At 42.3% G+C, this 69,007-nt stretch overlaps 3 protein-coding genes across 4 annotated transcripts; 1 reads left to right on the forward strand and 2 right to left on the reverse strand.

Moving 5' to 3' along the window:
• Positions 1-16,815: 16,815 nt before the first annotated feature.
• LOC118389826 (keratinocyte-associated transmembrane protein 2-like) lies at positions 16,816-33,601 on the reverse strand. Its single transcript, XM_035779696.2, has 4 exons — positions 33,231-33,601; positions 32,081-32,244; positions 19,583-20,517; positions 16,816-18,810 (listed from the first exon to the last, which is right to left on the reverse strand). Exons 2-4 carry the CDS (start codon positions 32,196-32,198, stop codon positions 18,676-18,678), a joined length of 1,188 nt encoding a protein of 395 aa, XP_035635589.2. The 5' UTR covers positions 32,199-32,244; positions 33,231-33,601; the 3' UTR covers positions 16,816-18,675.
• A 2,271-nt stretch (positions 33,602-35,872) lies between these two features.
• Positions 35,873-53,739, reverse strand: LOC118389827 (voltage-dependent anion-selective channel protein 1). The gene is made up of 9 exons (XM_035779698.2): positions 53,583-53,739; positions 50,333-50,402; positions 49,592-49,641; positions 49,074-49,226; positions 41,407-41,459; positions 40,993-41,220; positions 39,468-39,618; positions 39,233-39,290; positions 35,873-36,893 (listed from the first exon to the last, which is right to left on the reverse strand). Exons 2-9 carry the CDS (start codon positions 50,397-50,399, stop codon positions 36,802-36,804), a joined length of 852 nt encoding a protein of 283 aa, XP_035635591.1. The 5' UTR covers positions 50,400-50,402; positions 53,583-53,739; the 3' UTR covers positions 35,873-36,801.
• Positions 53,740-54,896: 1,157 nt separating this feature from the next.
• On the forward strand, positions 54,897-60,515 carry LOC127933095 (uncharacterized). Of its 2 annotated transcripts, XM_052529606.1 has the most exons (3): positions 54,897-55,725; positions 59,381-59,667; positions 59,736-60,515. In XM_052529606.1, exons 1-3 carry the CDS (start codon positions 55,632-55,634, stop codon positions 59,766-59,768), a joined length of 414 nt encoding a protein of 137 aa, XP_052385566.1. In that variant the 5' UTR covers positions 54,897-55,631; the 3' UTR covers positions 59,769-60,515. The 2 variants fall into 2 exon arrangements, with proteins under 2 accessions (XP_052385566.1, XP_052385565.1); XM_052529605.1 differs by having other exon boundaries at positions 54,902-55,725; positions 59,381-60,515.
• The last annotated feature ends 8,492 nt before the right edge of the window (positions 60,516-69,007 follow it).

Below are 69,007 nucleotides of genomic sequence, written 5' to 3' on the forward strand. Positions count from 1 at the left end.
CACAGCCATACTCTGGGCCTAGTTTTGTCTCATGGAATAAATGTTGTGGATATTAATGTTTTTCCTCATAATCCTGGACCATCGGACCACCATTTTCTTACGTTTGCAATTGCAACAAGTAATCTGCTCAGACCCCAACCAAGGAGCATCAAAAGCCGTGCTTTAAATTCTCAGACAACACAAAGATTACTTGATGCCCTTCTAGACTCCCTCTGCCTACCCAAGGATGCCAGAGGACAAAAAGCAGTTAACCACCTAACTGAGGAACTCAATTTTAGTTTAGTTTAGTTTAGTTTATTTTATTTTTACAGGGACAGTGCACATTAATCAACGTTTCAGTAAAAGTGCCGGTTTTAGCCAGCCGGCTAATTTTCAACCGCAGTCCCTGGGCAGGTTATTAAAAACAATTACAATATAGACAATAGCACCATAGACATAGCAACATAGCAACATAGCAACATAGGACAAGCAAGACATAGCATACAGACAGAGCAACATAGAACAAAAAGCAGCAAGACAAACCTTGAGCAATACCCTAGATGCAGTTGCACCCCTAAAAACTAAAAACATTTGTCATAAAAAACTAGCTCCCTGGTATACAGAAAATACCCGAGCTCTGAAGCAAGCTTCCAGTTAATTGGAACGGAATTGGCGCCACACCAAATTGGAAGTCTTCCAACTAGCTTGGAAAGACAGTACCGTGCAGTATCGAAGAGCCCTCACTGCTGCTCGATCATTCTATTTTTCCAACTTAATTGAGGGAAATAAGAACAATCCGAAATTTATTTTTGATACTGTCGCAAAGCTAACTAAAAAGCAGCATTCCCCAAGTGAGGATGGCTTTCACTTCAGCAGTAATAAATTCATGAACTTCTTTTTGGAAAAGATCATGATAATTAGAAAGCAAATGACGGACTCCTCTTTAAATCTGCGTATTCCTCCAAAGCTCAGTTGTCCTGAGACTGTACAACTCTGCTAGGACCTAGGATCAAGAGAGACACTCAAGTGTTTTAGTTCTATATCCCTTGACACAATGATGAAAATAATAATGGCCTCTAAACCTTCAAGCTGCATACTGGACCCTATTCCAACTAAACTACTGAAAGAGCTGCTTTCTGTGCTTGGCCCTCCTATGTTGAACATAATAAATGCCTCTCTATCCATCGGATGTGTACCAAACTCACTAAAAGTGGCAGCAATAAAGCCTCTCTTGAAAAAGCCAAACCTTGACACGGAAAATATTTTTAAAACAATCGGCCTATATCGAATCTTCCATTCCTCTCAAACATTTTAGAAAAAGCTGTTGCACAGCAACTCACTGCCTTCCTGAAGACAAACAATGCATACGAAATGCTTCAGTCTGGTTTTAGACCCCATCGTAGCACTGAGACTGCACTTGTGAAGGTGGTAAATTACCTTTTAATGGCATCAGACCGAGGCTCTGCATCTGTCCTCGTGCTCCTAGACCTTAGTGCTGCTTTTGTACCATCGATCACCACATTCTTTTGGAGAGATTGGAAACCCAAATTGGTCTACACGGACAAGTTCTGGCCTGGTTTAGATCTTATCTGTCGGAAAGATATCATGGAATGGTGAATGGTTTGTCCTCTGACAAATCAACTGTAAATGTAGGTGTTCCTCAAGGTTCCATTTCAGGACCACTATTGTTTTCACTATCTTTTTTACCTCTTGGATGTCATTCGAAAACATAATGTTAACTTTCACTGCTATGCGGATGACACACACCTGTACATTTCAATGAAACATGGTGAAGCCCCAAAATTGCCCTCGCTAGAAGCATGTGTTTCAGACATAAGGAAGTGGATGGCTGCAAACTTTTTACTTTTAAACTCGGACAAAACAGAGATGCTTGTTCTAAGTCCCAAGAAACAAAGAGATCTTCTGTTGAATCTGACAATTAATCTTGATGGTTGTACAGTCCTCTGAAATAAAATTGTGAAGGACCTCGGTGTTACTCTGGACCCTGATCTCTCTTTTGACGAACATATCAAGACTGTTTCAAGGACAGCTTTTTTCGATTTACGTAACATTGCAAAAATCAGAAACTTTCTGTCCAAAAATTATGCAGAAAAATGAATCCATGCTTTTGTTACTTCTAGGTTACACTACTGCAATGCTCTTCTTTCCGGCTACACGGATAAAGCACTAAATAAACTTGTTAGTGCTAAATACGGCTGCTAGAATCCTGACTAGAACCAAAAAAATGTATCATATTACTCCAGTGCTAGCCTCCCTACACTGGCTTCCTGTTAAGGCAAGGGCTGATTTCAAGGTTTTACTGCAAACCTACAAAACATTACATGGGCTTGCTCCTACCTTACCTATCAATCTGATTTGGTTCTGCCGTACATACCTACACGTACATTACGGTCACAAGACGCAGGCCTCCTAATTGTCCCTAGAATTTCGAAGCAAACAGCTGGAGGCAGGGATTTCTCCTATAGAGCTCCATTTTTATGGAATGGTCTGTCTACCCATGTGAGAGACGCAGACTCTGTCTCAACCTTTAAGTCATTACTGAAGACTCATCTCTTCAGTGGGTCATATGATTGGTGGAGTCTGGCCCAAGAGTGTGAAGGTGAACGGAAAGGCTCTGGAGCAACGAACCGTCCTTGCTGTCTCTGCCTGGCCGGTTCCCCTCTCTCCACTGAGATTCTCTGCCTCTAACCCTATTACAGGGGCTGAGTCCCTGGCTTACTGGTGCTCTTTCATGCCGTCTCTAGGAGGGGTGCGTCACTTGAGTGGGTTGAGTCACTGACGGGATCTTCCTGTCTGGGTTGGCATCCCCCCTTGGGTTGTGCCGTGGCGGAGATCTTTGTGGGCTATACTCGGCCTTGTCTCAGGATGGTAAATTGGTGGTTGAAGATATCGTTCTAGTGGTGTGGGGGATGTGCTTTGGCAAAGTGGGTGGGGTTATATCCTTCCTGTTCGGCCCTGTCCGGGGGTGTCCTCGGATGGGGCCACAGTGTCTCCTGACCCCTCCTGTCTCAGCCTCCAGTATTTATGCTGCAGTAGTTTGTGTCGGGGGGCTAGGGTCAGTTTGTTATTTCTGGAGTACTTCTCCTGTCTTATCGGGTGTCCTGTGTAAATTTAAGTATGCTCTCTAATTCTCTCTTTCTCTCTTTCTTTCTCTCTCTCGGAGGACCTGAGCCCTAGAACCATGCCTCAGGACTACCTGGCATGATGACTCCTTGCTGTCCCCAGTCCACCTGGCCGTGCTGCTGCTCCAGTTTCAACTGTTCTGCCTGCGGCTATGGAATCCTGACCTGTTCACTTGACGTGCTACCTGTCCCAGACTTGCTGTTTTGAACTCTCTAGAGACAGCAGGAGTGGTAGAGATACTCTTAATGATCGGCTATGAAAAGCCAACTGACATTTACTCCTGAGGTGCTGACTTGCTGCACCCTCGACAACTGCTGTGATTATTATTATTTGACCATGCTGGTAATTTATGAACTTTTGAACATATTGGCCATTTTCTGTTATAATCTCCACCTGGCACAGCCAGAAGAGGACTGGCCACCCCTCATAGCCTGGTTCCTCTCTAGGTTTCTTCCTAGGTTTTGGCCTTTCTAGGGAGTTTTTCCTAGCCACCGTGCTTCTACACCTGCATTGCTTGCTGTTTGGGGTTTTATACTGGGTTTCTGTACAGCACTTTGAGATATCAGCTGATGTACGAAGGGCTATATAAATACATTTGATTTGATTTGAATCATTTGTCCAATAGTTGTAAATGAGTTTCAATTGGACAAATTCAGGTATGTTTATCCCCATTTTGATCCATTTAAGAAACATTTAAGAAACAGAATCAGTGGAATGAATACACCCCTTATCACACGCAAACACAGTTCAATTTCATAGCAGCCACATACAAACAGCATGAACATTTTCCTCGTTGTATAATTCCTTCTCGCATCTACGTGCTCTCCTCCTCTCACCTTTTCCCTTCGCTTTTGGAATTCTGTGCACAACACATCAGCTGTCTGTGACCAGGCAAAAAAAAACTTCAGAGCCAAACCTTCATATCATAACCGCTAACTGCTACGCACAGCCTACATCGTTGTTGCCATATTAGCTAACGTCAACATAGTTATTTGAACTAACGCGTTAGTAAACTTTCTACAATAATGCAGTACAGTTTACAGTCAGCAAGCAGTTTAGCAGCTACCCCGGTGGCAAAAAATTCTACAATCAAAAACTTACCTTGACTTGGAAGAGCTCCAGTGTTGGATAGCCATAGCCAACTAGCTAACATAGCATCCCTCTCTGTTTGAGCCGGATGTTTGAGTAGGCTAAAGTAGCTAGCTGCATTTGCTGGCTAAGTGAAAAAAATACAACTAAATATAGCTCTTGCTCTCTCTCTCTCGCTTCTCCTTCATTTTTAAAGAAATGTATTTGTTCACAACTGTTCAACAATTTTCTTTATCTTTCTTTGAGTCAACTACTCACATTTTATGCACTCTAGTGCTAGCTAGTTGTAGCTTATGCTTTCAGTACTAGACTCATTCTCTGATCCTTTGATTGGGTGGACAACATGTCAGTTCATGCTGCAAGAGCTCTGTCAGGAAAGAGGACTTACTCCAGAAGTTGTCATAGTTACTGTGTATGTCTATGGAAGGGAGTGAGAACCATGAGCCTCCTAGGTTTTGTATTGAAGTCAATGTACCCAGATGAGGATGGAAACGAACTATTCTCCAGCTACACCATTGTGCTACCCTACAGAGTGCTGTTGAGGCTACTGTAGACCTTTATTGTGTTTTAACTAATTATTTTGTGACGTGAATATATATTTAGTATAGTTTTATCTAAAAAGGATAACTTTGTCAATGTTTCACTATTTGTTTTAAATGAAATGCACTGAGGACTATGATTCTCCCCTTACTCCTCTGAGGAGCCTCCACTGCTCCAAAGGTGTTCTACAGGTCTGGAGTCACTGTCATTGAATAGGCCTCTCACTCACAGACATCATGCAGTGTACAGTACAGTACACATTCATACTGGCTTGCTTACAGACACAGAGACACAGTGACACAGTAGCCTACACAGAGCCACAGTAGCCTCTCTCTCTGAAGTCCCAGCAGGGTTTGGCAGTAGCTAACCTGGTGTCTGTACCACAGCGCAGTCACTCTTTGCCTCTTGTCCTCTCCTCTGTCTCCACACAGTATCGTGGACCAGGCTGACTAACAGGCTCCACAGGGCTGTGTAGCGCTGTGCTGTCAGGGTCCCCTGAACAGATGGAGGGCCACCTCTATGACAACACCTGGCAGAGCAGAGCACGTTGTCATGCCTGAGCTGTGTCAGACAGCAGCAGCTTCACATGCTCCACATCGTAATTAAGTCTGAGGGATGGACAGAGCCGAGGAGTGGGTGGTGAGGAGAGTTAGTGGTAGATAGTGAGAGCTGTTGTTTTTTCAAAGGTGTTCAAAAAGAAGCTACTTGGTGATACATAACTTACTGTGTTTTAGGGTAGTTTTGAGGATGGTTTGAAAGTGATCTGGAAGCCGAAGGGACTGGGTGAATGCTGGAGGTGTCTGGATATTGAATAACATTGATAGTTAATGCAGTTAGTATCGGAGTTAATATTCATTGTGTTTTGGTCACCTTTTATAGCATCTTGACCATCTGATTCTTAGTTATTCATGTTGTGGTCATTTAGATTTAAAGCTAAACCTCTGCTTGCGTTAATTTGCGAAATGTACATATTCCTACTCAAGGTATAACAGAGTCAATTAGCTAGGAACTTTACTTGGTTTTGTCCCAAATGGAACCCTATTCCCTTTATAGCGCACTACTTTTGGCCATGGCCGATATGGCTCTGGTCAAACGAGTACACTATATAGAGAATAGGATGCCATTTGGGACGCAGCCCATAACATCATAGAGCTGTGCCTTGCCAGCCCAGTGCAATACATGGAGGCTCTACAGTAATGAGCAATAATGCCCTAACACCTTGATTAATCCTCTGTCTTAAACCATTAACAGAATGCCATTTAAGTGGCTTTAATTTACCTTTCCTGACGAACCTAATGTCTCACTTCATCCTCTATCCCCCCTGGTTACCTCCTCTTCACAGAGCTCTGGCTGCATCCTGTCCTCCACTGTGTTGTGTATTTTCTCGTTAGCATCTGTTGGGCACCTGTCTAACGTAATGCCTGTCCCAACACACCACAAGAGCGGCCGATGTACAGTCACTGAAGAAGGGAAAAGTAAAGCACTCTGAAAACAGGGAAGAGAATTCAATCCACCCTCCTCCACCCCTATCGATTCCATCAGCACTTACTTAATAACATATTTTATTGGCAACTTTGGCGGACAATAGTGCTATTGAGGACAACCACAAAGGGGCTTTGCGAGGCGAGCGTTTATCGTTTGATGGAATGTGGACTGGACACGGCGGCTGTGTGAGTGGATTAATGGAAGCCATGACAACGTGTCACCTTTCAACAAACGGCCAGTAACAACAGACCAATCAGGTGGAATCTGTGAGAAGTGGGTGTCCATTGTCTGGCGTTTAATTTCTACAGTCAGGGGCTTCGTCCTATTCATGTTGCCCTATGGGCCCTGGCCAAAAGTCATGCACTACATAAGGAATAGGCTGCAATTGGATCACTCCCTAAGTGATGAAACCCATCGGGGACTCGTAATGGCCTTTTAGGAGCTGAGCTGCATGTGAAGAGACAAGGGAGGGGAGAGCTTTTCATACAGAAATCATTACACAGTTCTGCCTTAGCAACAACAGGTGAATGCAGGAGATACAGGAGAAGAGACTTCTTTATCAAAGCCTTCTTCACCATACTAAAAGCAGCATCTGTATCAATATCTATAGATCAACCATCTACATATAAAACATATTTTCAATTAAAACCATTGTCAACAATTAAAAACCTTAAAAGCCAGGCTAGATGAATGTCTTTGGATTACCTTTGGTGTAATCACTGCAGCTAGAGGAGAGGAAGCAGAAAATCAATATCAGAGATTGGATGGTGGGATGGAGGGGGGGTTCGCTTTTAACACAGCAGTGGTTCTTATTGAAGAAAAAATAAAAGTTACACTGAAATCAAAATTGTGTTCAGAAACTATTTGTCCTGTAAAGTTCAGTTCACAATCTTCTGTTGTTCGTTCGTTCGTTCTCTCTCTCTCTCTCTCTCTCTCTCTCTCTCTCTCTCTCTCTCTCTCTCTCTCTCTCTCTCTCTCTCTCTCTCTCTCTCTCTCTCTCTCTCTCTCTCTCTCTCTCTCTCTCTCTCAACATTAATCTCTCAACATGAATGAACTCATTATTTAAAGCAATGCAAAAGGCCTGTGGAGGGTTCCATGCAACATGCTCAGAGCAAACGCTGCCTCCTGGTGCTCTCTCCACCTACCACTGACAGCACTGCCACCACTACATAATCATATCAATGGGCCCCACTGTTCCAGGGCTGTCTAGACTGACCCGGGCATCCCCCCTGACTGCATCTGCTCTCACTCTACAATTCAGAGTGGAGTCCTCCTCTCAGGCATACAGTACACTCCTGCATCTGTCCTCCAAACAGTCGCTGCTTGTAGTCGCTCATTTTATTTGTCACATGCGCCGAATACAACAGGTGTAGACCGTAGCGTGAAATGCTTACTTACCAACCCTTAACCAACAATGCAGCTTTAAGAAAAAGAAGAGTTAAGAAAAATATTTACTAAATAAACTAAAGTAAAAAATAAAAGAGCAACAATAAAATAACAATAATGTACAGGTACCATGTCAATGTGCGGGGGTACAGGTTAGTGGAGGTAATTGAGGTAATATATAAATGTAGGTAGGGGTAAAGTGGCTATGCATAGATAATCAACAGTGAGTAGCAGCAGCAGCATTGAAAAAAAGAGGGGGGGGGGTGTCAATGTAAATAGTCCGGTGGCCATTTGATTAGCTGTTCAGCAGTCTTATGGCTTATGGAAGCTGTTAAGGAGCCTTTTGGACCTAGACTTGGCGCTCCGGTATCGCTTGCCGTGCGATAGCAGAGAGAACAGTCCATGACTTGGGTGACTGGAGTCTTTGGCAATTTTTAGGGCTTTGCTCTGACACCGCCTGGTATATTCACAAGCTGTAGAACTTTTTGAGGATCTACCTCTGTCCAACTACAATACACACATGGTTAAAAAAATGTTAACAAGAGCTGAATCTTAGCTTTTCTAACCAGCTGGGTGTCACATTTAATAACTTTTATCTCTTCTAGCGAGAAGTAATGTCAGCAAGCCACTAGAGTTCACTTAACACATGACAAACAAGTCGATTCACTTTTTAAAAAGCTCCCAAAATGCAATTCAGTCCGAAACATTGAGGACAAAAAAATCCCCTGCCCATCAGTCTGCATATATATACAGTGGGGAGAACAAGTATTTGATACACTGCCGATTTTGCAGGTTTTCCCACTTACAAAGCATGTAGAGGTCTGTAATTTTTATCATAGGTACACTTCAACTGTGAGAGACTGAATCTAAAACAAAAATCCAGAAAATCACGTTGTATGATTTTTAAGTAATTCATTTGCATTTTATTGCATGACATAAGTATTTGATCACCTACCAACCAGTAACAATTACAGCTCTCACACACATGTTAGTTTTTCTTTAAGAATCCCTCCTGTTCTCCACTCATTACCTGTATTAACTGCACCTGTTTGAACTCGTTACCTGTATAAAAGACACCTGTTCACACACTCAATCAAACAGACTCCAACCTCTCCACAATGGCCAAGACCAGAGAGTTGTAAGGACATCAGGGATAAAATTGTAGACCTGCACAAGGCTGGGATGGGCTACAGGACAATAGGCAAACAGCTTGGTGAGAAGGCAACAACTGTTGGAGCAATTATTTGAAAATGGATGAAGTTCAAGATGATGGTCAATCACCCTCGGTCTGGGGCTCCATGCAAGATCTCACCTCATGGGGCATCAATGATCATGAGGAAGGTGAGGGATCAGCCCAGAACTACATGGCAGGACCTGGTCAATGACCTGAAGAGAGCTGGGACCACAGTCTCAAAGAAAACCATTAGTAACACACTACGCCGTCATGGATTAAAATCCTGCAGCACACGCAAGGTCCCCCTGCTCAAGCCAACGCATGTCCAGGCCCATATGAAGTTTGCGAATGACCATCTGGATGATCCAGAGGAGGAATGGGAGAAGGTCATGTGGTGTGGTGAGACAAAGGGGACAGGACGACAGCACCATATTGAGGGGAGGATGGATGGTGCCATGTATCGCGAGATCTTGACCAACAACCTCCTTCCCTCAGTAAGAGCATTGAAGATGGGTCGTGGCTGGGTCTTCCAGCATGACAACGACCCGAAACACACAGCCAGGGCAACTAAGGAGTGGCTCCATAAGAAGCATCTCAAGGTCCTGGAGTGGCCTAGCCAGTCTCCAGACCTGAACCCAATAGAAAATCTTTGGAGGGAGCTGAATGTCCGTATTGCCCAGCGACAGCCCCGAAACCTGAAGGATCTGGAGAAGGTCTGTATGGAGGAGTGGGCCAAAATCTCTGCTGCAGTGTGTGCAAACCTGGTCAAGAACTACAGGAAACGTATGATCTCTGTAATTGCAAACAAAGGTTTCTGTACCAAATATTATGTTCAGCTTTTCTGATGTATCAAATACTTATGTCATGCAATAAAATGCAAATTAATTACTTAAAAATCATACAATGTGATTTTCTGGATTTTTGTTTTAGATTCCGTCTCTCACAGTTGAAGTGTACCTATGATAAAAATTACAGACCGCTACATGCTTTGTAAGTAGGAAAACCTGCAAAATCGGCAGTGTATCAAATACTTGTTCTCCCCACAGTATATAATGATTTCATTAGCTGTCAGTGGCCATAAACTGTAAATTAATATGTTAAGTAATAATTTGGGAGCATTGCGTTTGACCCCGTTTGACCCGTTACATGAGAGAATGCCCGGCGGTTAGTGAGGAGGAAGGTGTGGGTGTGGAGGAAAGGAAGGTATAGGGGTGAAGTGTGTGGATGTGAAGGAGAGGAGGGTGAGGTGGGTGTGGAGGAGAGGAGGGTGTGGGTTTGGAGGAGAGGAGGGTGTGGAGGGTGTGGGTGTGGAGGAGAGGTGGGTGTAGAGGAGAGGAGGGTGTGGGTGTGGAGGAGAGGAGGGTGTGGGTTTAGAGGAGAGGGGGGTGTGGGTTTAGAGGAGAGGAGGATGTGGGTGTGGAGGAGAGGAGAGGAGGGTGTGGGTGTGGAGGAGAGGTGGGTGTAGAGGAGAGGAGGGTGTGGGTGTGGAGGAGAGGAGGGTGTGGGTTTAGAGGAGAGGAGGGTGTGGGTTTAGAGGAGAGGAGGATGTGGGTGTGGAGGAGAGGAGGGTGTGGGTTTAGAGGAGAGGAGAGGAGGATGTGGGTGTGGGTGTGGAGGAGAGGAGGGTGTGTATGGGGCCTCCTTTGCTGAATATGCACCAGCTCAATGGAGGGAACATTACAGTCTGACATTTAAATTTACTTCATTCTTATGTCGGCTGCAGCGTGTGACCTTTGCACACCTCCATCCATATATCGTTCCTAGGCAACGTCGACATGACGACGGTCCTCCATCCCACATGCTCAGATGGATTCCCTCTTTTTTTTATAGGAGCTGTATCAACCAGAAGGAAGTCCTTAGAGGGAATGACTGGAATCCTAATGATGTTCCTTCAGAATCCTGAGATTTCCCAGTATTCTAGTCAGTAGTCATGCCTGAGACTGTTCAGGTGTTTTATTACCTGGGGGACAGATGGTGACGCATGTCTATGTTGTTGTGACCATAGAAATAATATTAAATTACTTATTTGTTTTCTAATTCCTAATGTTTGTGACTGACAAGGGAAAAGCAGTGTGTTTGGAAAAAGTCATAGGCCATGGCTCCCCAATAAATTCAAACGGCCTTGTCACAAGGTGATCTGATACATTTAAAATGGAGGGTCAAGATGTTGAGGAACAACTGTAGAGGGTGTCAGTGAACAGTTTTTTACAAGAGCACAATGGGAGAAAAAATTAATCCGTTTTGAGAAATCTCACTCCAAAGCTTAACTCAAATTCATATTCACAAGGTCCAATTAATGCATAGACATACCAAGAAAAAACTGCACCTCATCGGAGACTGAAGGAAATATCAAAAGTAGCAAATAAAACCAGGAGAAGAAGTTAGTCAGAGATTGGGACGGAGCTAGGAAGACAGATCCAAAGTGAAAGACAGAGATATATGGATCCTGCAGGACTCTCTGAAGACAGACACGGGTAGAAAGATTAGCAAGGATTTTGTATAGCCCGAGTCGACAGACAGCATAGACTGACTGATTCCTAGGAGAGAGAAAGGAGCTAATACACTGACCTGAAAGGACTGAAGGAGAGAAGTAAATCAGGGAGTTAAGGCAGCTAACATAGTAGGTCTGACAGAACCAAGCGGACAGACGTTGTATGGCTTAGCATGGTACAGTAGCTGGAGGCAGGCAGAAACACACACGCAATTAATGTTTAAGCAATCCGCTGAGAACAGAACCGGAGGCAACCGGACCAACGCGCTTATTAACAGTATGGAGAGGAGATGCTCATGTGTAAGAGCTTCTGAAGAAGTCAAGACATGCGAGCGACAGGTTTTCAACACATGATGGGTTATAATCTAACCGTTTCATCATCATAAATTTAACTAACAACACAGCCTCTGAGCTAACAGTTTGTTAAAGGAAGAGGAGGGTTTTAGAGGAAGGGAGGTGCTTTGATGGTGGGTGAGTAATGAAGGGGAGGATGACAACAGAATGAGAGAAGCGAGGGAGGCCCCAGGGAAATGGGCCCCTCAGAAAAGAAGGCAGGCAGTCTTCAAGGGGAGGATAACAACAGAATGAGAGAAGTGAGGGAGGCCCCAGGGGAACGGGCCCCTCAGAGAAGAAGACAGGCAGTCTTCAAAGGGGAGGATGACAACAGAATGAGAGAAGTGAGGGAGGCCCCAGGGGAACGGGCCCCTCAGAGAAGACAGGCAGTCTTCAAGGGGAAGATGACAACAGAATGAGAGAAGTGAGGGAGGCCCCAGGGGAACGGGCCCCTCAGAGAAGAAGACAGGCAGTCTTCAAGGGGAGGATGACAACAGAATGAGAGAAGTGAGGGAGGCCCCAGGGGAACGGGCCCCTCAGAGAAGAAGGCAGGCAGTCTTCATAACAGCAAAGAAGACGTGTGGCGTTAATCAACAAGAGGAAATCCATGAGTCAACACTGTACACTATAGGCTTCCCCATTCCCAGACAAAAACTCAGGACAGTAAAGCTATAGTTAATATTAAAATAACACACCCAAATCAAACGAGGCAAATAGGACTAGACATTCTAGACAGAGTGGATTATGCCGCCCGGGTGACTTTTAGTTTAGGACAGGGACAGGAAATTAAAAGTCTAAGTGAAGTAATTAGAGAAGATAGAGGAGGTCAGAGATATTCATCTTACTGCATACCCTTGACCAACAAAAAGGTAATTGTCACATTTTGTGGTAGGAATACTTGCTAAGTTAATTTTCCATAAATTAAGGTAAATACCACTTCCTGAAAAACATCAACCAATAGTAGGTCTTAAAAAGTCTCACACAATATGAAAATCCGTTACGGGCTCCCAAGTGGCGCAGCGGTCTAAGGCACTGCATCTCAGCGCTAGAGGCATCACTACAGACCCTGGTTTGATTCCAGGCTGTATCACAATCGGCCGTGATTGGGAGTCCCATCGGGCAATTGGCCCAGCGTTGTCTGGGTTAGGGTTTGGTCGGGGTAGGCCATCATTATAAATAAGAATTTGTTCTTAACTAACTTGCCTAGTTAAATAAAAATAATTTTAATCAAAAATAAGAATCCATTATATGGCTCTGTGAATTGAAACAACATTTTGACGAAATGAAGAAAATATGCCGGAAATATACTGGTAAAGGAGACAGAAATGAAGTATGACACCTGCGTTCACACGTTGGTCCACAAATATCCTTGTAATGTCAAATAATGTTTAACCATCTACATTTGATAAACCTGACTATTTGATTTAATTTGATACCATGTGCAATCAAGTATTATGCGTTTAGCTGACTAAGATCAAGAAATGGTCATGAGAAGTGATTGCAAAATAGAAGTGTATTTAATTACTTTGTAAAATGAATCCTAACATTATACAAGGCATAAAGCTTAAGTTGCATAGCATTCACAATCTAGGCATACAAATCTTACAGTTACAAGCCAAAGCATGAAACAAGAGACACCTAATATGAAATGAGAATTGATCATACAACCGTTCTCCATGGTGATCATACAACCGTTCTCCATGGTGATCATACAACCGTTCTCCATGGTGATCATACAACCGTTCTCCATAGTGATCATACAACCATTCTCCATGGTGATCATACAACCGTTCTCCATAGTGATCATACAACCATTCTCCATGGTGATCATACAACCGTTCTCCATGGTGATCATACAACCGTTCTCCATAGTGATCATACAACCATTCTCCATGGTGATCATACAACCGTTCTCCATGGTGATCATACAACCATTCTCCATGGTGATCATACAACCATTCTCCATGGTGATCATACAACCGTTCTCCATGGTGATCATACAACCATTCTCCATAGTGATCATACAACCATTCTCCATGGTGATCATACAACCGTTCTCCATGGTGATCATACAACCGTTCTCCATGGTGATCATACAACCATTCTCCATAGTGATCATACAACCATTCTCCATGGTGATCATACAACCGTTCTCCATGGTGATCATACAACCGTTCTCCATGGAGATCATACAACCGTTCTCCATGGTGATCATACAACCGTTCTCCATGGTGATCATACAACCGTTCTCCATGGTGATCATACAACCGTTCTCCATGGTGATCATACAACCGTTCTCCATGGTGATCATACAACCGTTCTCCATGGTGATCATACAATCATTCTCCATAGTGATCATAAAACCGTTCTCCATGGACAGGATAAGAGACTGAACAAAGGCACTTCATTCCATTCATAACACAAGGTGACACTTTCAAACCTAAACCTACCACCATTGACCCTTCAAACGATACCAAGTTACAGTAACCTGATCTGCCAGGCCCAATCTCCACAGGATGTCACAGCAGCTAAAGGTCTAAAGGAGACCTAATGCAAATAAGGCAGAGTTCCTAAAGACAACAAAGCCCCTTTTAATAGAGTAGTTTAGAGTTCACCCTGTACTGACAAGTTACCACAGAGACCATACACCCATATAAATAGCATTAGAGTTATCCTCAGGGGACAAGTTTCTGATAGATACCAAACATTGATGTAATGGCGTTATTCTAACACACATTTCTGTAGTCAATTAACTGTTTACTATTGGAGAGAGATCCATATACAGTGGGGCAAAAGAAGTATTTAGTCAGCCACCAATTGTGCAAGTTCTCCCACTTAAAAAGAGGAGGCCAGTAATTTTCATCATAGGTACACTTCAACTATGACAGACAAAATGAGGAAAAAAAATCCAGAAAATCACATTGTAGGATTTTTAATGAATTAATACATGTACAATGAATTACAGGTAACAAGTGGAGGACAGAGGAACCTCTTAAAGAAGAAGTTACAGGTCTGTGAGAGCCAGAAATGTTGCTTGTTTGTAGGTGATCAAATACTTATTTTCCACCATAATTTGCAAATAAATTCATTAAACATCCTACAATGTGATTTTCTGGATTTTTTTCTCATTTTGTCTGTCATATTTGAAGTGTACCTATGATGAAAATTACAGGCCTCTCTTATCTTTTTAAGTAGGAGAACTTGCACAATTGGGGGCTGACTAAATTATTTTTTGCCCTACTGTATATATATTTGGCACCTTGGGGGGGGGGCGGTTGCGGACTGGCCCTCAAATCATTGTTCTTTGTGTTTTCCACATGTTCCTGGGCAGGGCCTGCATCCAGAAACACAGCACCTATGAAAATATAATATCCTAACTATTGCCTACAACAGCAACCTTCCTCCAACAGGCCCTGACACCGAGCTAGCTTGTCAATGAGGCACACCTTGACCTCCCTGGGAAGATAAAGCAACATCCAAAACATATACATCTGATATGTGTGCTTTGATAAGAATTGGCTGTATTGCAGTTGTTTTATCTATCTGCGGAGGGAGGCTTGCCCCCCGGTTTCCAGTCCATATATTGACCTATCAGCTTGGGGAGCCGCCCCCCCCTGTATGTGAAACACCCACATACCGACTGCAGACCAAAATAACAAAACAAAAATGCCCAATATCAGCCTTAATCAACCATCCTGCATGACCTTGGCATCCCATGTTATCAATATCACTGCAGATTTGGGTTTACGTTCTGTCAACGCTTTGCCAATTTGTTTTTTTTATTTACCCACTATCATGGGCTTTTGTGAAGCAACGGAATCTTTGGTTTCACTTCAATTGACAGCATTGGGGGTTCATGAAATCAACCATGTAAATAATTAAGTACATTCTACTTACTTACATGGTTATTAATTAGCCTACTCTGTGCTTGCCAGGTTTTAGGATGATAGGCATATCCATTCAAGCTAAAACAGTTACCAAGTTATTTTCTTTTACTTTAGTTGGAAGCTTCCCAGAAGTGCCCTTCTGAATGTTCTCAAGCGTAGGTGCTGTTTCGTCTGCTCATCACTGAGTTGTGCCTCTACTGCCATCCAGTGGTGATGTGACCAACTGCAGCCTCATGTCTTTCTATAGAACAGGCCCTTTACCTCCCTCAAGACCTACCCACGGGACCCAACTCATATCAAGCTCTCTCAGTAATGTCATCATTCAGTTAATAAAAAATGTTTGAATGTGTTTTATCATCACATACATTTCACTGCACACATCCAGTGTGTTGTTTTACAGGATCAGCCATAGTAGTAAGGGACCCCTGGAGCAAATTAGGGTTACTGTAGGTGCCTTGCTCATGGGCACAGACAGTTTTCACCTTGTCAGCTCAGGTACTCAACCAGCAACCTTTCGGTTACTAACCCAACGCTCTAACACAGGGGTGTCAAACTCATTCCATGCAGGGCCATGGCTGCAGGTTTTAGTTTTTTCCTTTAATTTAAAACATAGACAACCAGGTGAGGGGAGTTCCTTACTAATCAGTGACCTTAATTAATCAATCAAGCACAAGGGAGAATCAAAAACCTGCAGACAGTAGGCCCTCCATGGAATGAGTTTGACATGCTCTAACCAATAGGCTAACTGCAGCTCCATGCAGAACCATGAAAGGTCATAATGCCATTGACCAGGGGTGGGTAAACCCAGTCCTGGAGGGCCCGATTGGTGTCACACATCCCTACCAAACACAGCTGCTTAATCAAATTGCATTCTAAACTGAAGATGATTAGGTGATTATTGGAGTCAGGTGTGACACCAATCTCACCCCAAGGACTGGAATTTCCCACCCCTGCCATTGACACCGTTTAGGATTCAGGATTACTCACTAGGGAGCTGGCATAAATCAACGAACAAAGATACAACCCGTATAACTCAGAGCGAAGTATATTTCTGTCATCATGCAAGACAACTTTAGCAATGGAATGATTTAGCAGTTACTGTAAAGTCATGTGGTCATGACAGGCTCATTTCCACATACATTAATTCCCGTGTGGCTCAGTTAGTAGAGCATGGAGCTTTCAATCTGGGCGAGATCGTCTGCTAAATGACTCAAATGTAAAAATAAAAAGCATTAATTTCTCTTCACGATGAATACAACAAACTTTTTGATGACTCTTACAACCTGCTGTGGAGAAATTCAATTAGAAACAGATTAACATTTATTTAGTAGCAAATGAAGCATTACCAAGAGACAAAAAGGGACCCATATACATTATATGTATTAGTGCTTTATAGAATCTCTACAGTTGATTGCAAAAGCAGTGTTCATCCACCACATGCTATATGAAAGCTACACAACACCGTATCTGTTCCATGCATGACATCTCCATCTCATGCTTTGGCGATTGTCGTGACACCAGAGTGCGCACAGCTCCTGACAGAGCTGAAATCCACCACCTATTTACAATGTTTTAGCCTCGTCCCAGATTTAGGCTGTTTACACAGGAAGCCCAAATCTGATATTTTGTTGATTAAATTGGCCTTTTAACAAATCAGATCGGCTCTGCAAAAGATCTGATGTAATTGGTGTAAAGACCAATTAGTGGAAAAAATATCAGAATTAGGCTGCTTGTGTAGACGCAGCCTTTGTGCCCTTTCCAATGCCATCGCTCATTGTCAAGGCAAACATGCTCGTCATGACAATGAGTGACAAGTTGGCACGTTAGCATAAACAGACTGGCACTCGGGCTAATGCTTCTTCTCTGTACTGAAAAGACAGTGGAAATTTAACAGCGATTGACAAGTGCATGAGAATTGATCATTCTGGATTCATGTCACAGGATAATGGCATTAGAACTGAAGGCTCGTTAAGGTAATGACGAGTGAGCAACGGTGGTTATCGTTTTCTCCAGACTGAGTCTACGTCCCAAATGGTAACCCATTCCCTACACAGTGCACTACTTTTGACCAAAGCCATAGGGCCCTGGTCAAAAGTAGTGCACTACATAAGGAATAGGGTGCCATTTGGGATGTACATGCCCCCAGAGCGGGGACAGAGAGCTGACTGATCTAAGGTAATCAGTGTCCAAGTGGTGCTTTACATGCACATTAGGCCACATGAAGAGTGCAGATTTCTGATAAAAAGAGAAGAATGAAGGACCGAACAAATAGAAAGGAGGACCAGTCCTGGGATAAGTGTATAGCAATCTGAGCAAAGTGTTAAAACCAGTACAATGCCAGATTATGGAAAAATACAATTACAAGGAATAACTGCCACCATATCAATGTGGTGGTGTGTTCACGCATGTCTACAGAAGTCAAGGGAGGATGGATTTAGCGTAAGAAAGAACCACAACATAAATAATTGTCAGTATTGCTGTAAAAAAAAAAAAATATCTGCATTTTTTATTAAGGTCTACAATTGTAGTATAGTTTTCCAACTCCAGTCCTCCAGTACCCCCCAAGTAGAAACCAGGTGTGCTTGTCCGGGGCCACAACAAAAATATGTTTTGGGGGCGTACTGGAGGACAGGATTTGGGAAACAATGGTGTAGTATACTGTATTCCTACAATATTAACTTCTACAACTACAAATGCTTTGTGGCTAATAACTACAAATAGCCTTTCTTCATTGCTCGGCAAACTAGTTACTAACAAGCAAAGTATCACAACATATTTATCTTGATATTGATTCTGACAATCTATTCATCCAAATGTTCTGTGTGTGTAATCTGCAAAAAGAAAAGGAGAGCAAAACTATATTAAGGACAGTAAGGCTTAAACATGGTGGAATGTTTTTCATATAGACCCGTGTCACCCAAATAAATCATTTCAAAACTCAGAGTATGGTTAACAAAACAAAGTAATATTTCCAACGTACTTGGATGAACATTGAAAACGTGTAGGTTATCGATTACAGAGATGAAGTACCATCAAACTCCCTCCTGTCCAGGATTGTCCTGAAGCAAGAGGAAGTGGGGCAAGCTTGTGGGCAAGCGAGCATGTCAACAATGCAGCTGGAAACAGGTTTGTTCAATTCAGGTCAGTCTTTTGCCTTCCTTCTCTACTCAGAAAATGTAATCTTGAGTCATCTTGAGGGAAGGCATGGCGTCGTTGACATTCTGGTCCAGCCGATGGTACTCCACATTGTTGCGAGAGCACAGGCCGTCCCTCCAGCGCCGACTCTGGGCCAGGAGGAAGATCTGGGGATATTCAAATTGACCTTTAACCTTTTTAAAATGGTAACCTAAACCAGTATTCATAAAGCGTCTGAGTTGCAGATCTGATCTAGGCTCAGGCCCTCTCTATCCATGTAATCATACTCTAAAAAGGGAAAAATGATCCTAAATTACAACTACTCTAGAATGCTTCATACATACAGACCAAAAAGTAACCGCACTAAGCGCTATCAGGATGATTGTTGTGTGTAGATTGATGAGGACAAAACTCAGTACATGTTGCACGGTATGTACACAAGTCCTGGAAACTGAAAATGTCCCAGATCTTCCATGGCCTACATACTCAAGACATGTCACCCAATTAGCATGTTTGAGATGCTCTGGATTGACGTGTGCAAAAGCGTGTACCAGTTCACACTAATATCCATCAACTTGGCACAGCCATCGAATAGGAGTGGGCCAACATTCCACAGGCCACAATCAACAGCCTGATCAACTCTGTGTGAAGGAGATGTTGCACTGCATGAGGCAAATGGTGGTCACACCAAATACTGACTGGTTTTCTGATCCACACCCCTACCCTTTTTATTTAAGGTATGTGACCAACAGATAAATGTGTATTCCCAGTCATGTGAAATCCATAGTTCAGGGTCTAATGAATTCCTTATATGAACTGTAACACAGTAAAATCTTAAATTGTTGCATGTTGCATTTAAATTTTTGTTGAAGATGAGGTTCAGTACAGCAGAATACAACTGTCTTGAATGGACTAATAAAGTATTCTTCCTCTGCTTACCTTCCTCTTGTTGTGGTAGGTGATGTATACGATGGCCACCAGGAAGGCCAGGATGACCAAGTGGAAGAAGAAGTGCGAGTCCTCATCCTGGATGGTGTAGATGTTGGTGTCCTTCATACGCACGTCTATCTTCCCAGCATTCTCTGCTGGTCTGAGCACCACCGGTTCATTGTCTGCGTCCACCATGATGTCATCCTCCTCGTCGAAGTTCAGAGGAGCCTTAACTGCTGGCCCCAGGTCATAGTCGCCGTCATCGACGTCGTCGTCATTTTCTCTGTCGTACACGTCAGTCTCTGCCTGGGACTCTAGATTGTCCTCTTGATCATCTTCTGTAGGGTTCATGTGACCGACAAGCTTGGTGTTGGAGGCAGAGCTTGGTTTCTCCAGGGTGGGCTTGGATGTGATGGTGCTGATGGCTGGATCTGCAGCCATGGTAAAGGTGGCAGCAGCATCTGCATCAGTGGGATTGGGAAGTAGTTCTTGAGTAGTCCGTCCTGCTTCCTTGCCAACAGTTGTTTTATTAATAATGGCAGGGGATTCAGCTATAACCTCCCCTTTGGTGGCCAGTGCGACATATGCTGTAACGCCATCAATGGGTGCATCCTTGATGGGTGTGGTAGCGTCTTCTAAAGGTGTGGTAGCATCCTTGATGGGTGTGGTAGTGTCTTCTAAAGGTGTGGTAGCATCCTTGATGGGTGTGGTAGCGTCTTTGATAGGCGTAGCACTCTCATTGGGTGTAGCAGCAGCATCCTTTAGGTCTGATGTTACAGCCTTAATGACTGCTGTTTTATCAACATTGATAGATGTTCTAGCTTTGTCATTGGTTACGGTGTCTGCCTTGCTGTCTGTTGTACCAGTGCTGACGGTTGCCAAAGGCAAGGAGTGATCCAAACCAACAACTCCTGGATTCAGAGGTGGTTGAACCTCAACTGTATCTGGAAATGAGAGAAATGGGAATTTAAAACAATCACCGCATTCAATTGAACATTTGGAACAATGTAGCCAGGTGAAATAGGCCAAATCAAATTTTACACGACACACATCTTATCATTCTGTGTCTGACCTGCAATGGTTGTCATTGCGCCATCACTTTGCATGAGAACCTACCGTTAGTTTCTTTGCCCTCCAAGTTTCAGTATACATTTCTCACTGTATAAATGTGCAGTGTACAGCATGTACAGTAAATACCAGCTTAATTTCTATGCAGGTCAAGTGTACAAGATGTTCAGTTGGGCTTCTAATGAGGGGGATGTTTGTTCTAGCACCTTCCATCTCAATCAATGACACGATTCAACTAGAGTCAACATGTTTTTTTTTTTTACTCCGGGGACTTTTATAGGCGTCGTCCAAGCTGAGGGTTAAGCTGGCTGGGTGTGGAAAGTCAGAGGAATTGAGCCCCTAAGTTAGCGGTCCCCATGAAGGGGGTATTCATTCCTGAGGCTACTGCCAGCATAAATATTTAATAAAAAGGGAGGCCTTTGTCGCAACGATCGCCTTACACATTCATTTGCGACTAAACACACCCTCTAAATAGTAAATGACTGGAAAGTATCCTCCGTCAGGCTTTGTAAAGGGAGGGACATCCCAATAATACGCAACATGTTGTCTACTGAAATGTTCCCAAGTCTAACGATTTCTTCCCTCTTGCAATGTCTCATCAATCTCTCCTATGTCTACATCAGAAATACTGTTCTCCTACACACCAGTGTAGGATGTTAAACACCAGTGTAGGACGTCAAACACCGGTGTAGGACGTCAAACACCGGTGTAGGACGTGTAGGACGTTAAACGTGTAGGACGTTAAACACCGGTGTAGGACGTTAAACACCGGTGTAGGACGTTAAACACCGGTGTAGGACGTTAAACACCGGTGTAGGACGTTAAACACCGGTGTAGGACGTTAAACACCGGTGTAGGACGTTAAACACCGGTGTAGGACGTTAAACACCGGTGTAGGACGTTAAACACCCGTGTAGGACGTTAAACACCGGTGTAGGACGTTAAACACCGGTGTAGGACGTTAAACACCGGTGTAGGACGTTAAACACCCGTGTAGGACGCTAAACACCGGTGTAGGACGTTAAACACCGGTGTAGGACGTTAAACACCGGTGTAGGACGTTAAACACCGGTGTAGGACGTTAAACACCGGTGTAGGACGTTAAACACCGGTGTAGGACGTTAAACACCGGTGTAGGACGTTAAACACCGGTGTAGGACGTTAAACACCGGTGTAGGACGTTAAACAAGGACGCTAAACACCGGTGTAGGACGTTAAACACCGGTGTAGGACGTTAAACACCGGTGTAGGACGTTAAACACCCGTGTAGGACGCTAAACACCGGTGTAGGACGTTAAACACCGGTGTAGGACGTTAAACACCGGTGTAGGGCGTTAAACACCGGTGTAGGGCGTTAAACACCGGTGTAGGACGTTAAACACCGGTGTAGGACGTTAAACACCGGTGTAACGTTAAACACCGTGTAGGACGTTAAACGTTAAACACCGGTGTAGGACGTTAAACACCCGTGTAGGACGTTAAACACCGTGTAGGACGTTAAACACCCGTGTAGGACGCTAAACACCCGTGTAGGACGCTAAACACCGGTGTAGGACGTTAAACACCGGTGTAGGACGTAAACGTAGGACGCTAAACACCGGTGTAGGACGTTAAACACCGGTGTAGGATGTTAAACACCGGTGTAGGATGTTAAACACCGGTGTAGGACGTTAAACACCCGTGTAGGACGTTAAACACCGGTGTAGGACGTTAAACACCCGTGTAGGACGTTAAACACCGGTGTAACGTTAAACACCGTGTAGGACGCTAAACACCGGTGTAGGACGCTAAACACCGGTGTAAACACCGGTGTAGGACGTTAAACACCGGTGTAGGACGTTAAACACCGGTGTAGGACGTTAAACACCGGTGTAGGACGTTAAACACCGGTGTAGGACGTTAAACACCGGTGTAGGACGTTAAACACCGGTGTAGGACGTTAAACACCGGTGTAGGACGTTAAACACCGGTGTAGGACGTTAAACACCGGTGTAGGACGCTAAACACCGGTGTAGGACGTTAAACACCGGTGTAGGACGTTAAACACCGGTGTAGGACGTTAAACACCGGTGTAGGACAACACCTTTCTTTCTGTAACTCAAGAAACTCTGGGGCAATCCCAGCATCTCCTCACACAGTGTATGGGCTACTGTTGGGAATGGTTAGATTTCTCACAGAGAAGAACACTTATGGATATTGGATTGCATGCAATGTCAATTTGGATGCCTGTAAAAACAGGCCACATGGGTTCGCTTTCCCTGAATGTGGCATCAAGCAATGCTCCTAAGAGGAACTCTGAACAGTTCGGCTATGGCACACAAAGGGAACATAGACTGGCTATATGAGACGATAAGGCCAGAAATGTTAGCAAAATGTGATCTCTTCTCAAAATATGATTTTTGTAAGTCACTTTTAGAAGGCAATAAGGAAGCTATTGGAAAAGTATTCCTGAGTGGCGCAACGGTCTAAGGCACTGCATTGCAGCGCTAGAGGCATCACTACATACCCTGGTTCGTTCCCAGGTTATGTCACAACTGGCCGTGATTGGGAGGTCTATAGGGCGGCGTGTCGTTTGGGGGGGTTGGCTGTCATTGTAAATAAGAATTTGCCTAGTTAAAAATATATATATATTTAAGTATTCCCATGAAGACAAGCTTTATATCAATCTCTAATACAGCATTGTCAGGTCAAACAGACATTAAAATATTGTGCAGACAGAACCCCAGAAACTTAGAAAACTAGCTATAGGCCTGTCTTAGATAAGGCCCTTGTTGAAATGTCCATGTTGGAAATGTCTAGCCTTGTGTAGCCTCTTATTTTAGAGAACAGTGACACTATTTCACTGACACGGATGCGTATTATTATTTCAGATATATGGTGAGGGACACCTGGTCAGACAGTCCCTCTTTTTCTCACACCTGAAATTAGAGTCCAGGACCCTCAAGGTGCACACAGGCTAGCTCGCCAACACCGAAGAGAGTAATCTATAGTGACTATTCTAAACACTAATCCATTGTGCTACTAGCTAGCCAACTACCTCTCTGTAGCTGGGATTCAAGTTAATGGCACGTGCACAAGTACAGTGAAATCCCTTTCTTGCTAGTTCGAAACCCAACAATGCAGTAATCAATATCTATGTAGCACTAAAAATAAAAAAGGTAGAACAAAAACATGAGAAATAAAGGAAATAAGAACACGAGAAGTAAGCTAGCCTATATACAGGGTCAGTGCCAATACCATATTTACAATGTGCAGGGATACTGGAGTGATAAAGGTAGATATGTATAGGGGTAAGGTGACTAGGCATCAGGATATGATAAACCGAGTATCAGCAACATATGTTGATTGTATGGGAGTGTGTGTGCAGTCAGTATAAATGTGTGCATATTGTGTGTGGTGTCAGTGTAGTCCGGTGAGTGTGCAAAAATAAATGGTCAACTCAGTCCATGTAGACATTTTGTTAGCTATTTAGCAGTCTAATGACTTTGGGATAGAAGCTGCTCAGGAACAGGTTGGTCCCAGACTTGATCCACCGGTACCACTTGCTGTGCGGAAGCAAAGAGAACAGTCTGTGGCTGGAGTATAACATTTTTCCGGGACTTGCTTTCACGCCACCTGATTTAGAGGTCCTGGATGGAATTCGGCCCCAATAATGTACTGGGCTGTCCGCACCAACCTCTGTAGCACCACGCAATCGAGGACGGTGCTGTTGCCATAATAAGCAGTGATGAAGCAAGTCAAGATGCTCTCAAATGGTACAGCTGTAGAACATCAGTGATTGAGAACCCACACCAAACCTTTTCCACCTTCACAACTGTGCGCGTTAGTGATTTGACACCGAGGAACTTGAAGCTCGACACACTCCACCGCAGCCCCGTCGGTGTGGATGGGGGCATGCTCAATTGTATTCTATTCCAGCCATTACTATGAGCCTGTCCTCCTCAATTAAGGTGCTATCGGCTACCTGGGATTGTCACATAGGTATTCCTCCTATCTAGGTGGATGAGGGCAGTGTGGAGTGCAAATGAGATTGCATTGTCGATGGATCGGTATGCAAATTGGAGGGGTTCTAGGATGTCTGGGATGATGGAGTTGATGTGTGCCATAACCAACCTTTCAAAAATCACTTAATGATTCTAGATGTGAGTGATAAAGGCCGGTAGTCAGTGTGGCATGAAGCATTAGAGATCTTGGGAACAGGAATGAAGACATGTGGAGATTAAAGACTGGGACACGGAGAGGTTGAAAATAACCATGAACTAGGCTTGGGCGATACCCCGTTATACGGTATAAAGGATCTATTTCGAAATACCGACAGTATGATTTTCAATTCTGTTTTTTGGGTGTGGTTGGGGGCACGTAGCTGCATGCTACGGCACTGCTTATTAGCTAGAAGTTAAACATAACAAATCTAAGATGTCAAAAACTATATCCAGCTCAGGGCTCCAGCTATGCATTTGGTTTGCTAACTTTCTAGATTAATGGCTTGACGTCAAGATCAAACTTCTTTGTTACAGCAGAGACATTGTTTGTGTGCACATTCAGCAATCTGCCGAGTCTTGCACCTCGCTTATCGCAATATCTGCAGTGCTGCTCATGGCAACGTCATTTCGCCGAGTCTACCTTTAAATTACACTTTCAATATACCATAAGAAATCAATTCAAATCATAGAAATAAAGAAACTTTCTTTTAACGGCCATGTGTGTCTTGTGGTAGTCATTTAAAATGTTCAATTTAAAGTGTACCAACTAAATTGCAGTGGTACCAACTAAATTGCAGTGGTCTGCATTATATTTCTATTTTTGAAATGACACCCACCCTGTATTCAAGAGTATGCGGTGTTAACCAATGGTAGGCACAACGCACATAAACTTCAAGATTATGTAAATTAGGGTCCAAGCTACAACATATGTAAAAACGTTAATGTGTTTAGATAATTGATGTTAAGGGGAGGGGGGGTGGAACAAGAACAGACTAGGAAAAATAATTTAACAGTTATCCAAATCAGAACTCCAAATTGGAAACTGGCATCTGTGTACAGCTGATTTCTAACCTGAAGATAACTGGAGTCCAGTATTCATGGATGCCAAGGGGAAGTCAGGCTTCCCCAAATATGTGTTTCCTTCATTTTCTGTCAATTTGGAAGTGGCTGACTATAACCAGAGAAATCATGCAAGCGAGGGAAACAGCACCCCTCTGTCTCAGTATGTGTAGTCTTTGTATCCGATGCGGTCTGAAACAAGCGTATGACATGTTGATGCAGTAGCATTTGATTGATTGATGCAAGCTTAGCGCAACTGTGGGTTGTCCTAGCACAGTACCTTGAACAGCCACATGATATTTAGCAACATTGATTGGACTAAATTGTTTATATCTTTACGTTTTTTCAGTGTATTAAAGTAAGCATATATAGCCTTGTTGATCTGATCATGTTTAAGTTGAAATGGTGATGGAATAGCAGATGCATTTCTCCTGTTGTCTTTGTGCTGACTTGACATAACGCTATGATTCTAAATCAGTAATTTAGTAAATTGTCAAAAATAACTTGCTTGACCATGCTGCAGGCCAAATAACTGTTTGTTACATGCAATACTTACTTTGTGGACGTCACCTGTCAGATGTTGCTCTCGGGTTTTGTGATAAAACAAAAAACGTGTATTTATTCCACCACTGTGTGACTTGTCTTTGTTGTCAGATCCTTTTTGTTTATCACGGTGGCGTATGGACCAAGTTATTTAGCAAACATCACAACATAGGTTGTACTAGGGCTTTTTTACTTCCTTGGCTTGCCCAGTGATTTTATCCATGCACCTCTAATACTGATGGAATGATTTGACCTTGTTTTTATCACCAGTTCCTGGAAAAAAAAAGAGGTCAAATCATGACGTCAGTGATGTTCAGAGCTCTTGAAAGAGGCCCGAGTGGAGATGGCCCAAGATGGCATCACTTTGATCGGGTGTATTTGAACGTATGTCCCAATAAACTAGGAAGATTATGATCAATAATCAATGATTACTTATATGAAGTAACAGAAGGTGATTGGAAAACACGGAGATCACACTACTACATGGGAAGAAGAAACTGAAAAAGGCAAGGCATGGCTGAACAGATGCTTATCACCTCAAATCAAATTTTATTGGTCACATATACGTTTAGCAGATGTTAATGCGAGTGGAGCGAAATGCTTGTTCTTCTAGGTCTGACAGTGCAGTAATATCTAACAATTCCCCAACAACTACCTTATACACACACAAGACTCAAGGGATGGAATAAGAATATGTAAATATATGGATGGCCAAGCAGCATAGGCATGGTGCAATAGATGGTATAGGGTACAGTATATACATATGAGATGAGTAATGTAAGATATGTTCTTATTAAAGTGACTAGTGGTCCATTTATTAAAGCGGCCAGTGATATGAGTCTATGTAGGCAGCAGCCTCTCTGAGTTAGTGATTGCTGTTTAGCAGTCCGATGGCCTTGAGATCGAAGCTGTTATTGAGTCTCTCGGTCCTAGCTTTGATGCACCTGTACTGACCTCACCTTCTGGATGGTAGCGGGGTGAATAGGCAGTGGCTCAGGTGGTTGTTGTCCTTGATGATCTTTTTGGCCTTCGTGACATCGGGTGCTGTAGCGGTCTTGGAGGTTAGGTAGTTTGCCCCCTCAGATGCTAGCAGCGAAACAAAAGAATGCAGCCCACGTGAAGACTTTCCAGAACTCATGGCAAAATAATCCTTATTTTCACCACTGCCACCGATGCAGAGTAAGAGCCCTCCTACCAAATACAGGGCAGTCAAATTGTTCTGCCAACCCTGACATTCAAGGCCATCTTTGTGAAACTGGCCATCATTGAAAAGACAGACTATTTTCAAATCAATGAAGTCGCTCTCAGCCACTGTGCAGCAGCTCCTCAATCAGGTGTCAACCCACAGCAAAAAAAATGCTGACAATGGAAGCTGAAATACAGAAACTGCAATAGGTGAAATCTCCAACTGCGACAGAATGTCATGGAAGTCCAGCGCCACAGCCAGAGATGGAACCTTAAACTGCATGGGGTGCGAGAAGAAGACAGGAAAAACATACAGAGCGTTTTCATCAACATCCTCAGCAAAATAGCACCCAGGATTCGAGACAAGCTCCCGGACATCATCGACGTAGTGCACTGCCTGGGAAAGTGAAGGGATGACGGATCTCCACAGACAACCATCAGACGGATCTCCACAGACAACCATCATGCGGTTCACAACAAGAATCTACAATGTTGTCAGAAAGAAGCCAAGGAGTCCAGGCTTCTCATGGAGAATAAACTACGCATCAAAGAGGCTCTCACTCCAGAAGATGATGCTGCAAGGGGAAAACGTTGCCCAGTGGTAAAAAATGCAAGAGAAGAAGGGAAGAGAGCATCTTTCAGCAGCCCTTGTGCATTTATTGATGGAAAGAAGATCGATTGCCAGGACGTCAAGTGTATGTCATGTGTACTGAATGTTTTGAAAACACTGTGCTCAGGTATATAGCTACATTGACTTAATCTATGTCGTCCTATTCTTTCTAAGTCAACTGAAAACGTTGAATTAGCTAAATTACTCAAGTAATATGTTGATTGTTATTTTTATATTCACTCTGTTTTATATCACCAGGTTGGTAAATGTGAATACGGGTTCATCGGATTGATCACAACTACCTCGGTTTAGGGTAGTCCAATTCTCTCTAAACGCAGGTTTCCTTACTAGCTACCTAGCTTAGTAGTTCAACTAGTTATTCATATCACTACACTGTAATTGTTTTATTTGTCAGGTTAGGCAACGTTTTGAATTCAATGCACTAAATATTGTATCTCCAAACGCCAGGGGTTTACAAAACACTAAATGTAGATTCCATTCTACTCCAGGAGACTCGCTCCTGCGATTCAGATTCTAGTTTTTGGAAATCACAATGGGGAAATACTGCTTATTAGTCAGGGGTCTAACCACTCAGCTGGCACTATGATATTGTTTCATAAGTTTAGAGGTGATATTTCAAAGTCGTGTCCAAATATGGAAGATATTAATCTCCAATCGAAATAATATGTGTTTTATTGTGTACAATTGTTAGATATTACTGCACTGTTGGAGCAAGCATTTTGCGACACCCACAATAACATCTGCTAAATGTGTGTATGTGACAAATAAAATGTTATTTGATTCTCACACCTGAAATAAGACTTTCTTTTTGGATCTTGCTGATAAGCTTACTGAGCTGCAAAACAAGTATACAAATACATGGCTTATAATATCTGGAGACTTAATGAAACACCTCATAACTCTTTAGATAGATTTCCACCTAGACTAGCTCAAACATCTCAGAACAGTAACACCACCTCATTTTGCAGTAAACTGACCGTGGTTGAACAATGGCGCTTCTTTAACACAAACTTAAATGAATACACCTGGTGTAATAGGTCAATGATGGTCAGATCCAGAAAGTATTTGTTTCATTTCTCCCCCACTTTTACAGTATGTACAAGAAGTCAAACATGCTCCTTTGACTGATCATAAAATGACATTATTGAAGTTAGAATGTTCTGAAAAATCCAATGGCATTTCGAGGATTCCGGAAACATAATAATTCACTCCTAAATTATCCAGTTTTTAACACAGCATAAAGAACTTGATCATAGACTTGTTCAATTCAAATTATTTAGAACCAAAGCCTGAAAGTAATTGAGAAATATTTCAATTCAAAAGTAAGACATCACCATTACAGTTAATAAATGACATGTGCTTTTAGAAAGGGATACCCTTACAGCAGAGGAAGAAACAGATCAAATGTACATTGAGTTATATCTAAAGAGCTAAAAATGGGTTGAGGGTTAGAAGAAAAAAAAGCTATTTTTTTGCTCTTGAAAAGGGAACTAGGAGAGAATCTCTTTCTACATTAAATATACCTTGTGTAAAGACCCCCAAGATCATATCTAGCTTTCTGTATTCTTTCTATGAAAATCTGTATACATCTAATTTTAATAGAATGTGAACATTTTATGGAACATGTCCATGATCATGTTCCAATTATTTCTGATGAGTTCAGGTCCATATGTGAATATTAGTTTTCCATAGTAGAGATTAGAGATGCTCTTAAATCTATGAAGAAGGGCAAAGCACCTGGAACAGATGGTCTTTCTGTGGAATATTATTTACACTGTTGGGGACATTTAGAGGGACCAGTATTCAACATGTTCCTAGAATGTCTAGCGGCGATGATTACTACCATGAAACAAGGGGTTAGTTCCTTAATATCAGCATTTGAGACCTATTAAATACATATTATAAACATTTGCATATGCTAATAGACTTAAATGGGCCAAAACCACCTCATTAATGAAACCCAAACAGGTTTCATGAAAGGTCGCCAGATCAGCTGTAACATTAGGTTAGCTTTAGACTTTACTACGCTGATTCAATTGACTCAAAGGCTATTATTTTATTCCTCAAATTTTGTAAACATTTGATACAATTGAACACAAATTCCTAAAACATACGTTGTACACTTCCGGTTTCAGGACTGTAAAACATCTAAGATATTTCATATTCAACATAGTGCAACCCTGGCATACACTATTTCAGCTTTCTTATTCCTTTTAGTTGTAGAATTACTATCTACTAGCATTTTAAACAACCCTGAATTAAAAGGGTATTTCAATATTTGGAAAATAAATACAAATCTAAATTAGCAGACAATACAGCTCTGTTTCTAAAAGACAAGGATCAAGTTGCTATTGCACTTATTATAAAATCATTCTCTTCTGCTCTGGATCTTAACTTCAATGAATGCGAAATATTATCCATACATAACTCAAATGACCAATCTGTTGAATATTCCAGTGAAAGAATGTGAAATATTTAGGGGTGCACATGGCGAAAAACCATATTTTCCATCAACATCTCAAATTCTCTCAGAGAATAAAGAAAATGAACTCCCTCTTTAATAACTGGTTCCTGCGTGACCTCTATTATTGGAAGGGTTTTATTGTCCAAAGCAGAGGGTCTGACGTTGTCTACCCTGCTCTATCGCTATTTGGAGCTGATCAAACCAGCAAGGATATCAATTAAACTTCCCTAGACTTTATTTAAAAAATATAAAAAAATTAAGTCTAATATCAAACTAAAGAGCTGATGGTGGGCTTGAAGTGCAAGATTTAATTGATAACAATACCTTTCAAGTAAACTGGATAAAAAGGATGTATACTTAGCTCTGAATGTATATGGTACTTCATTCCCTGTCATATTTTTATGAAATTGGGTGGTCTTCAATTTGTGGAAATGCAACTATTCTCCAGCAAAATTACCCATCAAACTGTCCAAATTTCATGAACAAGCCCTTTTAGCCTGGAAACGATATTATGTTCAACTTCTCCCCACAAGGCACTTCTGTGGAACAAAGATATTGTTGTTAAAAACAAGTCCATGTTCTTACCTAAGTGGTTTGAAAGAAATATTATATTTGTCCTTGATTTATTTGATAAAGGAGGAAATACTCTTATAGAAAGTTAATAGAAACATAACTACCAGTACATAATAAAGAATGTAATTCTACATGCAAAGCAATACCTTGAGGACGTACTCAATGAAATATCATCTGTGTTTCAGAGAACATGTCAAGATAGATGCACAATTTGTGAGGTACATAATACATGTAATAACACATTATTAAGATTGTTTTTGGAGTAATATCTCTCCTAGAGTGAAATTCTTCTAGAATGCATATACTGAAATTGAATGGAAGAAAGCTTGGTTGCTCCCTCAAATATTCTATATCAAATCAAGTCAAATAAATGAACTTTAAATCTTGCACAAAATATACCCTTGCAATAACTTAACATTTACATTTACATTTAAGTCATTTAGCAGACGCTCTTATCCAGAGCGACTTACAACTTAACTTGTCTAAATTCATGGACTTAAGAAGACATATGCCTTTTCTGTGATAAAGGGGAAACTATTATACACATTTATGAGTGTGACTCCAGTTAATTTGGAGCGAGTTAAATATTTACAGTTTTAATTTCATTAATAAGACCCATGTATTTACAATGAAAAATGTAATATGTTATTATTCAAATGAAATGACTGAATTCGTCTCTCGTAAATTGTATATGAAATTTGTCCCCAAATGCAACAGTTTTACTTGAAATCCAATATTTAACATCTCTACAATTAGTCAACCAAAAAAACACTATTCTTACAATGCTATCATAGGTTTGTACAATTGTAACCCCTGACCTTATATTTATTTTAAGTACTTTAACTTTGAAACTAAATCCATGTGTTGATTTTTTTATTTTACTTTAATGTTATTTTATGTTTCTTCAGAGAAAATATAGGTGTAGTTCGAGTTGGAATACTCCCAACATAAAACTAAACATAAATATTCCATGGCAACTTCATGGTGAATATTAAACATACCGTTTTCGGGTTCCAGCGGTGCCGAAATACAGTTGAGAGGAAATAGTTCTAACAAGATAAACACAGCAAATGCACAGTGAATTGTCCAGTTACGTCTCGTCTCCCTGCAAGCCGCCATCTTCGTTGTGGGTGATTGTTGACGGACGTGGTTAAGAAGTGAAAAACTGACCGACAACAGAAACGAGAAACACTGGCAGCATTCCAAACACTTAAATGACACACCCAATCCCCTCAGCCCTCAAATGAAGTGAACACTTCTAGTGACGTTCCATAACGTCTGACGAGTATACACTTGCAGGGTAAGGGGCGATGGACGAAGGAATGATTTTTAAATGGACCGCCCTTGCCAGGAAATTTGTCACTCGTTCATCCCGCGATGATTGTTTTTTTCAGCCACCGGAAGCTTGTGGGTGCATTATATACTCTACAGTCAATTATGATTGCATGTCTACTTATATTAACTATATAATTATTAATATGCGTCTAATGTATGATAGCTAGAAAATGAATTAGCTAAATAAAGTTAGCCTGCCTAGGTACTTCTGAAGGACAATGATTTATTTCTACAATTTCCAAAAGTTAACCAAACAAAAACATAATTACTTTTATGAGACGTGTTTGTGCATTAATAGCACAATTTCTAACTTATTTACATTCGTTTTTACTTACACTTGTATGTTGACTCCATATTGAGGTTTTACGTTTTGGCAGAATTTTTTTAGGGGATGTACAATCATCGCAAATTGAATTAAGGGGCGTTTCAGGCCCCGAAGTGAACATAATTGTACACTCGCAAACTCTATTAAAACGAGGGCTGAGGGGCTTACGTTGCAAACTTCCCTTGCTTGGCTGATCATGGTCACATAATCATCCCCAGTTTACAATTGGGTAATTCATTCCCCATCCTCTCCCCTGTAACTATTCCCCAGGTCGTTACTGTAAATGAGAACGTGTTCTCAGTCAACTATCCATGGTAAAATAAGAGTTCAATCAAATAAAAATACATTTTGTACTGATGACAAATATGTCCGCGGGGATTCCCCTGAGGGCTGAGGGTTCAAGGGCTGTCCACTTTGAGTTTGAAACGCAGGCATTGGCCCTAAACCCTCAACCCTTGAATTACATTTTACATTGTCACATCCGAGTGTACCTTAAATGTCCCTTGCCTAAGCGAGAGAGAGTGATGATCGGAGAGGCAACGTCCTTGGTGGAAATCTTGAAGTTGAGCTTAAAAACAACCAACCTAAAGCTATTAATGTACCTAGTAAGCTAACGTATCTAACTAGCACTCCTGTCAGGTAGCTAGCTACAGTTACCCATAACTGGCTAGCTAGTTTTATAGTTTGGTCATTTATTCCAATACATGGCAGGGCCTACAGGAAATCACAGACTACAAAAAGAAAAACAGCAACGTTACGGACACCGACGTCTCGCTTCCAGACAAACAAAACACCTTTGCCCGCTTTGAGGATAATGCCGTCGCAGCCCGCTAACAAAGGACTGCGCCCCCACCTTCTCTGTGGCCAACGTGAGTGAGACGTTTAAACGTGTTAACCCTCGCAAGGCTGTTGGCCCAGACGGCATCCCGAGCCGCATCCTCAGAGCATGCGCAGACCAGCTGGCTGGAGTGTTAACGGACATATTCAATCGCTCCCTATCCCAGTCTGCTGTCCCCTCATGCTTCAAGATGGCCACCATTGTTCTTGTACCCAAGAAGGCAAAGATAACTGAACTAAATGACTACCACCCCATAGCACTCACTTCTGTCATCATGAAGTGCTTTGAGAGACTAGTCAAGCATCATATCACCTCCACCTTACCTGCCACACTAGACCCACTTCAGTTTGTATACTGCTCCAACAGGTCCACAGATGATGCAATCGCCATCACACTGCCCTATCCCATCTGGACAAGAGGAATACCTATGTAAGAATGCTGTTAATTGACGACAGCTCAGCATTCAACACCATAGTACCCTCCAAGCTCATCATTAAGCTGGAGGCCCTGGGTCTCAACCCCGCCCTGTGCAATAGGGTCCTGGACTTTGACTGGACGCCGTCAGGTGGTGAAGGTAGGAAACAACATCTCCACTTCACTGACCCTCAACACTGGGGCCCCACAAGGGTGCGTGCTCAGCCCCCTCGTGTACTCCCTGTACACCCATGACTGCATGGCCACGCACACCTCCAACTCAATCATCAAGTTTGTAGACGACACAACAGTAGTGGGCTTGATTACCAACAACGACGAGACAGCCTACAGGGAGGAGGTGAAGGCATTCGGAGTGTGGTATCAGGAAAACCATCTCTCACTCAACATCAACAAAACAAAGGAGATGAACGTGGACTAAAGGAAACAACAGAGGGAGCACCCCCCTCTGGGACAGTAGTGGAGAAGGTGGAAATTTAAGTTCCTCAGCATACACATCACAGACAAACTGAAATGGTCCACCCACACAGACAGTGTGGTGAAGAAGGCACAACAGCGCCTCATCAACCTCAGGAGGCTGAAGAAATTTGGCTTGTCACCTAAATCCCTGAAAAACTTTTACAGATGCACAATCGAGAGCATCCTGTTGGGTTGTATCAACGCCTGGTATGGCAACTGCAAGGCTGTCCAGAGAGTGGAGCGGTCTGCAAAACGCATTACCAGGGCCAAACTACCTGCTCTCCAAGACACCTACAGTACCCGATGTCACAGGAAGGCCAAAAAGATCAACAAGGACAACAACCACCCGAGCCACTGCCTGTGTAACAGGCTTTAGACCGTCCCCTCGCCCATACCCAGGCGCGAACCAGGGACCCTCTGCACACATCAACAACAGTTACCCAACGCTCCACAAAAGAAACAGCCCTTGCAGAGCAAGGGGAACCACTACTTCAAGGACTCAGAGCAAGTGACGTCACAGATTGAAACGCTATTTAGCGCGCACCACCACTAACTAGCTAGCCGTTTCACTCACCCCCCTTTTGACCTCCTTTTCCACAGCAACCAGTGATCAGTCAACAGCATCAATGTAACAGTATAACTTTATACCGTCCCCTCGCCCATACCCGGACGCGAACGAGGGACCCTCTGCACACATCAACAAGTCATCCTCGAAGCATCGTTACCCATCGCTCCACAAAAGCCACGGCCCTTGCAGAGCAAGGGGAACCACTACTTCAAGGTCTCAGACAAATCCACCCGTGTGTGTAGCTAGCTACCTAGTTTAAATATCAACAGTACTGCCACAGCAGCATAACATTTCATTAACACTTGATTTAGCCTACATCAATATTCAGTCTGGTTGGCTACAGCAAAAAGACATTGATTAATCACAATCCTTAAAATAAATTGAGCTAACATGCAGACATATCAATCAACAATCAGCTGATAGCCTACCCTCTTTTCCCCCCGATGTCATTCATGTATTTAGGAGCCACTAACTAGCTTGCTTACAATTTGTGATGAGTGCGTTGTTGCAGAAATAGGTATATAATAAACAATGTAAAATTTTTACTACATAGGCATTTGGTATGTTATGCATTTCAAGACATGAATTCTGCGAGATGATGCGATCATAGCCTGGTGCCAAATTTGTGTCTGTGAAGTCCCATGGTTGTCACGTTTGGCAATGGTGGCCGGCTAATGCCATGGATGATGAAAATTACACTGATCATGTTTTGGGGGACAAATTTCAGTACGACTGAAAGCAGTCTGTGGTAGATATGAGAATATAGCACTAAAGCAAATCCAAGGCATTTATTTTCATAATCATTATTATGGGTGAAAAAAAGAACAGAGGCATACTCAAGATGTTGTTGTTATTTATTTAACACTGTCAGGTGCAGTCGGGTCTGTTCCAACACAATCATCGGAAGACTACCATTCATCTCTTTTCACAAAAGCATTTGTATTAAGAGGGATGTTGAATAGTGTGCAGGACATGTTACCTTCCCTGTTCTTTTTAGGAACAATTGACAGAGGTTTGTCTTAAACATCACAGGTGGGTTAAGTATTGAATTATAGTATTTTTGCTCTATTTGACCAATGTAACAAAAGACCATTCACACCAACTGCACAGAAAGACAAGTGAGTCAAAAAAACTGAATCTGTCCCAAATAGCATCCTATTCCCTAAAATGTAGTTCCCTATATAGGGAACAGTGCCATTTGGAATGAATCCTGGATGTACACAACAGGGTTTTAGTGCCTCAGAACTACTGCTGCTTAAGTGAAAAACCACAAACCCATAATAATACATCTTAGACACTTCCCTTCTTTGTCAGTTTACAATGAGAGAACTCCAGTACAGAGGAATAGATCACCTTCGCCAAGGAATGTCATGCAACAGCCCCACCTTGTGGACAGAAAGTAAACTTTACTAACTCCTGCAAAGCCCTTTTTTGACCAACAGTATCTTATTTTCTCTTATCCTTATTGAAACAAAGATAATACAATTAAAGTGTTTACATGATTGTAGTGAAATACAAATGCACAACAGAGCTTTCCCATTTTAACATTTTGCAGACTACCTTAAACTTTTTATAGTTTTATTCTAAACTGGGCCCTGTATTCCAAAATAATTTATCTGAAGTGGTCCTGTAAAGTAGCATATCAACTGTAGCGTGATTTGACCTTGTATGCCGCCTCATCTCAACCATAGCACATCTACTGTAAGGGAAACAAGGTTGTGAGGATAGCTATTTCAATAAAATATTTGTTGTTGCGTTCCATGCCTTATGCCTCAAACTCGAGGCCAAGACCGAGCTTGTGCCCACCAGCGTTAATGTTTTTCCCATCCAGGAGAGCAGAGAGGGTCAGCTTAATTCCTGCAGACAAAAAGACAAGGCATCAGCAAGGGGACTTTGGCAGGAGTTACAAGTGACAAGATCAGGGCCCATTGACTGGCTGAGGAGGTCAAGTGCCTACAGTGGTTCGTCCTTTAAAATGCACAGCACAGCTTGCGTGGTGCTGCAGAATTCTACAGCAAATTATTTAAGTGCCAACCACTGGTACCATTAATGGTAGTTAGTGCTAGTTTGACCACCAGAGGGCATCTTTAAGAAGCCTTTGATAGCCTTCAATAGTGGCTGTACTAGAGAATGTAAAACCTTTTTTGGGAGAACATAGTATATGGGACTTATTAAGACATTTTGCTTGATTAATATTATGGTGTTTCAATTCCAAGAAAAACCCTCTGGGTTTCCTTTAGGATGGAACGGAAAACACGGAGCTATACAACGTGACGGTTGGGAGTAGGCTACAGCACTGGACTATTTAGTCAAAGAATCGCCGTGTCGTGCAGGCACACGGGAGACCGGGGTTCAATTCCCAGACGGGGAGGAAGGAGTAGGCTGTCCTTATAAATAAGAATTTGTTCTTAACTGACTAGCCTAGTTAAATAAAAGGTTACACTAAGAGCATAGCATTTCTACACCATAATTGTAGTCTAACCAATGCACAGAGATTCAGTGAAAATAAAAATTGCATTGATTTATCAAGACCAGTCCCCATGCTTGTTTCAGAGCAGCACGAAACAGTGCTATTGCTTCAAAGGCTTCACAGGCTATTGCTTCAAATCCTATTGCTTCAAACTTCAATATGCTCTTTAAATAAATAAGACCTGCACCACATTACTCAACACTAGTGAGACTCATGTCGCCTACGGTAGGCCTACAGTATAACGTGACTCCGCCAATAATAGAGGATTTTAAATTAAAACCAAAAGCCGCCTCTTGGGTCTCCCGGTGGCAGCCGGCATGGGTATCAAACCTGCATCTGTGTTGGGGTGACTTAAGACAGCTGCGCCACTGGGGAGGCCCCATCCACAAAGTATCAAACCTGCATCTGTTGCAACGCATGTTGCATTGGGGTGACTTAAGACAGCTGCGCCACTGGGGAGGCCCCATCCACAAAGTATAAATACAGAGAGGTGTTGGTAAAGGTCCTGCTAATAGCCCATAATGGGATATTATAATACTGTACATGGTGTCCAGGTCAGGATAACCAAAACATTTCTTTATTAAAGACTTATCAGAATGAATGGTTAAACTTGTTTATTTTGATCCAAAGTAATATGTAAGGGATAATATAACGATATTTGAGATTATTTCCTTACAAAAATACTAAAGTGAATGATTGTAATCTGAATAAAAGGCCTAAATAATATTTGTAAAGGTCAAAACATTTTATTTCTGTTTTTAGAGGGAGAGAAACACTGGGCCATTTGTGCGCCGCCCTATGGGACTCCTAATCACGGTCGGATGTGATACATAATAGTGGATACAGCTGGAGAACTGCAAGGAAATCCCATTGTGTGCCACTCGGGAGCCATGACCCATATGACCAATATATATATTGTCCTGCTAATAACAGGGTTAATAATATATCTGTGAGAATATCCATGGGGCTTTTATATAATTCTAAATTAATAATCATTGCTTTGGAGATTATTTTGTTTTCAAATAACGTAAAATGAGAGAGAAAAAGGCCATTCCTGAACATGGGGTGAGACTGTTACTAATTTGTAAATAAAGCCAGTTTGTTACTTAGAATTATTTATTTCTGCTTTTAGAGGGAGAAAAACCAAAAACCTACAGTCATCTCATTGGTCTCCCAGTCGAGGCCGGCACAGGTATTGAACCAGCATCTGTAACAACACAGTTTGCACTGCTAGGCAGTGTCTTAGACCGTTGCACCACTCAGGCGCTGTACAATGTGACCGGTTGGGAGTGGCCTACAGTACTACAGTAATAGCAAAATCATCCTAATAAAATAAAAACCTTAGTGTAACAACAGTTTTAGAAAGTAATACTGAAGTTGTGCACAATTATCAGTTTGTATTTAGGTTTATGTCACCCACTCATTGTCAGTTAGAGACACAGTAGGACCCACAAGCATAAGCAGTCCTCTAACTCCCCCTTGCACTGGTCTGGAGCAATGAAGTGGTGACGCAGGGTACTGTACTAAATGAGAAATTACTTCTAAGTGCCGCAGCATAACCACAAAACTTTAGTGGCGCAACCACTGTACTGCTGTTCTGTTCTGCCCTATATACAGCAGAAAGACATTTCAACTGCTTTTTACTGCACGTTTCATCAAGACGTCACTGGCATGGAGGAAAATGGTCAAATAACAGTTTTATAATAAATGTAAAAAATATACTCACCAGGCTTCAGAGTCTGAGTGTATCCCAGGCCAACAAGACTAGAATTGTTCACTTTGGCCTGTAGGAGAAACAGGAAAATGGTCATGAAAAACCAACATTTAGGATTCAATCAAAAGGTATTTAAATACAACAATGCTTCAATAAATAATGTTAAACTGATTAGCCTAGCAGCTCTCTACTCGTGCCCAGAACATGACCCCAGGCAGAGGTCAAGTCTCAGCCAGTGGCCTCTTACCGAGAAGGCTGCGTCGGCATCGATCTGGTACTTGGCTGCGATGCCAAAACGAGTGTTGCTGTTACCAGCGGTCCAGGCCAGGTTAACTGCTGTCTCCAGCTGGTCATTCACCTTCTGGTAGATGGACCCACCAAACTCTGTGCCATCATTTCTGTTATGAAAAACAAGCTTATTCATCACTATGAAGGTGATACTTTGAATACAGAAGGCTGTGGGAACTAGCATTTCATTTTTTTTTAAGATGCTGCTTTACAGAGTATCCATGATCTATACAAAAACATGAATTACCCATCACATGAATTGCAATCAGACAATCAATGTCACAATCTTAACCAGCAGACCTACATGTACTGCCAAAAATAATGGAAACACCTGAGTAAATGAGGGCTACAAAGTACATTGAAAGCAGTTGGTTCCACAGAGATGTGGTTTCTGAATTAATCAATTGACATCCCATCATGCTTAGGGTCATGTATAAAAACAACATCTGGCCATTATTTTGGCTACCATTCCTATGCCCCCCCATAGGATGACAATACGCCTATCCACAGGGCACGAGTGGTCACTGAGCATGAAAAAATGTAAACCATATGCCATGACCATCTCAGTCACCAGATCTCAACCCAAATGAACATTGATGGGAGATTCTGGAGTGGCGCCTGAGACAGCGTTTTCCACCACCATCAACAAAACAGCAAATTATGGAATTTCTTGTGGAAGAATGGTGTTGCATCCCTCTAATAGAGTTACAAACACTTGTAGAATCTATACCAAGGAGGATAGAAGCTGTTCTGGCCCAACACCCTGTTAAGGCACTTTAGATTGCCGTTTCCTTTATTTTGGCAGTTACCTGTATATATCAAGGATGAGCTGTCAAAGGATTAAAGAGCAACGTCTCAGAGCTAATTGACCTTGTCAAAACAAGTAATCATGACTGGGAGGACAGGTCACAGCAGGAGGTTAGCTTACTATACTATCCACCTTCCTCTTCTGACAAAGCCCGTTCACAAATCCCATCACCGTGGGATACAGTGGGACTAAAATAACTGCCAGGCTGCATCTGAGGGGGCCAGACAGAGTGCTTAGAGTTGCTATTGTCCAGACAAGGTCAGTTCTCAAAGAGCTGGAAACAACATTTTACTCACTAGTGGTTTAAAAGGCTTGGTTGGTTGGAGGATGGTAGGTCTGATAGATAAATATGTGTACGTGACCAATAACATTTGATTTGGTGCTTGCAACACTCAGTTGAGGGTATTACTCCTGAATGAGTCACATATGCAAAATGCTTCATCACTGTAAATCGACCCTAAAGACCATGTTCAGGGTCCTTAAGCACCATCACTGGATTACTGTCATTGTTGTTAAGCTCGATCACTGGCTTACTGTCATTGTTGTTAAGCCCCACGTTACTGGCTTACTGTCATTGTTGTTGTTGAGCACCCGTCTTACTTCCATTGTTTGCTGAAGTGCGGAGGCCTACCTGAACCTCATTTCCTTATCTATTAATTTAATTCCACCTACTTACACATTCGTGTGGAGCTGGAACTCGTCTGTCTTGTAGCCCACGGCAAAGTTGCTCTGGGTGACCCTGTTCTTCCCGGCCTCGAAGGTCACCTGGTAGCCGGCCAGCCAGCCCTCGTAGCCCACCACCGCCACGCCGTGCACTGCCGTCCCGTTGATGTCATAGTCCACATCACAGCCCAGGTTGAGGTGCTCCCTCTTATAGCCGGTCTTGATCTTACCACTCTTCTTGCTAAAGCAGAGAGGTGAGGGATGGCGGAAGGAACTTGTCAGTGTGAGGTAATACAGTGTCAGAATGGCAAGATACATCCAATGACCTATATTCAACAGAAAATTCCTTTTCATCATGTAATGTGCGATGACATTTATTTCAATTCATTAATAATGTGAAGCAATTAAATGGATAGTCATTTCTTACCCAGTGTTTGGCGAGAAGGAGGAATCGAACGTCAATTTAAGCCCTTTGGCCAACTGAGGCGAGAAAAAGAGAGCGATGGATAGGAAAGAATGAATGAATCAGAATTAAAGAGTAACTTTCATGAAGAAGAAAATATTATAATCCAAAACCAGATGTTTTAGGCTTAGTTATAGTAGTCTTCATTTTGACAGTACATTGCACAAGTGATATATTTTGGTCTTTTAGTAGTAAATCTAGCTCTTTTTGCTCCTAGCGATTCAACTCTACCATTGAAGTCATGATGTGGAGGCACCTAATATCATCTCAAGGGAGGGGTTGGTATGAAATACACTCCCTTCTAGATGTGCTGGGTGGTACCACCTCAAGGGAGGGGTTGGTATGAAATACACTCCCTTCTACTGTAGATGTGCTGGGTGGTACCACCTCAAGGGAGGGGTTGGTATGAAATACACTCCCTTCTACTGTAGATGTGCTGGGTGGTACCACCTCAAGGGAGGGGTTGGTATGAAATACACTCCCTTCTAGATGTGCTGGGTGGTACCACCTCAAGGGAGGGGTTGGTATGAAATACACTCCCTTCTACTGTAGATGTGCTGGGTGGTACCACCTCAAGGGAGGGGTTGGTATGAAATACACTCCCTTCTACTGTAGATGTGCTGGGTGGTACCACTTCAATGCTTACTGTAAAAGCAGGTGACAGCGTGCCTTATTTGGCAATGGTCTTGGTAAGTGGAGTGTGCCAATATATTTAGCATGACGCTTCCTTGCCTAAATTGAAGGTTTTAGCTTACTGTTTTATACACATCTACAGTGGGGCAAAAAACGTTTTTAGTCAGCCAACAATTGTGCAAGTTCTCCCACTTAAAAAGATGAGAGGCCTGTAATTTTCATCACAGGTACACTTCAACTATGACAGACAAAATGAGGGAAAAAAAATCCAGAAAATCACATTGTAGGATTTTGAATGAATTTTTTTGCAAATTATGGTGGAAAATAAGTATTTGGTCACCTACAAACAAGCAAGATTTCTGGCTCTCACAGACCTGTAACTTCTTCTTTAAGAGACTCCTCTGTCCTCCACTTGTTACCTGTATTAATGGCACCTGTTTGAACTTGTTATCAGTATAAAAAAGACACCTGTCCACAACCTCAAACAGTCACACTCCAAACTTGTAGACCTGCACCAGACTGGGAAGACTGACTCTGCAATAGGTAAGCAGCTTGGTTTGAAGAAATCAACTGTGGGAGCAATTATTAGGAAATGGAAGACAAGACCACTGATAATCTCCCTCGATCTGGGGCTCCACGCAAGATCTCACCCCGTGGGTTCAAAATGATCACAAGAACGGTGAGCAAAAATCTCAGAACCACACGGGGGGACCTAGTGAATGACCTGCAGAAAGCTGGGACCAAAATAACAAAGCCTACCATCAGCAAGGGCATTGAAGATGAAATGTGGCTGGGTCTTTCAGCATGACAATGATCCCAAACACACCGCCCGCGCAACGAAGGAGTGGCTTCATAAGAAGCATTTCAAGGTCCTGGAGTGGCCTAGCCAGTCTCCAGATCTCAACCCCATAGAAAATCTTTGGAGGGAGTTGAAAGTCCATGTTGCCCAGCAACAGCCCCAAAACATCACTGTTCTAGAGGAGATCTGCATGGAGGAATGTCATAGTTGAAGTGTACCTATGATGAAAATTACAGGCCTCATCTTTTTAAGTGGGAGCACTTGTACAATTGGTGGCTGACTAAATACTTTTTTGCCCCACTGTATGTGCTTTAATGAAAAAAAATAATAATAAATTAGGCTATGAAGAGATTATATGTTTATATTCGTAGCTACAACCATCGTATCAACGAGTACATTTTTCCCCGAATTGCTATGACTGATTGGAGGCGCAAGTCCTCTAAAACACAGGTCACTCATATTTCACTGGCTGGGAGTTCTAATCCACATGTAGCAGATTATTTATTTGTTCATCCTTTATTTACAATAGTCATCCCGTGCCCACACACTTTAATTCTGAAAGGTTAAAGCATACCTGTGAACGGGTTCGCCCTGGTAGTAGTTGTATGTTTTTATACAGTTAATTTGACTGTTAGAAAAAGAGGTACTGCGTAAATACTACAATGTGGGTTGGATTGAGCCCCTAATCTTAATTGTCAAGGTGATAATTGTATTTTTCTTCCCAACACCACAATAAACATGAGTTCACATTTCAAATTTTAAAAAATTAGCACCCCATGAGGGATTCAAATGTATACCGTCAGTGGGCTAAAAGGTCCAGAGCTGTATTTGCTTGTGATGCACATCATTTTATTATCAGAGTGTATCACTGGACTTCAGGTAAGTATGCTTTAGCGAGAAAGTGTTGAGCTCAGGTACAACTACATTCACCCAACCCAAAATGTATATTTATGAGCAATTCCCCCTACCCACAACTTCACCTGAATGCATTTTTTAAGGGGTTGGACATAGGGTGATATTGGGGTTGAGAGTTACCCTTAAAAAAAAGGTCCCAAACAGTCATTCTGATTCCCGTGTAAAATAGCCTTTTGAATGACTAAAAGATCACCCATAATATTTGTTTTGGATAGAAATCCACAAAAAAAAAATGGAGAAAACTCTCTCTCTCATGGCTAACTACCAGGATGTTTGAAAAGACAGGCTAAGTGGGCATGGAGCTTATATTCATGAGTTATTGTTATTGACTGTTGTTGTTATTGACTGACAGCTCTTTGAAACACCTATGTCAAGCAACTTGGATGCAGTGAGCAGTGTTGCAGTAAAATCATCTCAAGCAAATTTGGTGATACACAAAGCAACTCAAACAACATTGAAATTGCATCAATGGTGTTATTTTTTATACATTGAGCGTTTGGCATGTATCTTGTGATGCGGTTCACAGCAGCACCGCCAGATGTGTTGACATGAAGACTGTGTCAGAAGAAGACCTAGCTAGCCAGTAACTAACTAACACCAGACACATATGAAGACCTAGCTAGCCAGTAACTAGCTAACACCAGACACAGATGAAGACCTAGCTAGTCAGTAACTAGCTAACACCAGACACATATGAAGACCTAGCTAGCCAGTAACTAGCTAACACCAGACACATATGAAGACCTAGCTAGCCAGTAACTAGCTAACACCAGACACAGATGAAGACCTAGCTAGCCAGTAACTAGCTAAAACCAGACACAGATAAAGATCTAGCTAGCCAGTAACTAACACCAGACACAGATGAAGACCTAGCTAGCAAGTAACTAGCTAACACCAGACACAGATGAAGACCTAGCTAGCCAGTAACTAACTAACACCAGACACAGATGAAGACCTAGCTAGCCAGTAACTAACTAACACCAGACACAGATGAAGACCTAGCTAGCCAGTAACTAACTAACACCAGACACAGATGAAGACCTAGCTAGCCAGTAACTAACTAACACCAGACACAGATGAAGACCTAGCTAGCCAGTAACTAACTAACACCAGACACAGATGAAGACCTAGCTAGCCAGTAACTAACTAACACCAGACACAGATGAAGACCTAGCTAGCCAGTAACTAACTAACACCAGACACAGATGAAGACCTAGCTAGCCAGTAACTAACTAACACCAGACACAGATGAAGACCTAGCTAGCCAGTAACTAACTAACACCAGACACAGATGAAGACCTAGCTAGCCAGTAACTAACTAACACCAGACACAGATGAAGACCTAGCTAGCCAGTAACTAACTAACACCAGACACAGATGAAGACCTAGCTAGCCAGTAACTAACTAACACCAGACACAGATGAAGACCTAGCTAGCCAGTAACTAGCTAACACCAGACACATATGAAGACCTAGCTAGCCAGTAACTAGCTAACACCAGACACAGATGAAGACCTAGCTAGCCAGTAACTAGCTAACACCAGACACAGATGAAGACCTAGCTAGCCAGTAACTAACTAACACCAGACACAGATGAAGACCTAGCTAGCCAGTAACTAGCTAACACCAGACACAGATGAAGACCTAGCTAGCCAGTAACTAACTAACACCAGACACAGATGAAGACCTAGCTAGCCAGTAACTAACTAACACCAGACACAGATGAAGACCTAGCTAGCCAGTAACTAACTAACACCAGACACAGATGAAGACCTAGCTAGCCAGTAACTAACTAACACCAGACACAGATGAAGACCTAGCTAGCCAGTAACTAACTAACACCAGACACAGATGAAGACCTAGCTAGCCAGTAACTAACTAACACCAGACACAGATGAAGACCTAGCTAGCCAGTAACTAACTAACACCAGACACAGATGAAGACCTAGCTAGCCAGTAACTAACTAACACCAGACACAGATGAAGACCTAGCTAGCCAGTAACTAACTAACACCAGACACAGATGAAGACCTAGCTAGCCAGTAACTAACTAACACCAGACACAGATGAAGACCTAGCTAGCCAGTAACTAACTAACACCAGACACAGATTAAGACCTAGCTAGCCAGTAACTAACTAACACCAGACACAGATGAAGACCTAGCTAGCCAGTAACTAACTAACACCAGACACAGATGAAGACCTAGCTAGCCAGTAACTAACTAACACCAGACACAGATGAAGACCTAGCTAGCCAGTAACTAACTAACACCAGACACAGATGAAGACCTAGCTAGCCAGTAACTAACTAACACCAGACACAGATGAAGACCTAGCTAGCCAGTAACTAACTAACACCAGACACAGATGAAGACCTAGCTAGCCAGTAACTAACTAACACCAGACACAGATGAAGACCTAGCTAGCCAGTAACTAACTAACACCAGACACAGATGAAGACCTAGCTAGCCAGTAACTAACTAACACCAGACACAGTTGAAGACCTAGCTAGCCAGTAACTAACACCAGACACAGATTAAGACCTAGCTAGCCAGTAACTAACTAACACCAGACACAGATAAAGACCTAGCTAGCCAGTAACTAACTAACACCAGACACAGATGAAGACCTAGCTAGCCAGTAACTAACTAACACCAGACACAGATGAAGACCTAGCTAGCCAGTAACTAACACCAGACACAGATTAAGACCTAGCTAGCCAGTAACTAACTAACACCAGACACAGATAAAGACCTAGCTAGCCAGTAACTAACTAACACCAGACACAGATGAAGACCTAGCTAGCCAGTAACTAACTAACACCAGACACAGATGAAGACCTAGCTAGCCAGTAACTAACACCAGACACAGATTAAGACCTAGCTAGCCAGTAACTAACTAACACCAGACACAGATGAAGACCTAGCTAGCCAGTAACTAACTAACACCAGACACAGATGAAGACCTAGCTAGCCAGTAACTAACTAACACCAGACACAGATGAAGACCTAGCTAGCCAGTAACTAACTAACACCAGACACAGATAAAGACCTAGCTAGCCAGTAACTAACTAACACCAGACACAGATGAAGACCTAGCTAGCCAGTAACTAACTAACACCAGACACAGATGAAGACCTAGCTAGCCAGTAACTAACTAACACCAGACACAGATGAAGACCTAGCTAGCCAGTAACTAACACCAGACACAGATTAAGACCTAGCTAGCCAGTAACTAACACCAGACACAGATTAAGACCTAGCTAGCCAGTAACTAACTAACACCAGACACAGATGAAGACCTAGCTAGCCAGTAACTAACTAACACCAGACACAGATGAAGACCTAGCTAGCCAGTAACTAACACCAGACACAGATGAAGACCTAGCTAGCCAGTAACTAACTAACACCAGACACAGATGAAGACCTAGCTAGCCAGTAACTAACTAACACCAGACACAGATGAAGACCTAGCTAGCCAGTAACTAACTAACACCAGACACAGATGAAGACCTAGCTAGCCAGTAACTAACTAACACCAGACACAGATGAAGACCTAGCTAGCCAGTAACTAACACCAGACACAGATTAAGACCTAGCTAGCCAGTAACTAACTAACACCAGACACAGATAAAGACCTAGCTAGCCAGTAACTAACTAACACCAGACACAGATGAAGACCTAGCTAGCCAGTAACTAACTAACACCAGACACAGATGAAGACCTAGCTAGCCAGTAACTAACTAACACCAGACACAGATGAAGACCTAGCTAGCCAGTAACTAACACCAGACACAGATTAAGACCTAGCTAGCCAGTAACTAACTAACACCAGACACAGATAAAGACCTAGCTAGCCAGTAACTAACTAACACCAGACACAGATGAAGACCTAGCTAGCCAGTAACTAACTAACACCAGACACAGATGAAGACCTAGCTAGCCAGTAACTAACACCAGACACAGATTAAGACCTAGCTAGCCAGTAACTAACTAACACCAGACACAGATAAAGACCTAGCTAGCCAGTAACTAACTAACACCAGACACAGATGAAGACCTAGCTAGCCAGTAACTAACTAACACCAGACACAGATGAAGACCTAGCTAGCCAGTAACTAACTAACACCAGACACAGATGAAGACCTAGCTAGCCAGTAACTAGTTAACACCAGACACAGATGAAAGGGGAAACATAAGTATCTTTGCCATAGATGAATAGGGAAAACTTTTAATTATATTAGCTGACACCTTACAGTCAAATTTGGGCACCAGTAGAGTCGATATCTAGCTACATAAAACACACCCCTCTGCAAACACGCCTTCTCCAATGTTGGTTACAAGGCGGTACTTATTTAAATGTGGTAAGAGAATATCATTTTACCATTGGTGTATTAAAATGAGATTTAGGGTGATGTCACCTTATCCTCTTAATAATCCCCTCCTGAATCCAAGTGTTTGACACAGGGGAGGGGACCAATAACTTTATGATCAAACGTTATCAATGTAGAAGCAAGTCATTTGTCATACTTTGATGTGGTTTCATCCGATTTCATGAAAAACATTGACTGTTCATGACCTTAAAAATGCATTTCTGAGAAAGTTGGAAAGAATGATTAAGAAAGCATGGTTGTGTAATTAAAATGTATATTGCTATGAGCATTTCACCACTTAACAGGGTGGCAGGGTCCATAGGGAACTGATACTACCACACACCAGATTAAACATGTGAAGTTATATAAATATAGGCATATGCCTATTGCCATAAAATGGGTGGGCAACTCCAGTCCTGGAGGGCCTGATTGGTGTCAACATCCCTACCAAACACAGCTGATTAACAAAATTGCATTCTAAACTGAAGATCATGATAAGGTGATTATTGGAGTCAGGTGTGTTTGCTGGAGCAAAACTGTGACACCAATCAGGCCCTCGAGGACTGGAATTTCCCACCCCTTACATAAAATATATAATAAATCAATGAAACAAGTCAGTGAGTGCTGGTCTTTTTATATTTACACTATGGGATTCAGGGGAGGCTGCTGAGGGGAGGAAGGCTCATAATAATGTCCGGAACGGGACAAATGGAATGGCATCAAACACCTGTTTGATGCATTTAATACCATTCCAATGATTCCGCTCCAGTCATTACCATGATCCCATCCTCCCCAATTAACATCCCTGTGATGGGATTACTCCTTGGTTTATAGCCCCCTTCTAACAATTGCTGATTGAAGAAAACGGAGTTGAGTACATTGCAACCTGATCTAAAGAACACCTGATCCTGACCTGGTCCTCCAGAGTGATCTCTGTGCCCAGAGTGTTGTCAGTGTTCCACTTCTCAGTGAAGGTCAGCCCATGCTCCGCCCACTTGTACTTGGTCTCCAGGGTGCCAGCCACTTTGCTGGTCTCCGTGTTGGCAGAGCCTGTGCTGGTGAACTCCTGGGATTGGAGTCAAACAGAGGTCAAAGGTGAGATGTGATCATGCTATAAAGCAGTGAGGATTTGGATTGTTGAGGATCACATGGGCAAAAAATGATCAGTGTGTAGACTATGTGTTTGATTGTATTTGAGTATATTTGAGTATTTGAGTATAAATATGTTTGTTTTCCTTTGCAGCTAGTGAAATAATCTAAAGTGAAGCTGGCAATCAGAGGTCTTTCACAGTTGTCAATGAGCAAGATAACTAGAGGGCCTCTAAGTTGTATGATGACAGACGGCTAGATAACTACTTAATTTATAGCACTGAGTCAAGTGCCTCTTTTGGCTCCAAGGGGTAATCGGAGCAACTCTGCTGTGGATCTCACCAGTCCATTCTCCGACTTGGTTTTCAAGTCCAGCTTGATGAGACCAAAACCTGAGAGGCATGGAAGAAAATTAAATCAAGCTGTTGTACTTACAAAACATTCTAGGAGTGCTCTTCAAACTGATGATACATTTCTGTTTTGTTAAATTCTTTTCACTAACATTCCTGGCAATCCGTAAACACGTGGCTTCTAATTATTTCCATAATACACAAGCAGTCTCATGGAGACTTATTTTACCACCTCATGAACACATAAACCACCGTTCAATAAATCCCTCTGAGAAATACTAGCCTAGAACTACATCTATTAGAACTATATTACATAACATTGACTGATCGGGTGAGTGTATTGATTTGATGTGGTTTATACACTAGAGAGTACATTGTCATACCAGGCGTCAGCCACGGTTCACAAACCCAGCTTGCTTCCCATCCCCCTCTCGGAATCAGTGTGCTGGTCCACTGGGCAGTCCCACCCTTGCCTAGGAATGTACTATGGCTAACCCCAAGGGCTATTCAAGGCCCATTTACAAAGGAATCCCCATAGTACAGCCTGAGGCTCACTGTCTCTGTGCAGCAGTGTCTCCCAGTCAATACACTACCCAAGGACAGCCAGTCTAAACTAGAGGGTTCACCAAATAGATATAAAACTAGGCTAGGCTGAAGTCCATTCCTCATTCTCTGCAGGACAGGAGCAAAGGCTGAATAGATGGATAGTGAGTAGAAGTACTGAGGTGCTCACCGTATCCCTTGGTGAAGACATCCTTGGCAGACTTGCCAAGGTCAACATAGGTTGGAGGAACAGCCATTATCTGTTTAAAAATAATAATACAATTTGAGAGCTTAGTGTTTGACTAAAGCACAAACACAGAGCAATGAGACAGATATTTCAAAAGATGTATAAATGTGAAAAAGCTGTTCTGCCCACTATGACTAATTTGTTCCCTTTTGAAAAGACGGCTGTGGTCGAGTTATAAAATATTTAGCACAAACCTCCGTGCAACGCCAATGACATAAAGAACTAGTAGTGTGCTGGGCCTTCAGTGATACACCAAGGGAGGCTGGGGAGAGAACACTGCTGGTGAAGGACGTGGGAGAGAAGGGGATGGGTGGAGGGGGTCATTGATGGATAGGGTGGGCCGATTGGGAAAGCAGGCAGGCATGCGCACACCCGTGCCTGGACGGACTCACCCGTTTGCTCTGACTCATCAGAAAAATAACACTTGCCGGGATAGAGATTTCACAACAGTCAAACTGAATACACTGGACTGGGCCATCTCAATAATAGACAAGTGATTTCTAAATTGCAGATTAGTTTTATTATTGGATTGATGACCTCCACTATGTAAGAACAAGTGGGTAGAGATTTCCATGTTAAATAACATAAGAAAACACCTGCTTGTTGCAGATTGCAAAAATGACGCTGGCAGATTATTGGGGGGTTTAACGGACAAAGAATAAGCCTAATCCTGGAATTAAAAGCATTGTCAATTGACATTCTCCATTGATCTTGCTTTTTAGTCCATGACAAGGTTTAAACTGCACACTTGTCCTCTACCCATGTGTGCACAATGCTAATTTGCAAATAGAGTATAACCCAAAGACCTATTTTGTACATCAGCGTGTGCCACACAGCCTACAGCCACAACTTCAGGGCTCCCGAGTGGGCAGCGGTCTAAGGCACTGCATCTCACTGCTAGAGGCGTCACAACAGACACCCTGGTTCAAATCCAGGCTGTATCACAACCGTCCGTGATTGGGAGTCCCATAGGGCGGCACACAATTGGCCCAGCATCGTCCGGGTTTGGCCGGTGTAGACAGTCATTGTAAATAAGAATTTGTTCTTAATTGACTTGCCTAGTTAAATAAAAAGGTTCAATATAATTTTTTTGAAATCCTTCAAAACACCATTCAAATCACCACACCTTGACAAGGTAAAAATCTGTCGTTCTGCCCCGGAGCAAGGCAGTTAACCCACTGTTCTCCAGTAGGCCGTCATTGTAAATAAGAATGTGTTCTTAACGGACTTGCCTAGTTAAATAAAAAAATGCATGATTTAGTGACACCCAACACCAAGCATTACACAACCCTTATTTCATCACACTTTGAAGTTAAATAATACGAGCCTCCACAAGCCAAATAATTTACTATAATCTCTAGTGACCAAGAGGCACATGCTCAGAGGGGAACACTGGGAAGGGGACAGGAAGTGTAAAGCATTCCAGAACACATACATTACACACATCTCCGATCTCTCAATCTCTCTCACACACACACGACACTAGTGACACAGCATTGACACTAGTGATGCATCGATATGACATTTTTGGTTGATACCGATATCCAATACTTTCCTTGCCCAAAAACCAGACACCAATACCCGATATTTCAATTTTTGTAAAGTTAAATAGTTAACACACACACACATGGACGAAGCGATCTAAGACAATGCATCTCAGTGCAAGAGGCGTCACTACAGTCCCTGGATCAAATCCAGGCTGCATCACATCCGGCCGTTATTGGGAGTTATCTTGGCTTTAATGGATTTCACCTTTGAGTTGTCTCACTGAAATGTTCTTACCCTTTCAAATGACTGCTCGACTTGTTGACTGCTCAATCCACACAGTAGACATTGTGGGCTAGGTTAGGAATGCTGTGTTGTACATGTAGTGCAACATGTTACGTGGCGTCATTACATCATGCACCTACGTTATATAGCTATGCACGGTAGCTTTGACATGGGTATTTAACATAGGTGTTAAACTAGACATCGGGCAGATACAGATGTTGACATATGTCCACCGATATATCGCTCATCCCTAGAACTATTCTCTAAACATTGCTTGTTTTGTCAAACTGAAATTAGCATAACTATTAGAATTGTAGCAACCAGGAAATGGCGATTTCTGCATATTGCACCTTTAAACAGTCTGCCAATTGCTCTGCCGTTGGTCCTTTTTGAGGTAGTGCGTTCAGATTTCTATCACCTGAAGCAGAACCATGTAAATAAGTGCATGAACTTGGCGTGTATGCATGCATTTTCATTATGTGCACACGCTGCGCTTTGACGTTTATATAAGGGTGCAATATGCAGAAATCGCTCCACCATTTCCTGGATCCAGAAATTCAATTGTGTAGACAATTATTGTACAATCTAAACCGCTGTGAAATATATTTTCAGCTGTTTGAAGTTCATTTACAAAACCGAACGTAAAATAAGCAAAATGAACTTAACGGGAAGCATATGAATAGTGCACATAGAACAGATCTACGGCTTCTGAGACTAGATTTCAATGGGAAAGAAATGATCTAGATTTGTCAATGTGAATTTGGACGAGTCACTCAAAAAGTGAAATTGCAGCGTACCTGTGGAATTATTTCTTACATTCCTAACTGAAAAAGGAACAACCGCACGGACAACCGGTAAAGTAAATTAAAATATAATTTTATTCGACATTCTAGCTTGTAAATTAGAGGTGATGAGAGAACTTTCCTGATTCAAACGCTCATTTCTGCCGACATAGAATTCAACTCATCGTCGGGTTTCCAGGCAACCTGGCTACATGATGCCTAAGGTTTTATGAAACAAGGTGACACAAGCATCACTGCTTGGACATCTTAAGTTTCCTTGATAACTAGCTAGCTGCTGGGTTTAGCAAGCAATTTGTAGACAACGGGACAACTGCATAATCGGTGGTTATAGCTAGCGGTTTTAATCAATTTGCAGAGGAAAAAAAGTAACTAAACTCAATAAATCCAAATAATTGTTGGCCACAGTTGACCTCAAGCAGGGTATTAGCTACTTGAGGCCTTGTTCAGCTAGCTAGCTAACATTGCTGCATGCCTATCAGCATCTCTCCTCCTGGGCTGCTTCTGATTTCGCGGTGAATGCACGTGCCGTCTCTTAACATTTAAGCCAAGAGGTCAATGTCCATCACAACAGGGATACAATAGTGCCCCATAATAGGCAACAGCATTACATTTCGACATACCTCTGTCAGTGGTTTCCAATCCTGCCTGAGAAGGATCCTGTCAACTGGACAAAGGGAGGGGTAAGAGGAGGTGCTACAGCGTCACACTCTAGAAGTCACGCAGGCGTGTGAAAAAAGCCTTCGCCTCTTGCATTATTTGTGGCGCACGCGCTGTTAATATTTTTACTCCTGCATATCGCATCATCAGTAGGCTTAAACCCGCCGCGGTTTACAACAGATCTAGGATAATCTCTTCCCACCTCATCACATATCCCCACCATTATGTGCTTATACCCAAAACCGTCCGCACAGGAGAAGAGCCAGGATTTGCGAAATTGAGAGCATCCTAACTGGTTGCATCACTGCCTTTGACCGCACAGTACTATAGAGGGTAGTGCGCACGCCCCAGTACATTACTGGGTCCAAGCTTCCTGCCATCCAGGACCTCCAGGCGGTGTCAAAGGAAGGCCCTAAAAATTGTCAAAGACTCCAGCCACCCTAGTCATAGACTGTTCTCTCTGCTACGGCAAGCGGTACAGGAGCGGCAAGTCTAGGTCCTAGAGGCTTCTGAACAGCTTCTACCCCCAAGCCATAAGACTACTGAACATCTAATCAAATGACTACCCAGACTATTTGCACCCCCCCCATTTTACGCTGCTGCTACTCTGTACTCTGCTAGTATCTAAGCATAAGTCACTTTAATAACTCAACTCAACCTACCTGTTTACGGTGCCCCCACACATTGACTCTGTACCGGTACCCCCTGTATATAGCCTCACTATTGTTATTCACCTGCTGCATATTTTTCTAAAAACGGCAATGTTGGTTAAGGGTTTGTAAGTATAAGCATTTCACTGTAAGGTCTGCACCTGTTGTATTCGGTGCATGTGACAAATACATTTTGATTTGATTTTAAGCACTCATCTCAGTCGACCTATGTAGAGTATTAGCTGCATCCATGCCCAGCAAATGTGTTAGTGTCTGGCCTATGCATAGTGGAAAGAAACAGTCTTATTCATGATGGAAATATTTCAATAAAAGGTTAGGGATGAATGGCATTTATATCCATTTAGGCAAGTCAGTTAAGAACAAATTCTTATTTACAATGACGGCCTACCCCGGCCAAACACAGACTACGCTGGGCTAATTGTGCACCTCCCTATGGGACTCCCAATCACGGTGGCTTGTAATGCAGCCTGGAATCGAACCAGAGTCTTTAATGATACCTCTTGCACTGAGATGCTGTGCCGTAGACCACTGCACCACTCAGGAGCCCGATAATGACGAATAGGCAAAAACATGCTCAAAATGCTCTTGTTTTTATTGGCATTTTGTACATTCAAAATGTTGCATATTGTGAAGTGTAGGCCTATCCATCACGCAGTTGCCATTTTTAAAGTAGTTTTTTCTCCTCAGTGCCAGTTCTCATAGCATACAGTTTTTCTGCACCATTTTAAACCTTGTGAGTGCAGTGCATGGGTGCATATTTTGTGAAATTCTGTGTAACATGTCTTCATAGAATAGTGTAGAAGTGGTTGTGTGGAATGCTGCCAAACCCCATGGCTTCCTCTGTCATAGATAGGGTGCCGCTGACAGCATATACCTCCAGGTTATCTAGTGAAAATAACTACAATGTGATACCGTCTATACCAGTTCACTTTCAATGTCATATAAATAAATAATATTATGCTCAAGATAATAAATTGCCCTGTGTTCAGATGAGACGTTAAACGGCTGTCCTGACTCTGTGGTCACTAAAGATCCCATGGCACTTATTGTAAGAGTTGGGGTGTTAACCCCAGTGTCCTGCCTAAATTCCCAATCTGGCTCTCATACCATCACGGTCACCTAATGAATGTGTTCTCAGTCAATTTACCTGGCAAAATTAGGGTTAAAAAAATGGCTATTGCAGACATGCTGGATATAATGACGAGATGCTTGAGTCTCCGCCCAAACAATGGGATTCCTTGTCCGCAGAACGGCTCATTCCGTAGCAGCAAAGATAACAACATAACACTCGTTTTATAAAGGCAGATATAATTACCGTAGACGCATATCATAGTTCAAAAGATGAGCATTGTACTGTATGCTCTCCATGGGACTACCTGTGCATTTCTACTGCCTGGGTCACCTGTGCGACTAAAGACAGAGAGGAAGAGGCGAAGTGAGTGTTTACACCGCCCAAAATCTGTCCAGATTAAGCAGATCATGAATTATTAAGCATGTGAGGAGTTTTTGTATGGGGGAAAAGAGAGAGTGTTGAATTTAGTCAGGGTAAAAATGAATTGCTATTTTGATACGTGAGGCTTATTTCATCTAATAGAAGTTTTGAACGGTTGTTACTTGTGTACTGATATAAGTGTGATGCACGTGACATCCCGGAAACTTTGAGAAAAACTTGAGAAGGGCTTTGCATATTCATGAAACTAGCATATCATCTCACTCTCCTTTGAGTACAGGCGGTTGATGTAAACCCCCTCATCGAATAATATTCAAGTAATGAGATGTATCCACCATCCAAAGAGAGCAATAGGCGGGAGCTTTGGGCAAAAGACCCAACCAAATAACGATGTTTGGAAAGTGGATGGTTTTACACGCGTTTATGAACATTTGTAATCCCACCTGTGCTAGAGTGGGGGAGGGGGTTTCACGTTGAATCAACGTGGGAAACTTTTAACCTAAATCTAAATGACAGGGTGACATTTTTGGTTGATTTCACTTTGAATTCACATTTAACAACTCAACCAAATGCCATTGAAAGAGGACATGGTAGATGCTGTGAGCTGTTTTGGCCAGTAGATGACAGTGTAAGCATTGTTCTTTGACTCCTCTTTCTTTCCACAAAGCACATTGAAACAATTCTCATAAAATTACAAAAAAGGCAACTGAGAACATCAAATTAATTTTGTTCTCTGGTGGGAGATGTCCCCCCTGACAGAAGTACTAGGCCTACAATTCGTTTTCACGTATTTTGATATCTGAAAATGTGGGCCAAAATGTGTGAAGAGTACTCAGTCCCTGTACTGTCCCTATTATTTTTTTTCCCTAATAATTTGACATTTTGTGGTATTCGAACACTCTAAGTCTTAATTTAGTATTTTTTGAAGTTATTTGTTTGATTATAAAAAGTTAGTGTATGAACTAAAACAATGAGTATTTTTTAAATTATATTCAACTTTTGGTTTTGATGTTATTCACAAGATCAACATACTGATTTTAAAAACACATATCTGTTTAGCTCAGTTTAAAAAATGTATTTCTCTTATTAATAAACATATTAATATCACATAAAATTGCAACACCTGAATTAAATGAAAACCCTCAGCATTTTGAAGTAATTGATGTTAACGTTCTCATACTGTTGGCCCCAAAATAACTAGTAACTATGAAAAATATTTAAATCTCATGTACATAACTATCTGATGGATCTGTTCAATTTGCAACATTTCAATTATTATTTGAATTGATAATACTTTAAGTGGTATGTTATTTCATTTGAGCTAATTCTTCAAAGTAAATAGGGCCTGTTTTTGTCATTGAATTTCTGTTATAATTGATTAATTCCAAAATGATATCATGCAGTGTTTTATGATTGTAATTGTATTTTCCTTAAGATGGCTTGAAGTAAGTCATGACAGAAAACGATAATTAGTGATATGAATTGTAACAGTAGAGCAGTTATAAACAGCATAATACATAACCAAGAAACAGTCTGTCACAGACGCAGAGCCTATTTTCTTTATTTGATTGTTTTAATCAATTAAAGTTAAGGTATTTCCTTAACTTTTTGCACTGCTCTTTTGGACATGCAAAATTGTATTTTGTTGTTCTTGTATAAGTGTCATTGTATCCTGAATCACATTTTATCAACAACTTCACAGTTGTCGTCTGTCAGTCGCCTGAAGTTGCAGCCAAATTCATTTTTATATTATCCTCAAGTAATATCTGAATGCTCCTTTCATCCCCATGCATCAAAGCCAACCAATGCACACTTCAAACAGCCATCACCAACTGCCAATCATGTCCCAAAGAAGACAAACACAACTGAAACTGTAAATCAACCCAGGGCCCGCATCTACAAAGTAAATAAATATATTATAAACAGATGCCATGATTTACAACATCTGGATAAATAAAGCACTATGTCATCTTTTTCTAAACAGTGGTTCAAGCGAGATCCAAAACCCCTCCCATCCAACCAAGCCTCTCATGAGTCAATGACTTCACTGGAGCCTGGTGTATACTGGCACAACCCAGACTGGTTATGGCTGCATAAATCATATTCTTTCTCCAACCTGGTCTCAGAGAATTTCATATTTTTCTGTAGGTAAATCCAAGACTCCATTTAGCGTGATATGTATTCATTTGTGGATGTCCGTCACCTATTTCCTGCAACTTGGGCTCAGAGAATTTTGTATTCTGTATGTAAATCCAAGACACTCCATGCAGGGACAGATCGAAATTTAGTAGGGGGGGGCTGGTCCAACTCAAGGTTTCATAAAAAGAAATGCTCATATTTTCGCATGTACCTCCCCTTGTACTGTACTGAACAGGGCTTTTGAGCACCTGAAGACTCTGTTTACCTCAGTGCCTGTGCTGGCTCATCCGGATCCCTCTTTGCCATTCATAGTGGAGGTGGACGCATCCGAAGCTGGGATAGGAGCAGTGCTCTCTCAGCGTTCGGGTACGCCACTGAAGCTTCGCCCCTGTGCTTTCTTTTCGAAGAAGCTCAGCCCAGCGGAGCGAAACTATGATGTGGGGAACCGAGAGCTGTTAGCTGTCGTAGAAGCCTTGAAGGTGTGGAGGCATTGGCTTGAGGGGGCTAAACACCCTTTTCTCATCTGGACTGACCACCGCAATCTGGAGTACATCCGGCAGGCGAAGAGATTGAATCCTCTCCTGGCAAGGTGGGCCATGTTTTTCACTCGTTTTGTGTTTACTCTTTCTTACAGACCAGGCTCCCAGAACATTAAGGCAGACGCATTGTCTCGGCTGTATGACACAGAGGAGCGGTCCAAAGGATCCCACTCCCATACTCCCAGCTTTGTGTCTGGTGGCGCCGGTAGTGTGGGAGCTGGACGCGGACATTGAGCGGGCGTCACTCCCCTGAGTGTCCAGCTGGTCGTCTGTATGTTCCGTCTGCTGTCTGCGACCGATTGATATATTGCGCTCACACGTCACCCTCCTCTGGTCATCCTGGGATAGGTCGGACGATGCGCTGTCTTGAAGGAAGGTACTGGTGGCCCACTTTAGCTAAGGATGTGAGGATTTATGTTTCTTCCTGTTCGGTGTGCGCCCAGTGCAAGGCTCCTAGACACCTGCCCAGAGGTAAGCTACAACCTCTACCCGTTCCTCAACGGCCATGGTCGCACCTGTCGGTGGATTTTTTGACTGATCTTCCACCTTCACAGGGTTACACCACGATCCTGGTCGTTGTGGATCGGTTTTCAAAGTCCTGTCGTCTCCTCCCTTTGCCCGGTCTCCCTACGGCCTTACAAACTGCAGAGGCCCTATTTACACAAGTTTTCCGGCACTATGGGTTGCCTGAGGATATAGTGTCCGATCGGGGTCCCCAGTTCACATCAAGGGTCTGGAAGGCGTTCATGGAGCGTCTGGGGATCTCGGTTAGTCTTACCTCAGGTTGTCACCCGAGAGTAATGGGCAGGTGGAGAGAGTTAATCAGGATGTGGGTAGGTTTCTGCGGTCTTATTGCCAGGATCGGCCGGGGGAGTGGGCGAAGTTCGTGCCCTGGGCAGAGATGGCTCAGAACTCGCTACGTCACTCCTCCACTAACCTTACTCCCTTTCAATGTGTATTAGGGTATCAGCCGGTTCTGGCTCCTTGGCATCAGAGCCAGACCGAGGCCCCTGCGGTGGACAATTGGTTTCGGCACGCTGAGGAAACCTGGGAGGCAGCCCACGTCCACCTTCAGCGTGCCATAAGGCTCCAGAAAATTGGCGCAGACCGTCGCCGCAGTGAGTCCCCAGTGTTCGCACCAGGGGACAGGGTCTGGCTCTCGACCCGAAACCTGCCCCTTCGCCTGCTCTGCCGGAAGCTGGGTCCGCGGTTTGTGGGGCCGTTTAAAGTCCTGAGGAGAGTGAACAAGGTATGTTATAGGTTACAACTACCCACTCATTACCGTATTAATCCCTCGTTCCATGTGTCTCTCCTCAGGCCGATGGTGGCTGGCCCGCTCCAGGAGGCTGAAGTGCGTGATGTTCCTCCGCCTCCTCTAGACATCGAGGGGGTTCCGGCGTACTCTGTCCGATCCATTTTGGATTCGAGACGTCGGGCGAGGGGCCTTCAGTACCTCGTGGACTGGGAGGGGTACGGGCCGGAGGAGAGATGCTGGGTTCCGGTAAGTCGCTCTGGATAAGAGCGTCTGCTAAATGACTTAAATGTAATGTAATGAGGACGTGTTAGATCCATGTTATCAGAATTCCACCGTCTCCATCCGAATCGCCCTGCACCTCGCCCTCCGGGTCGTCCCCGAGGCCAGTGTCGACGCGCAGCTGGAGCCGCGCGTCAGGGGGGGGGGGGTACTGTCACGACTTCTGCCGAAGTTGTTGCCTCTCCTTGTTCGGGCGGTGCTCGGCGTTCGACGTCACCGGTCTTCTAGCCATCATTGATCCTTTTTTCATTTTCCATTGGTTTTGTCTTGTCTTCCCACACACCTGTTTTCAATCCCATTCATTACCTGTTGTGTATTTAACCCTCTGTTTCCCCTCATGTCTTTGTCAGAGATTGATTTGTTGTCAGTGTAGTGTGATTGTTTGTATAGGTGCGCGTCGGGTCTTCGTACCCATGTTTTGTTTGTTTGTACATTTATTGTTATGGAGCTTACTCGTGGAACTTTATTAAAAGACTCCATATTTACACTCCATTTGACTCTCCTGCACCTGACTTCCCTGCCACCTATTACACCTATGCATGACACACAGAGCAATGCAATCTCCATACACACTTATCTGTAAGGTTCCTAAGTCGAGCAGGGAGGGAGGTTTTTCCAATTCCTCGCAAAGAAGGGCACCTATTGGTAAAAAAGCAGACATTGAATATCCCTTTGAGCATGGTGAAGTTATTAATGACACTTTGGATGTTGTATCAATAAACCCAGTCATTACAAAGAGACAGGCGTCCTTCCTAACTCATTTGCAGGAGAGGAAAGAAGCCGCTAAGGGATTTCACCAGGAGGCCAATGGTGACTTTAAAACAGTTTAATGGCTGTGATTGGAGAAACGAGGCATCTGAGTAATACTACAAATAAATTCAGCACAGCAATTCACTTTTTTTCCTGAATACAAAGTGTTACATTTGGGCAAATCCAATACAACTCATTACTGAGTGCCACTCTCTATATTTTCAAGCATAGTGGTGGCAGCATCATGTTATGGGTGTGCATCTAATCGTTAAGGACTGAATAAAAAATCAACGGAATGGAACTAAGCACAGGTAAAGTCCTCGAGGGAAACCTAGTTCAATCTGCTTTCCACCAGACCCTGGGAGATGAATTCACCTTTCAGCAGGACAATAACCTAAAACACAAAACACTGGAGCTTCTTACCAAGAAGGCAGTGAATGTTTCTGAGTGGCTGAGTTACAGTTTTGACTTAAAACTACTTGAAAATCTATAGCAAGAAATAAATTGTCACATAATATCCCATATGCATAGGAGTCACGTCTTTCCCCGGCATTTTACAGCTAGTTTCTAGCATACAGCATAATGACTAAAGAGTCATTATGACTAAAGACTCATTATAGATCGCTTTATATAATCAGGTCCATTACATTTTTTTTCATGATTTCATATGTGTTATTTCATAGTTTTGATGTCTTCACTAATATTCTACAATAAAAATATAAATAAAATAATGTATAAATAAATAATAATAAAAATATTCTACAATGTAAAAAAAAAAAGAAAAACCCTTGAGTAGGTGTCCAAACTTTAGACCGGTAGTTTACACCATCCCAGCAGTGCAAAAACTCAGGAAGAAAGTACATTGTCTTGGAAATATAACTTTGCCCTGTGCTTCTCCGATCATGTTCTTCCTAGGCCTATAGCCTATATTATAAACTGGGTGGTTCGAGCCCTGAATGTTGATTGGCTGAAAGCCATGGTATATCAGACAAAACATGTATCTTTATGTTCTAATTACGTTGGCAACCAGTTTATAATAGCAATAAGGCACCTCAGGGGTTTGTAGTATTGTTAAAGGAATTCTAAATTCCTATGTATTATTTCCCAATCAGAATTCATCACTCTGTCAATGCATTCTAAAGGGATAAGACCCAGTATTTAATAAGAATGGACAGAGACCCGGTCTTAAAAGTCAGGTAACAGCGTTTAATTCAAGAGAGTACTGGTATATACACATTTTTCCACAGGTTATAAACTGAAAATGACGTCAGCGTTTTCTAAATGATCTATCTCTTCATGACACCGGTAGAGAGGCCCTATAGTTCTCGAGCCTTCCCTCCTCGCCTGTAGCAAAGGTCAATTCATCAGTGTAGATAGCATTCTAGACAGTCTAGAGATAGTCCGTCCCTGCCATCTGGAGATATTTCATTCATTTGTACCAAGGCACTGTTCTAAACTTCTGACTATATTATATACAATTGGGAATGGGAGCAAGAGAGAAAATTCATATATGTACAGTACATAATAGCATTTGGACTAGTCAGTCCTGATTGAAATGTATACATAATTAGTCATCATTGATAAAAATTCCCTTAACGGGGCGGCAGGGTAGCCTAGTGGTTAGAGCGTTGGACTCGTAACCGAAAGGTTGCAAGTTCAAATCCCCGAGCTGACAAGGTACAAATCTGTTGTTCTGCCCCTGAACAGGCAGTTAACCCACTGTTCCTAGGCCATCATTGAAAATAAGAATTTGTTCTTAACTGACTTGCCTAGTAAAATAAAGGTAAAATAAATTTTAAAAATTTAATATGGCCTATATAGGTAATGGCTGTATCCAGGCACTTCGTGTTGCGTCGTGCAGAAGAACCGTATCCAGCCGTGGTATATTGGCCATATACCACACTTACTCCTGCCTTATTGCTTAAGTATAGGCTATAGATCATTTGATTGAGACCATTCTAGACACACTTGATATTGCGCCCCCAGCAGAGAATCATGGATGAGGGGCAGCATCAGGCACACATCGAGATATTATAACCAACTAATTCTCAAACCCTGAGCAATATGACATTTCATCGATTACAGGATCCTCCCCTGGACTAAATAAAAAAATACTAAAGCCTCCCCCTGACTGAAATTATAAAAGCATTACTCTCCTGATTTTCCTCTGGGTAACAATTGTGTAAATTTCGACCGCTCCCTTACATTGATGACTTTTTCAATATCCATTCAGTTTTTCATGTTGATTCAACATCATTATATTACATTTTTGGGATGAAAGGATGTGGAAACAATGTTGAGTCAAACTGTTTTTGCTCAGTGGGTATGGGCAATAATGTAATATGGTAACTGACGTTTTTGAAGATGGGATTATTTATTGTCTCCACTCTTCTAAGTAAAACATAATTTATATAAATGTTATTTAGAGAGGAGGTGACACAGAATACAATAAGTAGTTAGTAGGAGATTCAGTTATTTTCTGTACTTTCGTCTTTTTGAAATCCCCATGGTCTAATATTGGTTGTCCTGGTGCACAACATTAGTGATGTCACAGATGAGCTGAAACAACATGAAAGGGGTACTTTGAAAGCCTTTGGTTTTCGTCAGTTTAGCGTCACAGAAGTTGGCATTATATAGGGGAAAAAAGAGATGTGTGTTTCCTATCTGAACGTTGCTAGAAGGTACGAAAAATGTCTAGGCTTGACTGTGGTCAAAGCTGTTCTCACATATGCATACACAGAAACGCAAACAGTTGAGCCTTGAGTCACTCCACAGTCACGCCTGCTTGTGTTGTCTTGTTTTGTTGCAAGTGTGAGACTGATCTTTATCTAGCTGCCATACACTGTAGTCCAAGGAAATGTAGTAAGATGGGTAACAGACAGTTTCTCAGTAGTGGAGAGATCTGTGCTGATAATCATGTATGTATGTTCAGAGGCACCTGCTGCCAGAATAGAACAAGCTTTCTTGTGGGAACTAAAGTATTGCTGCAATCGCCCAATTTCTTTTTCCCAATATGCCTCACAGGTGCATAAGCCCCCTAAAGCAGGGTTCCCCAACTGGCAGCCCTTGGTCTTTAATTTGACCCGCAGGTGATTTTATTTCGCCCCCCAAGTGTTTTGGTAAATTGTTGGACACGAAAGACTAAAAACACCAGCATAGCAGCTCCAAGTGGTTTTAATTTGGGAAATCTATTCCAAAGTATAAGAGAAATACACTGAGTGGACAAAATATTAGGAACACCTTTCTAATACTGTGTTGCACCCCCTTTTGCCCTCAGAACAGCCTCAATTCTTCGGGTCATGGACTCTACAAAGGGTCGAAAACATTCCACAGGGATGCTGGCCTATGTTGACTCCAAGGCTTCCCACAGTTGTGTCAAGTTGGCTGGATGTACTTTGGGTAGTGGACCATTCCTGGCACCTACTACCATACCCCTTTCAAAAAATCCTTCTTTAACCTATATCCTAAACTTAATCTACACTGATTTGAATTGAATTTAACACGTGACATCAATAAGGGATCATAGCTTTCACCTGGATACACCTTCTCTGTCTTGGAATGTTTTGTACATTCGGTATGTGATCGTATACAAAAGTAAGCAAAGTTTGAAATTATTATGTTTTTGTCAAGTATTACTTTTTGGACTTCTTGCGCTAAATGTCCAGTCCACAAATTATTTGTAATTATGTTTGGGCCCCCTGACCATCCGCTAAAGAAAGAATTGGCCACCGGCTGAATCTTGGTAGTGATCCCTGCCCTAAAGTGTACCACTGTGGTAGGCCAATAATTACATTGGTTATTTAGCATTCCGTAGATATGTTATCAATATGTCTGGTTTACTAAATATAAACCAAGAGCCAAGGTGTCAAATCAAAAATGTTCAACATGAAACAATTTTGATATTTTTTCCATTGATAATCACAGCAGAGGTTTGGCTCAGAGAAGTGAGAGATTTGCAGTATTGAAGCTTTTGAACGGCCACTATATCACAGGCCTGCACCTCAGTGCACTTAACATCAACACGTGTCCTGAATATGTGATCATCTAATCAACAGATCCTCCATACCCCCCCAGGTGTCTGCTGCACATCATGTGTTGGTGCCATTTGCACCTTATGGTAAGGTTGGACCACAAAATAGACAAAGATCCAAAGCCCTAGTTAAGATTCATTATCAAGTTAGTACTATAGTACCTGACCAGATGTAGCCTAGAACAGAGAAATGACAATTGAATCAATCATACTTTTGAAATTAACATATTTTCGAACAGCAAGTGATAAGCCATAATGGACAATAACTTCCAGACGGTTACGCAATGGAAACTTGCTGTATCTTTTGCTTGTTGTGTAACACCACTGAGAAATGTTCCTCTATCTACAATCTATTGTTTTTTTCAATGGAAAGTGTGAATAACTCAGACAACAAAAGGAGATGTTGTCTACTTCAAAGCATGGCATATGTGATAGCTTTGAGGAGGCTTGCGTCTCTCAATAATGAATGCCTTGTCACATCTTGATGTACCGCTTGCCATGCGGAAGCAGAGAAACAGTCTACTATGGCTTGGTTCGCTGGAGTCTTTAACGATTTTTCCGGGCCTTCCTTTCACAACGCCTGATATAGAGGTCCTGATGGCAGGGAGCTCAGCCCCAGTGATGCACCGGGCTGTCCTCACCACCCTCTGTAGCATCATGCGATCGAGGGCAGTGCTGTTGTCATACCAAGTGGTGATGCAGCCAGTCAAGATGCTCTCAATGGTGCAGCTGTAGAACTTTTTGAGGATAAAAAGGCCCATGCCAAACCTTTCCAAACTCCTGAGGGGGAAGAGGCGCCTTCTTCACGACAGCGCGTGTGTGTGGACCATTTTAAGTCCTTAGTGATTTGGACCCCGAGGAAGTTGAAGCTCTCGACCCGCTCTACTGCTGCCCCGTCGATGTGGATGGGGCCTGTCACTTGTGTAGCCTACCTGGAGCTGGCAAATGGATGTAAAAAATAGCCTATAACTTCAGTTTATTGTTGTTGTAGCCTTGTGTTATTATGCAATTATTAATGGCCATGTTTAGTTAATGAAATTCAAAGTTATCCATTTTGATCATGGTCACAGTTATATTTAATTGCCCATAGACACTACAGAACAAATCTCCTTTAGATTTTTTTTGGGGGGGGATATCTGTTCTCTGTAATGAATCTGTTATTCAATTAATTTGTATGGGCAAATAGCAGTAAGGTGAAATAAAAATGTTTATAAAATATTTGTTTTTGGGGGGAGTCTCTTTTTTTATACTTCAAGGGGTCTTAAAATTCGAAATCAAATAGCAAAATAATCATTGGTATGACCTTCTTAAAACAATTCCATATACAGTGCATTTGGAAAGTATTCAGACCCCTTGACTTTTTCCACATTTTGCTACGTAACAGCCTTTTTCTAAAATGGTTGAAATTAGTTTTTCCCACTCATCAATCTACACACAATACCCCCTAATGACAAAGCAAAAACTGTTTTTTTTTTTTTTTTGCAAATGTATTAAAAAAATTTAAAAAACATAAGAATTCAGACCCTTTACTCAGTACTTTGTTGAAGCACCTTTGGCAGTGATTACAGCATTGAGTCTTCTTTGGTATGACGCTACAAGCTTTGCACACCTGTATTTTGGGAGTTTCTCCCATTCTTCTCTGCAGATCCTCTCAAGATCTGTCAGGTTGGATGGGGAGTATCTCTGCACAGCTCTTTTCAGATCTCTCCAGAGATGTTCGATCGGGTTCAAGTCCAAGCTCTGGCTGGCCCACTCAAGGACATTCAGAGACTTGTCCCGAAGCCACTCCTGCGTTGTCTTGGGTGTGTGCTTAGGATCGTTGTCCTGTTGGAAGGTTAACCTTCACCCCAGTCTGAGGTCCTGAGCGCTCTGGAGCAGCTTTTCATCAAGGATCTCTCTGTACTTCATCTTTGCGCCGTTCATCTTTCCCTCGATCGTGACTAGTCTCCCAGTCCCTGCTGCTGAAAACCATCCCCACAGCATGATGCTGCCACCACCATGCTTCACCGTAGGGATGATCACAGGTTTCTTCCAGACGTGATGCTAGGCATTCCGGTCAAAGAGTTCAACCTTGGTTTCATCATACCAGAGAATCTCATTTTTCATGGTCTGAGAGTCCTATAGTTGCCTTTTGGCAAACTCCAAGGGGGCTGTCATCTACCTTTTACTGAACAGTGGCTTCCATCTGACCACTACCATAAAGGCCTGATTGATGGAGTGCTGCATAGATGGTTGTCCTTCTGGAAGGTTCTCCCGTCTCCACAGAGGAACTCTAGAGCTCTGTCAGAGTGACCCTCTGGTTCCTGTTCACCTCCCTGACCAAGGCCCTTCTCCCCCGATTGCTCAAATTGATCGGGCGGCCAGCTCTAGGAAGACTCTTGGTGCTTCCAAACTTCTTCAGGGTTTAGACTGTTTACTGCCAAAAATAAGGGGTTAAATACATTTTAAAAAATGGAAGAATATTTCCTGATTATTCTTATATCTCTCAGATATAGGACAGACACTTCAGAAAAAACTTCCTTTTGATTTTTTTTTCATGTAGTGAATATGTAGTGAATTTGTTATTCAATGTGTTTGAATGGGCTAACAGCAGTAAGGCCAAAAATATTTTTTCATAAAAATATTTGTATACGTTTGTTTGATACTTCAAGGTGTCTTCAAAATCTAAATCAAATGGCAAAATTATCCTTGTTATGACCTTCTTAAAAACAATTTCATATTGCTTAGTAGAACCCGCCTACCCCAGGGCTTAGACAGGGCTTAGAATCTTATGGGTTAATAAATAGCCTATTGTTTATTGTTGTTGTAGCCTTAGAATCTTATGGGCTTAGACAGGGCTTAGAATCTTATGGGTTAATAAATAGCCTATAACTTCAGTTTATTGTTGTTGTAGCCTTGTGTTATTATGCAATTATTAATGGCCATCTTTAGTTGATGAAATTGGAAGTTATCAATTGTGATCATGGTCACAGTTCTATTGCAATTGCTCTGCATGGGTAACGCTGCTTCGATGTGGTGGTTGTTGTCGTTGTGTTGCTGGTTCGAGCCCAGGGAGGAGCAAGGAGAGGGACGAAAGCTATACTGTTACACTGGCAATACTAAAGTGACTATAAGAACATCCAATAGTCAACGGTTAATTAAATACAAATGGTATAGAGGGAAATAGTCCTATAATTCCTATAATAACTACAACCTAATACTTCTTACCTGGGAATATTGAATATGTTAAAAGGAACCACCAGCTTTCATATGTTCTCATGTTCTGAGCAATGAACGTTAACGTTAGCTTTCTTACATAGCACATATTGCACATTTACTTTCTTCCCCAACACTTTGTTTTTGCATTATTTAAACCAAATTGAACATGTTTCATTATTTACTTGAGGCTAAATAGATTTTATTGATGTATTATATTAAGTTAAAATAAGTGTTCATTCAGTATGGTTTTAATAGTCATTATTACAAATACATAAAAAATATTAAAAAATCGGCCGATTAATCGGTATCGGCTTTTTTGGTCCTCCAATAATCTGTATCGGCGTTGAAAAATCATAATCGGTCGACCTCTACTCTAGACTCAAACAGTTATAGACCTATATCCATCCTGCCCTGCCTTTTCTAAAATCTTCGAAAGCAAAGTTAACAAACAGATCACCAACCATTTCAAATCCCACTGTATCTTCTCCACTATGCAATCTGGTTTCTGAGCTGGTCATGGGTGCACCTCAGCCACGCTTAAGGTCCTCAACGATATCATAACCGCCATCGATAAAAGACAGTACTGTGCAGCCGTCATCATCGACCTGGCCAAGGCTTTCGACTCTGTCAATCACCGCATTCTTATCGGCAGACTCAATAGCCTTGGCTTCTCAAATGACTGCCTCACCTGATTCACCAACTACTTCTCAGACAGAGTTCATTGTTTTAAATTGGAGGGCCATGTTGTCCGTACCGCTGGCAGTCTCTATGGGGGTAACACAGGGTTCAATTCTCAGGCCGACTTTTTTCTCTGTATATATCAATTATGTCGCTCTTGCTGCTGGTGATTCTCTGATCCACCTCTATGCAGTATCTCTACTTGCACATCATCATCTCCACATCTATCACTCCAGTGTTAATGCTAATTTGTAATTATTTTGCCTCTATGGCCTATTCATTGCCTTACCTCCCTTCTCTTCTACACTTGCACACACTGTACATACATTTTTCTATTGTATTATTGACTGTATGTTTGTTTATGTGTAACTGTTGTTTTTGTCACACTGCTTTGCAGTT

The sequence above is a fragment of the Oncorhynchus keta genome, chromosome 11, assembly GCF_023373465.1.
Source record: "Oncorhynchus keta strain PuntledgeMale-10-30-2019 chromosome 11, Oket_V2, whole genome shotgun sequence".
In the NCBI taxonomy this organism is placed as follows: Eukaryota; Metazoa; Chordata; class Actinopteri; order Salmoniformes; family Salmonidae; genus Oncorhynchus; species Oncorhynchus keta.

What these genes read in the sequence shown, in the direction of transcription:
- LOC118389826 (XM_035779696.2), bottom strand. Translation starts at nt 32,198, where the DNA reads ATGGCGGCTTGCAGGGAGACGAGACGTAACTGGACAATTCACTGTGCA. An exon ending in ACCGCTGGAACCCGAAAACG is followed by an intron (nt 20,518 to 32,080) that starts GTATGTTTAATA and finishes TCTCATTTCCAG; the next exon opens with ATACAGTTGAGGTTCAACCA. An exon ending in CCTACCACAACAAGAGGAAG is followed by an intron (nt 18,811 to 19,582) that starts GTAAGCAGAGGA and finishes GAATATCCCCAG; the next exon opens with ATCTTCCTCCTGGCCCAGAG.
- LOC118389827 (XM_035779698.2), bottom strand. Translation starts at nt 50,399, where the DNA reads ATGGCTGTTCCTCCAACCTATGTTGACCTTGGCAAGTCTGCCAAGGAT. An exon ending in CCAAGTCGGAGAATGGACTG is followed by an intron (nt 49,227 to 49,591) that starts GTGAGATCCACA and finishes CTCCAATCCCAG; the next exon opens with GAGTTCACCAGCACAGGCTC. An exon ending in CACTCAGACTCTGAAGCCTG is followed by an intron (nt 36,894 to 39,232) that starts GTGAGTATATTT and finishes TTTTGTCTGCAG; the next exon opens with GAATTAAGCTGACCCTCTCT.
- LOC127933095 (XM_052529605.1), top strand. Translation starts at nt 55,632, where the DNA reads ATGAGCATTGTACTGTATGCTCTCCATGGGACTACCTGTGCATTTCTA. An exon ending in GACAGAGAGGAAGAGGCGAA is followed by an intron (nt 55,726 to 59,380) that starts GTGAGTGTTTAC and finishes AATGTGTATTAG; the next exon opens with GGTATCAGCCGGTTCTGGCT.